Consider the following 67,630-nt stretch of genomic DNA (forward strand, 5'->3'; position numbering starts at 1 on the left):
ACTACGAGTTTTAGGACATAAAATCCAACAAACTCCCACTTGGACTAAAACTCCTAGTGGAGTATCACAATGTTGAATTTAATCGAGAAACATATGAGTACAATAAACATATGAATACAATAAACTAGGGCATATATCCAAAAGTTCTCCCACTTGTCCTAGTTTACAAACTTCGTAGACCTAGACTCTATAGGTGACCTTCAAACACTTTAGCCGTGAGGGCCTTTGAAAACGCTAAAAAATAAAAGAAGAAGATAGAAGTCAAGGGAAAATGGAAAAAAAAAAATAGATTTAGCCTTAAATCGAAAAAAAATAGATTTAGCCTTAAATCGTGGACGGGGTACACGATTTATGTGTTGACTCAAAACTGTAGACCCCGTCCACGATTTCACAACTTTGTCAATAAATATTAAAATAACATTATTTTAAAAAAAATCAATATTTAATGCTAATTAAAATTCCTAGATATCTTCTCTTGCGTATAAACTTGGTGACTTTTCAACTTCTTTTCCTCTCTTATGCATGCAAGTATTCCATGTGTAATTCATGGATTTAATCTTTTCATTTTTGTTTGAATCTTAAAATGATAATATTTTAAAATTAACTAATTTGTTTGATTTAAGAAGTAAAATTTATCAATCAATAATTTTTTCCTTTTTAATTTAATGAGATTTTTTTTCATTTACATTTAAAAACCTTCCAAAAAATCCAATTTATAGACAATATTATGATGGATGCAAAAATCATGAATTACAAAAATTAATTAAAAAAATGTAGGCCTAATTGAATACTTGATCGGACTAGAATTTGAAAATGGCGGGAAAGAACAACTATAGATTATCTAATTTTAAATTTTTAATTAAATATGAAAAATATGACATTATGAAAAATTAAAAATCTAAAATTTGGAAAATGGATATTGAAATTAAAACATTAAATTGGTGGTTTGAGGGTAGATAAGAGATAAAAGGTAGAAAAGTAATTAATCATTTTAAGTTTTCATTGCTTCCATCACTTTTATCGTCAAAGGGCAAAAAACAAGTTTTGTGTCCAAAATTTTAAAAAAGAAAAGAAAAGAAAACGAAAACTTCAAAGGAGGTTAAAAATGTCAATTACCCCTCTTGTTGGCCTTTGACTTCACCTTCCAAACCCTTGCCGTCGTCCGTCGATCGTGGGTGAAGCTTCGGCCTCCGTTCGTCGTCGATCGTGCAGGTCAGCTGTGGATCCGGCTTCCGTTCGTCGATTCGGCCTCCATTCGCCGTTCGCGTGTAGGTCGATCCGGCGTATAGGTTTCTCGTTCGCGGTGGCCGTTCGCGTTTCGACCTCCGTTCGCCGCTCCGTTCTTCGCTCGTGTAGACCTGATCGTGGGTTTTTGGATCCGGTCGTCCACTAGTCTGATCTGCTCTTGGGTCATCCGATCCGGTCGTCAGCGTGGTGATTCAGCTCCGCTCGCCGGTGTTGTGCATTCGTCAGATCTGCCGGTCTCAGCCCAAATCTGTTCCAATATTTGAACTCTGGATCAGATCCGTTCAAGCTTGTGGGTTGAGTGAAGCTCATCACAATTTTGGTGTGGGTTGTTTGCTCTAAAGGTAAAATTTGATATTTATTTTCAATTTAGTAATTTAAAGTTATTTATTTATTTATTTTTATTTCAATGTTTAAGCTTCCTAAGATTTTGAAACGTTGGAATGAAAATAAGTTCAAGAACATGTGCTTTGTTCTTTTTGCTTGATGTGGTTCAATTTTATATAGATTTTTTTTTTTTATAATTATATTTTAGTCTTTAATATTTTGTGTATATTATTTTTTTTAAGTTTTTCTCACAATTTAATTTTAACAAATTTAGGTATTTTTGTTGATTATGGTTCATAAGATTTTGAAGCGTTGAAATGAAATTAGTTAAAAAAATATGAACTTGTTTGATGGCCTTGCTATTATCTTTTTGTTTGGTGGTTAATGTGCTTATAGAACATTTTCTTGGGTTATATTTTAGTCTTGAAAATATTTTATCTGTATTAGTTTGTGTTCGTCTCATAATTTGATATAAACAAGTTTAGGTCTTATTGTTGGTTATGGTTTAACTTCACGAGCTTAAAGTTATGTAATTCTTCCTCGTTATTGTTTCTCTCTTTTGTAGATTAAGTCACATATTGTACAATTTTGGATAAGTCATGGGTGAAAAAGAATAGCATGTCAATTGAGTATGGTTTAGGGGTTGAGATGTTTAATAAAAATGGTCTAACACTCAAATATGCTGAATGTCATGAGTTGTCCTTGTTTGAAGTGCGTGAATGTAAAGACTCTAAATGTGAATACAATAAGAGATCACTTATTTTTTTAATGGTATCGATCAAAGTTATCAGATATGAATTTTTCACGATGAATCATTACCGATTAAGAGAATAATGAAAATGTGTCTACTAATGCAAGAGAAGAAGTTGATGAGGATGATGTTGATGTTGATGACACAATTGGAATGTTTGAAGTTGCACACAACTATTTTAATGACAAATCCTATAATTTTGAAAAACTACTGGATGATGCCAATAAACCATTTTACCAAAATTGTAAAATTTTTACCAAAATGTCTACATTGATAAAGTTATATAATTTGAAAGCTAAATTTGGATGGAGCGATAAGTATGGGTATTAGAAGGGGCAAATTAATAAATAGTTAGTAAGTTGGTTAAGGTTTTTTATTATAAATAGAAGGGGTAGGGTTGAGAGGAGGTGTAAAGAATTTGGTAGTGGTTTCCTAATTGGGAAATACTGGGAAAGAGTAGCCCTCTCGAAAGGCTATGCTATATTGTAATTTTCTTCATTGATATTGCAATATAATTTTATCTTTTAGTGTTCTTGTTGATTCTTGTGTTCTCGAGTGTTATTGTTAGGTCGTATCCTAACAATACCCTCTATTTATTATTAAAATCATATTGTTGCCTTTAATTCAAATGGCTCAAAAGACCACAAGAAATATTTCTCAAGCACTCTAGTTTTACCTAAAGATAATAGTATAAGAGCATTTTAAGAAACCAACCACAAAAAATTTTCGGACAACATAAAATCAAACATAGTAACAGGGAAATTCCAATTGTCTCTAGCCAATTCGTAGTGGATGAACAAAAACAGAGGTCAAATTGTCTACCATAAGTGAATTTGGCCTCCTAACCCAACATGAAAACCAAAATTTGCTCCACAAATTTTTAGGCATCAATCATTACTTTAGTACCATTCGACATTCACACAACAGATGTGGAGAATCCAACCTGTAGTGAGTTTGCTCGACATTCTGTCTTCTCAAAGAAACTTTCATAACCATCTTGACAGGAAGGCTTCATTTATTTTCTAGTGTTATGGGTTAAACCTCTCTACCCAAGGGAAAGAAGGTTAATTTCTAGTTAAGCAAATGACTTCCCACATCCAATTGGGCTCCTCCCAAAATGGAGGGACTAGAAAAACTGTTTTGGTCAGGTCAATTGTTGGTAGGAAAGATTATTATTATTATTATGGATGGATGGGGTTGTACATGCAATCATGCGTTAGACATGGTTTATGTGTTTGCACCCATGCGTCTGAGGTCATGCGTCGGAATGAAGATGCGTTAATCTAGTATGCAATGACCACGCGTTCCTATCACAAGTTTTCTTACGCTCGCGCCAATTATAACGCGAACGCAAGTTTCTCGGGTAATCCGAGGTCGAACACAGGGACTTGTCACTCAATAATGCTTGTGAAGCAATGCGTTTGAGGCGATGAATAAAAAAATTAAAAAGAAGTTTAATGGATTTACACACTACTCCTACTCCTAACTAAACAGATTGAGCAATAGAAGACTTGCGATGAGAATAGGTAGAGACACAACAACCATCAACGTATAGTAATGTTTATTATCTTAAATCGTCTGAGTAATCCCAGCTCATTGCACTAACGCATCGCATACCTCTCGGTGGTCAGTCGCATGACTATATCTCTATAATGCATGGTTGTGTCGAGCATAAGATTGTGCTTATCTCTAGGAACAATGCGAACTTTGCTTTAGTGCGTTCCATCTCTTACCTTCTCAGGCAGTTAGACGCGGCTATTTAACTTATAGACAAACAATGCAACATCCCATAGACAAGCGTTGCTACAACCTTTCACCAAGCAAGGAGGATTAACTCACTATACTCGCACAATGCACACCTCTCGGTGGGTTGCTACATGCGTCCTATCTCTAGGCTACACGATTAAGCATGCGATCGCCTTTGATAAATAAACGCTAGATAAACTATGATAGAGATGAATATGATGAAGAAGACTACAATGAAGGAATCAAGATTTGCATTGATCACAAAATGTCTTAATATCTTAAGCTAAAATGTAATACAATACAGAGATTAAAAGAGAAATGAAGGACTCTGCGTCAAGGCTGCCGGTGGTGCCATGGATGAATGGTGGAGATGTCTCTCTCGAGCTCCATCTCTGGCGAAAACTCTAGTCGTCACTCGGTCTGATTTGTGGAGGTGAAGAATTCTCACTGAAAATCTGGTTCAAGCTCTCATCTGTGATCACAAACCTCTGCCTTGAGGCAGAAGTTCGGATGTGTTGAAATGAAGGTCCAAAGGCTATTTATAGAGTTTAAACGCCGACAGCTATCATGATTGTGTTATGGCTCACTGATGCTTTTGTCGCGGTATGGGCAATGTCACATCGTCTTATCTTGTTGATACTCACAAGGTATGCGTCTGAGCTTGCTTCAGCTGAAGCATCAACGCGTTCTACCCATCTTGCAATCTTCCTTCTATTATGGTTGTGACTCCGTGGCCGCAATTTCCATTTAATCACCGCATTCGCTTGATCACCACAACTTCCATGCAACGGACGCATACGATCACCGCAACTTCCATGCAACGGACGCATACGATCACCGCAACTTCCATGCATGATGCATACGATCACCATAACTTCCATGCAATGGACGCATACGATCACCGCAACTTCCATGTGATGGACGCATGCGTTTGTCTTTGCGATCGCCTGGCTTCAGCGCATGCGTTTGTCTTCGATTGCTTATTTCCAATGCATGTGTTTGATTCCTGCGATAGCTACAAAAGTAGACACTTTGGCATGGAGTAATGCATAATATTGGGGTCAGTGAGGATCTAGGTGCTAATTGACGCAAAACTCATTTTTTCGCAAATTCTAAGTATTATCACTGCATTTTCTACTTATTAGCCCTCATGATTCTAAATAAAAGGCTTATAATAACTGGCATTTCTGCCAGTTATCATCAATCTTTCACAAAGAATTTTCTCATCATCCAAATCTGAAAGTGAAGGTGTAGGCTATTAACCCCATTTCAAATTGAACATTAAACCTCAAGAATCTCACCGATCCGAGGAGGACAAAGCAAAGAATCAAGGAAGGACAAAGGATGTTAGCCTGCAAGCTGAAGTACCCAAGATTATTCAGACAGAGGGAGACTGGATGGGAATTTGTAAGAGACCTTACTGCCCTTTCAAAAAGTTTCTCCCGAATCATCAAAGCTGAAACCCAAACTGGTCTAGGCCAATTTCGCTTTAACTCCAAAAAAAAAAAAAAAAAAAAAAAAAAGCTTAGAAAACATTACCCAAATTGATTTCCATTAAAAATTTTCTCAAAACCTATCACACCCCCTCCCGAGCCTTGTCTCCCAGACTCGGAAGAAGACGTGAAGATAGCTGATACCACCCTTTTGATACCAATTGCCCAACTTTATACCATTCCACAAATAGCTAATAAATAAAACTTAATTCATTTTTATGAGCAATTACAAGGTTTGTACTATTATACAATATTAGTTTTAACAATCCTAATGACTTTCAAAGATACCCTTATAGTCCACAAAATGTGCACATGTCGACATTATCCTGCTAGACGTGCTGTAGGCACGCTAACAATTCCCAGGGTACAATCCCAATTTCCAATGCAAATCACAACAACAATATTTCATGAATTAAATCAAATGAAATTCAGAAAACACACTTTCCGATCATGCCATTTCCAAACTTTACACATATATATAGAATTCAACATAATAAAACAATAAAACCCCACTCACAGTTCTCCTGTTTATCCTTCAAGAATTTGCCTAGCACATCTCCTGGCCTGGGTTTCCTTGAATTTCACTTCTTTTCAAGAAATCCCAAATTAGTCCAAAAATTCCTCCAATAATTCTATTTTAATCCAAAAATAACTTAAAATTAGAATAACCAGCTTACCCCCTTTAAAAAAAACTAAAATAGGTTTAATTTTCCTAAAACAGCTTTTGGAGGTTGTTTTGGCAGGTTATGGGTGTTGGGGCTGCAAGGTGGGCGTGGACGCGCACAGCTGGGCACTGCTGGGCGTCAGACGTCGCACAGGGTGGGCAGGGACGCAGCGTTGGGCTGGGCATGTGCCTGGGCAACCGCGCGCGCAAGGTTGGTGGTGGGACACGTGCAACCGTGCGCTAGGGTGTCCGTACGCCTTGCCTTAGGCCTGTCTCTTATACACATCTAGATGTGTATAAGAGACGTCGCACAGGGTGGGCAGGGACGCAGCGTTGGGCTGGGCATGTGCCTGGGCAACCGCGCGCGCAAGGTTGGTGGTGGGACACGTGCAACCGTGCGCTAGGGTGTCCGTACGCCTTGCCTTAGGCGTTCGCACGCGCCTTGTGTTACAATCACACTTTCCGAAGCTTCACTAAGCGATTGTGCGGCACTTATTCCCGCTCATGAACAAGTCAGCCAATTCGAATACGGACAGTCGATGGGTGTCTCTCGCAACCTCCATCCCCGTTTTAGAGAAAGTGGTTTTAGAAAACGGGTTTGGAAAAAAGGTTTTCGCAAACAGTTTGATTGTAAGAATAGAGAAGAGAAAGATTGTAGTAGGCTAGAAAGTAATAAGCAACAACAACAACTTTATAACATACTACTCCGGGTATGGGGAAGTGGTGGTTAGTCTTATCCCCATATAGTGCATTCTGAACAAAAACACATCCACTACCCTTGCATATGGAAATGGGCGAGCGGTCACTCACTAAGAAAAGTACATATAAACCTAACTACCTAACAAAAGGAAATACATAGGATGAAAGCATAGTAAAAAGAGGTGAAGGCGGTCATGCGACCATTCTCTTCGTTGTGGCCTGCGGACGGGTCACCACCCTACATCTCTCCTCGGCATGGTTGGGATGATAGGGTTTCAGTCTACTTACGTAGATGACAGGATGAATCTCCATCCACGATGGTAACTGCACCCGATAAGAGGCTTTCCCAACCCTTTCGATGACTTCCACCGGTCCTTTAAAGTTGCTCACGAGGCAATGTTCTCTTTGCCCCCGACTTTGAAACTGTCCCAGGCACAAATTTACTTGAACCCAGTCTTCTGGTAGGAACTCTCGGTTTCTAGGCTTCCTTCTTCTTCTTCTCCTCCTCGTTGGAGTCGGGGACTTGTGTAAACTGTCCGGCTCCACAACACGACACTGATCCAAGACGTACAGGATGTCTTGGGGGGCCTTCTCTTCGTGGTTTCGACTGACTCGTGGGTAAAGTCCTCCAACTGGAGGGCCGAGATCATCCTTATCCCCTTCTGCCGTCTGATCTCAGCATGCACAACGGTGGGCGTAGAGCTGGTGATCACTAAACACTTGGTGAGGGGTATCGGTATTACCTTGTGCTCAAGCGAGAACTCCATTCCCAACACCACATCAAAGTCATCCATCTTAACGATCACGAAATCGGCAGGGCCACTCCAGTCCCCCAACTTTACGACTGTCCTCTTTGCCATTCCTGTAATCGGCAAGGCCTCAGAATTCACTACTTTTATTTTACCTGCGCCTCCTTTAAAACGGAGATTAAGCCGTCTGGCTTCTGTTTCGGACATAAAATTATGGGTGGCCCCCGAATCGACCATGTTACTTTTGGCCGATTTATGGTTGACCCAAGCATCAACATACATCAGTCTACCTCCGTGGGATCCCTTTTCTTCTCCTACATCCCTTTTGGAGGGCAGCTAAATATCTCAGGGCCCAACCCGTGGGGTGTTCTATCTTCCTTTGCTTGCATATTTTCGTCTTCTACCTGAATAGCTTTGCGTTTCCAGTCCGAAGTTAATGAGCTTGGAAAGCATTAAAGACGGCTCGTTTGGGACATTCGCTCGCCTTGTGCGGACCCTTGCATATATAACAGGATAAGGGCCTATAAAAATTCTTCTGATTCTACCCCGCCACGTATTTCCAGTCGTCTGCTGAGGAGGTCTATTATCCCCATTGTTGTCTTTATCTCCCCCACTGTTTCTCGATGGGCTCGAACCGTTGCTTTTTCTCCTCCTATTAGGGGATCTCGAGTGTTGCCTCATCTCTTGAGATTCATCAATTAAGTCAAATAACCGTTTGGCCGTTGCATATGCGGCTGGGAGATCCTGTATTCTTTGCTCATACAATTTTGTTTTTGCCCACGGTTTCAGGTCTTCGATAAAACAGAAAACTTTGTCTTTTTCGGACATGTCTCTTATGTCCAACATCAATCCGGCAAATTGTTTCATGTAATCCTTAATAGTATCAGTATGTTTCAATTCCTGTAGCTTGCGTCTTGCCAAAATCTCAACATTTTCAGGGAAGAACTGAAAACGCAACTCTTATTTCAGTCTCTCCCACGTGTCGATGGTACAACGACCCTTTTGGACATCCATGAAACGGGACTTCCACTATAACTTTGCATCCTTTGCTAGGTGCATCGTCGCTAGGGTGATCTTTGACTCTTCAGTCGCTGTGTTTGTAGCCCTGAAGTACTGTTCCATGTCAAAGATAAAATTTTCTAGCGCCTTTGCGTCACAAGCCCCACAGAAGGGCTTAAGCTTGGGTACTTTTACCCTGTTGAATTGGGCTACACCCCCGACTGGGGCTTGATTTCCCACCGCTTTAATGGTGAGGTTAATTTTTGTACTAATGTCCGCAATCTCTGCCTGGATGACATCGATGGTGGCTCGAAAGTTCTTGGACATTTTGATCACCATCTGAATGATCACTCTCTGCAAGTTGTCTAGTTCTTTGACACGCTCTTCTATCGGGGCAACAGATCCCGACGAACCATCCCCATGCTCAAGAGGCCTATCCATCGTAGTTTTTGCTTCTATGGTCTCAACCCTTGTCAACAATTCCCTGACGGGCATCCCGTCTAAGCGGCCAGCCACCGCATCAATTTCATCGGCCTTGTCGGCGACTTCTTGTAACCAAGTCTCTAGGAACCGAACCTGATCAGGAACTTCTATTAAATAGAGTATTTGCTCTTCAATCTCAACCAATCGGTCAACATGGGACATGCCCAACTGCTTCGTAGCAGATATGATCACAGCTTCTCAACTCTACGAGCCAACTTGGCTCTGATACCAACTGTCACAATTGCACTTTCCGAAGCTTCACTAAGCAATTGTGCGGCACTTGTTCCCGCTCACGAACAAGTCAGCCAATTCGAATACGGACAGCCGATGGCACACCGGGTGCCTTTCGCAACCTCCACCCCCGTTTTAGAGAAAATGGTTTTAGAAAACAGGTTTGGAGAAAAGGTTTTCGCAAACAGTTTGATTGTAAGAATAGAGAAGAGAAAGATTGTAGTAGGCTAGAAAGCAATAAGCAACAACAACATATTTATAACATACTACTCCGGGTATGGGGAAGTGATAGTTAGTCTTATCCCTATATAGTGCATTCTGAACAAAAACACACTGCTACCCTTACATATGAAAATGGGCGAGCGGTTACTCACTAAGAAAAGTACATATAAACCTAACTACCTAGCAAAAGGAAATACATAGGATGAAAGCATAGTAAAAAGAGGTGGAGGTGGTCATGCGGCCATGGGCAACACGCCCTGGACAAGCATGACCGTGACACCTTGCATGGAGCGTCTGCGCGTTGGCGATGACGCACAGGCAGGGCTGGGCGATGGGCTGTTGGGTGCGCGCGCAAGCACGGGCGTCAGGCGATGGGCGCTGCGCTGTGCTGTGCGTCCAACTGAGCTCTGCCTTCCAATGTCGATTTCTCTTTTTTCACCACTCCAACTCAAACGGCAGCCTAGAACCCCTCACTTAACTCTCTTTTGAACACTCTCACACTAAATCACTCAAAAGGCACGAGTGAATTGTGAGAAAACTCCCTAACCTGCCCTAATTATAGGCGTCCAAAACTCCCCTCTACATGACACCATCCAGCTCCATTGCATGTCCAAGTGCCCCTTCCTCAAGCTACCAATGCCTCCTTTGCCACCTTTGCCTTGAAGTGGCTTCATCTCCTTTAGCAAAATCAAAGTCCCAACTTTGCATGCCCTCTCATGCCTCTAGGCTCCACCTAGTCTTGGCTCAAACCTAATCTCCTTGTTCAGCACATGTCCGGATGAGTTGCAACCTAGCCTTGCTCTCCAAGACACAACTTGTTCAATGCATACTCAACCAAATGACTGGCGTGCTCCCTTGATCGCATAGTCTTTGTCGCAATGCTTGACTCTTCCTTGGCCCTTACTAGCCTCAAGTCCATCGCATGACCTCCCTTGGCCGCACTCTCTTTCCCCACGCATGGCTTGCCCTTGGCGCATGCCGTCCTTGGCCAACGCATACCTTCATGCACTCAACAACCATACTTAGGCCATCGGATGGTTCTCCAATGCATGCATGTACACTTCCTCGCATAGGCCAACATTGTCACATGCGTCCATGAGCCTTCCCTAACCTCTCAATGACCTAGCCATCTCATGGCTTCAACGCATAGGCATTACCTTGCCCTCCTCATGCGATCAACTTTTAATTACCTTGGCCAATGCCTTGTCCCTTCCCTCGGCCACCCACACCATGTGTCCATCATGGTCTTGCCAAGCACAACACCCCGTGCTTGGTGTCTTGGCCGCAAGCTTCACACCAACGCCTACATCAATGCATAGCCATCTCATTGCCTAGCCTAACAACCTAAGCATCATACGGTCTTATCAACGCACATCTCACAGCTGCACGCCTCACGCTCGCCCAGTGCCATGTGTTCAACCTTGCGCAACCCTACGCGTGCAACCGTGCGTTCACCCCCGCGCTACGCTTGGCCTGTTCTTGCACATCCGCCAGCGCCTTGCCTGGCCGCATGCCCTTCAACTAGCGCTTGCCTAGTTCATCGTATGAGCAGCCCACTCATGCCAACGCTTGGCCAGTGTCTTTATGTCATTGCACGACCACCCAACGCTCACACCTTGCCTTGCCAAGTGCAACATCCCAACGCTTGGTGCCTAGATTTGGCCGCACGACTCTTACCAACGCATGGTGCCTTCATGCGTTCAACCCTTAGTCAAAATTTGTCACCTAAAACTTCACTTAACCACAACTTAAGTTTTAGCCTTTAAGGTCCAATTTTCAACACAAGGCATTTTCCTTCTCTTTTGTTCCTCTACAAGCTTCCTTATTAATCAAATTCTAACCTAATTCACTTAGGTGAAATTCAGGGTTTCACAAAACCTCCATCAAACAGCAGCATAACAAAAATTCAAGGGGTTAAAGCTCAATAACAACATCTAAATTGACTTGGAAAAGTAATTCGACGTAACAATTACTCTTAAAAACTCGCACAACAACGTGGCACCTTGCTGGACAGCATTCAAAATCCTTTGAACTCTCAAATTGAACGTAGAAACAGAGTGGGTATCTAGATTCGATGTCGAACAGGCTCTGGGGAATGCTTCAAATGTTAAATATGCTCACTAAGGGTTGTGGATGATGCAAAACCCTCGTTGAACTCGTCGGAGGAGATGAGTTTTGATTAAAAACGTGTCTAGCGACACGACGTTAGAGTCGGACGATAGTTGAAGTTGGATGGTTGGCAACGACTATGCAGCAAGGAGGATGGAGGGAGAATGGTTGGGCAGTTGGCAATGGCTATCAGTTTGGGTAATGTTTTCTAAGCATTTTTTTGGGGAGTTAAAGTGAAATTGGCCTAGACTAGTTTCGGTTTCAGCTTTGTGATGATTTGAAGGAAACTTTTTGAAAGGGCAGTAAGGTCTCTTACAAATTCCCATCCAGTCTCCCTCGGTTGGAATAATCTTGGGTATTTCAGTTTGCAGGCTAACATCCTTTGTCCTTCCTTGATTCTTTGCTTTGTCCTCCTCGGATCAGTAAGATTCTTGAAGTTTAATATTCAATTTGAAATGGGGTCAGCAGCCTCTCTAATATTTATCACCCATTACGAAGTTCATAGAAGTGTTGATACCTTCACTTTCAAATTTGGACGGTGAGAAAATTCTCTTGAGAGATTGATCTGACCAAAATAGTTTTTCTAGTCCATCCATTTTGGGAGGAGCCCAATTGGATGTGGGAAGTCATTTGCTTAATTCGAAATTAATCTTCTTTCCCTTGGGTAGAGAGGTTTAACCCATAACACTAGAAAATAAATGAAGCTTTCTTGTCAAGATGGTTATGAAAGTTTCTTTGAGAAGACAGAATGTCAAGCAAACTTAGTACGGGTTGGATTCAAATGGCTAGTTCCACATCTGTTGTGTGAATGCCAAATGGTACTACAGTAGTGTTTGATGCCTAAAAATTTGTGGAGCAGATTTTGGTTTTCATGGTGGGATATGGAGCCCACATTCACTTATGGTAGGATGGTGGCTTGATTGAAGACAATTTGTCTAGAGTTTCTTAAAAGTTAAAGTTACCTTTTGTACATACCCAACTTGAGAAGATTCCTAGCTGCACATCTTGAGATTAATGTGAATTACACTATAAATATGGAAGATATTGTTTTTGTTTATCCATTACAAATTGGCTAGAGACAATTGGAATTTCTCAGTTACTATGTCTGATTTTATGTTGTCCGAAAATTTTTTGTGGTTGGTTTCTTAAAATGCTGTTATACCGTCTTTGGGTAAAACTAGAGTGCTTGAGAAATATTTCTTGTGCTCTTTTGGGCCATTTGAATTGGAGGCAACAACGTGATTTTAATAATAAACATGGGGTATTCTTAGAATACCACCTCACAAAAATCAACCAGAACACTAAAAGATAGAATTATATTGCAATATCAATGAAGAAAATTACAATATAACATACCCTTTCGAGAGGACTACTCTCTCTCAGTATTTCCCAATTAGGAAACCACTACCAAATTCTTCACACCTTCTCTCAACCCTACTCCTATTTATAATAAATAGCCTTAACCGACTTACTAACTATTTACTAATTTGCCCCGTCTAATACCTATACTAATATTCCACTAATTATCCCAACATATTCTTTACTAGGTGTCTTACAAATATCTTGTAGTTTTACTAATCTTATCAGTACACGGCGTCTAGTTGGAGTGCTTTCCAGAAGGTGTTTTTGTGAATACTATTTCTGCCATCAACTTAGACGAGTGGTTTTTCCTCTAAAACTGCTTCATAAGATATGTTCCATTTCCCTAATCTCTAAAGTTATATGTTTTTTTTTCCCTTAAAAAGGTCTTTGTTCATTATTATTAAAAAAAAATGGTAGAAAAGCATTGGCTAGAACTTCTGGACCTATTGTCTTTGTAGCTTTCTCTGAGCTCTAGTTATTCTCATAACTAACCCTTATTATTATCAATATTTAAAAAAAAAAAAAAACTGTTGCTAATTGGGGTGGTTTTTGGTTATTCCTAGGCTTTTGTTGGTTTGGTCTTCTCATTTATAACTTATCTGTTCAAATAATTGGCTAGTTTCTTTCTGAGAAAGAAATGGAAAAATGTAAAGTTTACAATCTTTTACAATTCAACTTGCAGATACATTCGAATAAAAAAAAAAAAGATTGATTATGCATCAAAATTGCATCAGTACATCAAAGGCTTTTTGTAAATATATTGAGTTGATAGACGTGACTCTCTTGTTTTTCTATCTTCCCTTTTTTATTTGGATTTACTACTTTCATTTCCTTGAAGAATCTTTTAGTGTTGAAAATTTCAGTACATTGGTACAGATGGTCTTATACATAATCATTCAAACCATAACACTGTATTCTTATTTTCTTTCAGTTATGTGATGAAGGCCGAGCCGCATACTCCTGTTCGTATTTATTTATTGTTGGGAATTTCATTGGTTTTCTACCCTACATTTGGCTCTTGCCTTGATGGCATTTCACACTCTAGTAAGGTCAGTCCTAGCAATTTATGTTCCTTGACATTTTTTTTCCATTTAAATTTATTAGATTTTACATGTGTGAACTATGATACTGCATTTATGCCTATTCATGTGCTATATTAGTTCCGGTAGATTTCACTGTCTTTTGTCGTTAACAAAGAGCTATCACTTATTGGGTTTAGACTAAAACTATGCCATTAGTTTTTATGTTTCCCTGTTACCAAACTCTTGCTGCATCTAGTTGATATATAAAGTTGTAATCTTTCTTTTTAGCATCTTTTAAGTAAAATATATTTTTTCTTCCAAATGAATTTTCCTTGTTTTTTTTCTCCTATTCCCAAATTGCATGAAAAGTAGGAAAGATGTATGTTGAACCAGATCCATAGGTGTTCCCTTTTTTTTTTAAAAAAAAACCAGATCCATAGGTGTTTAAGAAATGGGTTTGGGGTCCTATCATGTGTGCATTAAGAGTTGAAAAAGGTTTTACTCATCTCATCTTGCAAGCTTCTTGAGTACAACCAGCTATTTAGTATAAAGCACGACATTTAACTTGGGTTCACTGTGGGCAACTACCCAAGGTCAGTGAGGTTCTTATATTTTAAAGTCGTTGTAAACGTTTTGCTTAGTTCCTTCTCAGCTGGCCTATATGAGTTTGCAGCTGGATGGATGGGTTCAAGAGTTGGCGTCTTTTATATTATGCATAACTTAGTCATGTTTAGGAATTTGAAGGTTGCACGTGCACTCTTAGCAATTTGAATGAGCAATTACCAGCTTCTCCCTTTTGTATCAATGGGGGGAGCACTTTGGAAGTCCAACAGACACGATCAGTTTCCCCCCAACTTTTATTCTCTCATTTAGGCGTTGTAGATGAAAACTGTAAGAAGGATGCCATTGTTGATTTCAATCTGATTTTTTAGTCCAAAAGGCAAAAAGTCATCCACGCAGCCCCTAATTTTCGTTATTCTTGGAAAAGTAGAACGGTTGAATCATTGGTTAACCATGACTTAGGCCCAGATTTTTTGGAGGAGAATTGTGTTTGGCATATGATTCCTTTAGAAGACCAGTCTTTAAGAAAGGAGTCCCATGCAAACATCCATCAATCTTCCTTCTCCACCCCAAGATCAAAGGTCATTTTTACTAAAGGAAACTTCAAACAGGTAATTGAAAAGTCCTCTCCTTGATTTGATATTTATGATGATGACTTTGATGTCAGTATGAGCAGCGAGGAGTCTGATATTCATGCTCTAGATACAGTGGTAGAGGAAAGATGCCTGAAGATTATTTTGAAGAAGCCTACAACACTTTATTTCAACAATAGGAGGACAAGATTTTGTTAGAAGAAAGATCCATCTCTTTCTCAAAACCCCTCAAAATTCTCTTCATTAGTAAATGCTTATGGTCTTCAGTTTCAGGAGATTCCATCCTTTCTGTCCAGCAGACTTTTTGAGGTTCTTGTTTTGTTGAAAATATGAAAATCATCTAATGGATTACATGGTCTTGGGGTCAAGTCTAATCAGGTGGCTTTAAAGCATTCTCTTAAGACTCATTTTTCGGATTTGGTGCCGACACAGCACCTTGAATCTTCAGCCTGAGGCCCATGACAAAGGAGTCCACACTCCTTTCTTCGACGTTTGTGACATTGGAGGAAAAACAAGAGTCTGGTAAAGGCCCTCTTATAAGGTGATACTGATTTCTCACCTTGCTCTAGGCTCAGGAACTCTCATAAGCATTTGTGTTTTTTTCTTTCTGGTTATCAACTTTAAAATAGTCAAAATTGTATGTTTTCTAAACCTTGCATGCATAATAATGCCCAAGGTCTATTTTAGAAAAGTTGGGTTGTTACAATTGTCAAGATCTCTCTTTTTCTTCCTTCTTTCCTTCCACCGGAGAGGAGGCCATATTGAATACATTCCCCATTAAACTACTATTTCAGAAAATTTTCATTATCCATATTGTCATACTATTAAATATTCTGGCCTTTGATATTTGGAAGGATCTTCTTCACTTTACCACTGTTATAACTATTAGTTGGCCGATAATACTTGGAAAGTAATCAAATTGGGTTGATCTGAGTGCCATTAGTCATTAGTAGTTTGAAGAGAAAGAGAGATCATTTGATTGGACCATTATTGTAGTGTTGTGTGCTCTCCAGCAAACAATGACACCTCAATATCTATATTTTAATTTAAATAATATTTGTTGCTGTGAAAAACATAGTTTTAACAAGTTCATAGACTATGCAGAAAATTATATGTGTAATTACATGCTGTTGCAGAATTGCATTGACAACATAAAAGTGCATCTCTGTCGTTACTATCCACAAAATACTACTTCAGAGACTCAAACTGTATCAATCTTCTTGTCATTGTTGTTGAAAGCATTCATGGGTCAGTTCTTTAACTTTGCTCAATCAGTGGTGGGTGATGGTAAAGCGATCAGATTCTGGCTGGATAAGTGGTGTGATCCTCAACCTCTCGCTCACAAATTTCCAGACATTTTCTCCATCTCTTTAAAAAAGGATGCAGTGATCGTAGATTGCAGGTGTGTCTCTAGTCAAGCGTGGGATTTGGGCCTTAGAAGACGTATTTTTGATAGAGAGGTTGGTGATATGATTGCCATTTTACAAATCCTTTAACTCTTGGGTTCTTCAGGAAGTCATGATTGCATCGGTTGGAAGATTGATGCCTCCGGGAAGTTTACCACCAAAATCACCTTCCTTAACATTGTTAGGAAGCCCCCCTATTTTACCTTTCCTTTGTTGAAGCTGATCTGGAAACTTAAAATCCCTAAAAAGGTTAAATTCTTCCTTTGGTCCCTCGCTTATAGAAGCCTTAATACTCATGACAAAATGCAGAGGAAGCTTAAAAATAACTACTTAATACTCATGACTATGTCCTTGTGTTCTAAAAGACGAGGAGAGCTTGGACCAATCTTTTCCTGCATCGTAAAACGTCTCTAAGGGTTGGTCCCATTTGATAAGTACCTTTGGTTTGGTGAGCTGCTGTCCCAAAAAAATTGATGATTGCTTGCTTGAAGGGTTGGATAGCCACACCTTTGGTGGAAGAGGGAAAGTGCTTTGGAGATGTGCTACGCGGTCTCTTTTGTGGTGCTTATGGAATGAAAGAAATAGTCGTATTTTTGAAGATAAGTATGCTTCTTTTGGTTCTTTTTGGGCTTTTGTTCAACATACGGCCTCTTGATGGTGCAGTAACTATACCAATTTATTTTGTAATGATAGTCTTTTGATGATCTCTAACAATTGGAAAGCTCTTCTGTATTAGCTTCTTGGAGAGGGGTCTTCTCAACCCTTTGCCATTAGGCTGTTCCAATGTTTTTTTGATGGAATATACATGTGTGTTTCTTGTCAAAAAAAAAAAAAAAACATTCATGGGTTAGATAACTTTACTCCCTAAAAGTGTGATTTGTTTGATCTTATCCTCTTCAGTCATTCATCGAGTACACAAGTGTTTGCTATTATTGATGTGTCTTTGTTGGTGCAAAAGAGCATTATAAATGTTCTAAAGATTGTTCCATCTCGTCAACCTTATCTTCATTTTTATATTCTTGCTCTTGTACTTAATTTTTCAGGTTGGAAGATATATTATGGGATCCTATTATGAAAAATACGAAAGTTTTATTGATGCACATTTTGATGGTTTCCTGTCTCAAGATCTTCCTGTCAACATATGTGAAGTTTTACCATGCGATCTAAATACTGCGCTAAGTCTCTCAATTCGGTCGAGGATCAACGGTGAAGGTTCCCACCGTCAACTTTCATCAACCATCAAGTTCAACATTAAAAAATCCATGTCACAGGTTCCCATACAACACTGTAAGTTTATCATCATTGAACGACTACCATCAGGAGTTTTTGCTGACCCGTTTGAATTGGAACATCTTCTTCATCGAGCTGGTAAGACATATTTACATTTCTTTTGTTTCTTTTCATGATTTTCCGTTTTTTAGCCTTAGCAAATGGCATTGTCTTTAAGATAGGTTCAACCCTCTTCTTAAATTGTTTTCTTTTGGCAGTATTTAGTGATGTAGCTGTTTTCGGAGATACAAATTTGGAATTGCCTTCAGTCCTCTCCAACATCTCTGTTGTCGAGGTTCACAAGGACATTGGTCCCAACATCTTGTCACACAACAAGAATTTGCTTGATTTCACCGTTGATCTGCCTTTACATTCACGATATCCGGTAAGCCTGAAATATCTTTTAGAATACTGCTCTAGGTAATTTGGGTGTCAACGCTTTGAATATTTTGCGAGCGAATGTTTATAGAATGAAAAAGACATATAATGCATAACGTTATGGACTTTAACTTACAAAAAACGAGCTCAACTAGTATAAATTTGGGTTAGACTATAATTACAAATGAATTTACAAGTGGAGAACCAAGTAGAAGGAAAGACAGTAGTCGAACTCCAAAACAAGTCACTATTAGTTTCTTGATCACGAAAGATTCTAAAGTTTCTTTCAAACGCCACCCTCCAAACTCTAGAAGGTGAAGATCCCAATGGACTTTTGCATGAGCATTTACCTGAGGACCTTCAACTAAGCTTTCTTGGGCCAATACCATTGCATTTTGAATCAAGCTAAATATACATTTTAAAAATCACATAAATATAGCGGTTTATATCCCCTATGTCAAAATGTTCAAGGAAAGCTTAAGATTCGATAGTAATTAAATTTTCTTGCTGTATTGCAGCGATTGGATGAAAGTGGTTACGTGCAAGTTAGATTGAAGGCTCCAGACTTGTTTTTGCAGTGTAGCATACAGGAAAAACCACATAATAGGAGCTGTTTATTTAAGTTGGAAAGTGATGATGCAGAGGCAGATCTTACATGGTCGATACCAGCAGGTAAACGATCGGATGCTGGAATTGTTAGAGCTGTGACCTTTGTTTCTGCTCTGTTATCAGTACTATGCATTGTATTTTTTACACAAATCAGACAGCTCAAAGTTATGAAGCAATGTTAATTGGTTCAACATTTCTTCTTCTTCTCAAGATTAAGTTTTGGCTCGAGTTGTAAAAGAAACATTTTGGTTGAGATACAAATAGAGTTAGAATTTAGTTCCTATGATTTAAAAATTAACATCCATCCTTGTAGTTTGACAAAAGCTGCTATATTTACGTGGCCTTTATTAAATCATATGAACTATTTGTGAGGTTTTATCAAATTATAAGGATGAAATTCTAGTGGGTTTTAACAAACTATAGAGATAACCATCATGAGTTGGTTATGTTAAGTAGGGAGGAATCCTTGAGAAAGGGCCAAGATGAGTCATGAGTTCAATTTATGGTGATTATCTACTTAACATTTAATATCTTACGGATTTTTTTGACACCAAATGTTGGAGAGTCGGTGGATTATCTTGTGAAATTAGTCAAGATGTGCGTAAGTTGACTTAGACACTCCGGATATAAAAAAACAAAAAACAAATGGTAGGAATAATGAGGTAAGGATGAGTTTTAATCAAGGTGAGTTGTGGAGATTAGCTAAAAGGAAAAACAATTTGCTTCTTTTATAGGTAGGGGAATTCATGAAATTTTGCTCCAATTTTACCCTTTATTTACTCATGCATTTTCTATTCGGCCATCCTTATATACAGTTAGGGGATGTTTGACATGCAAGTTTGGAATTTTAAACCTATAAATGTTAAGCATAGGGATTAGGTTGGGAGGTTATGGAGTGCAGACTTAAGTAATCTAAGAATGAAGTGTAGATTTATAAATATTTAGTTTGTAAAATATTTTCTTGAATTTAATCACCGGTTAGATTTTAGATTAGTTTAAATTTGTCATCTTAATTATTTTAATATAGTTATTTTAAAATAAACTAAAAAATTTAGAAATATATATATATATTTAATTTGAAATAGAGATTTTGACTAAAATTATAAATTTATTTAATCTATTGTTTTAATAATTTGATATTTTAATCTTACTAGATTTTGAAATAAAATTCCATAGACTTTTGTCACTTTAACTAATTTGAAAATAATCAATATTTTTTTACCATAATACGTTGACTTAAAATTGAAATAAATTAATATTTTAATATTAAATTCAATGATCGAAAAACGATACTTTTTTCTTAACAAATTACATTTGAGGAATAAAATATCATAAATTTTGAGTTTTAGTTTTTATTTGGTCGCTAAGTTGTTTTAAACATTTTAAATCTTTATGTCTAGATAATGATTCTAAGTCTTCAAGTTAGTTCAATTGACCAACAAAAAAATTAAAATGTTATTAAATTAATTAGAACTTTCAAACATATATAGTTCACATATAACTAGCAGTCTACTGACGTGTTTAGAATGTCAGAAAAAAAATGTCTTTTAAATATTCATTTTTAATTACACTTTTAAAACTCATTAAAATAATAAAAAAAAAAACATACATGTATTGTAATTATTTCTTAAAAGTGTTTTTATATACAAATTTGTCTAGTTTGTTATATACTAAGAGTATTTTTATTAATGTTTTTCAAAGTTGGTTGTTGGCGGTCGTCGGAGGTGGTAGTCGGAGGGTGGCTAACGGAGTTGATGGCTGGAACTTTGCCAGTGTGAGGGGAATGGGGTTGCCAGAGGTTGGTCAATGGTGGCTAGTGGCGACTCGAGGTTGGTCGACGATGGTCATCAAGGTGGTGGCTAGAGTTGGTCGGTGGTGGTCACTGAGGTGGTGACTGGAGTTGGCCGGTGGCAGTCGTCCGAGGTGGCGGCCAGAATTAGTCGGAGGTGGTGCCGAAGTCGGCCGGCGGCATTAGCCTGAAGTGGTTGTCGGAATTGGCCGTGATGGTCACCGAAAATGGTGTCCGGTGTATTTAGATTAAATTAGAAAAAAAAAAAAGAAACCATAGGTTTGAATAGTAAATGGAAAAAGATGTAACATGCCAAGATTTCTTAAATACATGTTTCAAATAAGAGTTGAATTTAGAATGCCTAACGCATCCAATCTCAACCCTTGAAACAAATAGGGTCACAAAATTATTCATCATCACGGAGCACGAGCAAGATGGTCAACACTCGTGACTGGGAATTTCGCTTCGCTCCGACGAATAATTGGAATAAGACAGGGCATGCTGCCAATACATAAAAAATTATGTGTGTTTTCCCTTTCTTTCGTGCAAAAGTTTTGATAGCCTCATACACCCCTTCCTTTTATAATAATATATATATATAATTAATCATTTGGGTGGCACCACAAGTTGTTTTGATTAAAAAAAAGAACTGAATGGTTAACTTTTTTGTTTTGTTTTTTTTTTTTTCTCTTTTTTAGAGAACAATTGCATAAAAGGAACTGAATAGAGACCATAATACAAACCTCCTCGACAAGAGCGGAGGAGAATCAATCTGGAACACAAAAAGAATCTCACCCAACACCTTCAGAGAAAGAAGAAGAGAGATCTACAAAAACAAACCCTAAAGCAACCCCCATCAACCGCCGCGCGGGAGGAGACGATGAGTAACCCTAATTGCCGAATGATGGCACCAACAGAAAGACTCAACCTTAACAACCGAAGACAATGGAGCTATCTCCTTCACCAAAAAAAAAAAAAAAAGGAAAAAAAAAAGTTCAAACAGGTCAATATCCATATGAGAAATGGCATAAATGAGATCCGCACAATCAGACTCCACAATCAGAGGGAGAGGAGGGGAAACACCACCAAACTTGAAAAGGAGATCAGACAGGCCCCTAATCATCACAAAGGCTTTCAGATTTTTAGTGGCTCAATTCACCCTCACCTGCCCATACGAGAATTGAATTGTTAACTTATGACACCTAATATATTGCCCTTTTGATATTCAGTAGTTCTGGCTCCAAATATGGTTAGCATATAATTGCTAAAGATAAAAAAGTTCATCTAAAGTTTTCGTAAAGAAATTAGAGTTCTTGTGGCTCTAAAAGAACCTAGAACTTTGCTTTCGTATTTAGGGGGTGTTTGGTTTCTTTTACACTTTCACCCTTTACCAAGAAACACAATCTTCACCTTTATCTCTATTTTCACTGTAACATCCTAAATTTTCAGGTAATTTTATTTAATTAACTCAAATTATTTGAGATTGTATAATGAATTTTAGAGATTAAATTGGTTTATTTTGAGGAGATAATACATTTTAAATTTATGGGCAATTAAAGATTTGGGAGTCGGATTTTTATTTATTTATTTAATTAAAATTTAAGGAGAAAGAAAAGGTATTAACATATTGATATATTGGGAATTGGGGTTTAAGGAGGAGGAAAATTGTTTATATTATTTTGGGCTCTCCGTAAAGCGTGCAAGAAAAAAACAAAAAGAAAAGAAAGCAACAGAGGGTTGTCCTTCTTCCTTCGTGAATCACCCAAGCGCCAACCCCCTCTTTGTAAAGCACGCTTGTCGTCGACTGCCCTGTCGCGCTAGCCTCCTTTCATCGCCGGTTTGCATGGTTGCCGTCAATTTTTTTTTTTTTGTACGAATGATCAATTGGGAGGCTCAAATGAAAAATTACCACATGGAAAGTGGTCTTCTTATGTTATAAACATGTGATTTTACCAATGTCCCTGAGATGCACTCCACGCGCCTGCCAATACGAATTTACCCAATCCTCGATAGCTCGTCACTCAATACCCGATGGCTCATCACATGTTCCTCGATGCACAACCACTCAATACCCAGTTTCATGGTCACTCGATACGGCTGCAATCGACACGTGTATACTTGATCATATCCACATTAAACTTGATGCTCGATTACTTTATACTCGATTCTTTTGAATTCTCTGTGTCATTGGAACATGCTCTATAGTTAATGCTCATGTATGAATATATACAAATTGAGAAAGTTTCTGACAATATACATGATTCTTTCAAATCAATTTCTTGAAATGTGAAGTAATTTTTTTTTATTAACTAAGAACAAACAGAATTGAAACACAAAAGAGAAAATCGAGATCACTTTCCCTTAAAAAACCCACTTTACAAAACCTATTTTTCTTGACGGATATCAAATTATAAAAGCATTGAGATCATTTCACTATATTGTCTCACACCACAAGTAAGTAAATGTGCTTTTTCCTGTTCAGTTTTTTACTTTTTCGACAATATGCGAGACATACGAACGTAGCAAAGAGAACGAGTGGGTGTGAGTTTGTGAGTGTACAATGATATATGTAAATCGCTCCCAGTGGAGTGAGGATGAGGGGAGAGAGCTATGAAACAGTAAGCATTGAGTTGAGAATGTCAAGCATCGAGCATCGAGTAGCGAGTGTAACGAGTATAGCGAGTATTTAACAGTTACCTATTTTCCTAACTGCTCACTTTTTGTATTGTTTTTTTTTTTTTTTTTAAGAATGGAGAAGCATATATTCTTATGTTATGGTTGATAGATTAAACATGCAAAATGCGAAAGCTAACAGAATCAATAAGCACTCTAATTACACTTAATTTGAGTTTAAAATCATGCATAAAACAATTTTACAAAAAAGAGGGTTTCATACTTTGTAGAAACTCTTCAAATCCTTGTGAATTCCACGAATTTGACCTCAAAGCAGTAGTGGACTACAAAGAGAGTCTTCTCTAATATTCTCAATCTTAGATTAAGTGGTGGAAACTCTTAATTAAGTTGGAATTTAAAGAGTTTGAGATTGAGAGTAATTTTTTTTTCACAAATTTCACAAATTTCCAATTTTGCATGAACTTCATAAAATCTGAATTATGAAGTATTTAACAAGCTTAAACATGCAAGCACTCACACATTCAGCCAATTGACACCTCAATTAGCACTAAGTGAGTGGGCAAGGTGTCAAAAAGTGGAAAACTCCACTACCAACATCAAATGTTGGATTTTCCCACTTTCAAAATCATTTTTCAAATTAAATTAAATTAAAATTAAATTTTCTAAAAACAAAATTTCTAAATTTGAATTTTTATTTATTTAATTAATTAATTATATAAATGTAATTAATTAATTAATTAATTAATAATTTAATATTAAATATTAAAATAATGAAACACCTACTTCAACCATGAATCCTATTCATGTGTTCAATATTTAAATACTATAAACTCTCTAATTTACGTTTAATTTCAATAAATTAAAACGTTTAATTATATCGAATATAATTATCCAAATCCTAAAATTGATTTTGAACATTTCAATTTTAAAACTTTAATTTCGAATTTTGAACACTTCAAATTTACTCAATTTTCTAATCCAAGGTGTAATGTTTTACGAGCTAGTAGAGGGACCTTATGGACCTACAGATCATGAGCTCCAACGATTTGAGATTAATCGGTTAAACTCTTTAACCCAAGTTAATCAAAATTCGTTAACCATCAAGACATACCACTATAGCTCGATGGTTGCACTCTCCTCACTGTAGATATATTTATGTCCACTTGATTTAACCTTAAACTGTAATGTCCCTGTTGGCCATGAGAGGGCGGAACCCCTTTGTTTAAGACCAGGAATCAATACTTAAGGAAACAACCTATCTGCTAACCCTATAACGAGTAGGAGTGAATTCCATTTTGCAAGACTATGTCCCCAGCTATCTATTCGGTCTTATCCTCAAAATGGGAGGCTGGTTGAGCAGTGTTGTTGAACTACTCTCACCTATGCAGATCAAAGGATAATCTCAAATAAACAGGATTTCATAGTTAGCTCAGGATTAAGATCGAGTTATCCTAGGTCATCGAATTGAAATAGTCAATTTTAACAATAAACGATTGTTATAAAGAAAAAGTGACTATTTTGAGTCCGATCTTATGCAAAAATCTTTTGCATATGATGGCCCTACTGCATGTCTCCACATGAACGATTTTGAGAGCACATCGTTTGTATCAGTATACAAAGTAGGCCTAATCCATAGTATCCCCCAGATGAGGTACCTAATTTCATCCATATACTTATAGACCTTTTTGGCTATATATTATAACTTGATTCGCTTTTATGTCTCTACATAAAGTTATAGTATTCATATTATAACCATGGATTCGTTTATTGGATTTTATAACATAATACAATTTCAATAACACTTTTGTTGAATAAATCTTCAATAATAATTTTATTGATAAATAGAAAATGTTTACATGATTACGAACTACAAGTTTTAGGAAATTCCCAACAATCTCCCACTTGGACTAAACTCCAGTGGGTTACTAATATATACAAATATATAATGTTGAGAAAAGAGAAAATACAATAAACTAGGGCATCAATATACCCTTGACATTCTTCCACTTGCCCTAAATTTATGAAGCTCGTAGTCCCAGTCCAATTAGGTGACCTTCAAACACTTTAGCCGTGAGGGTCTTTGTAAATGGATCAACAAGATTATCCTCAGAGTCTATTTTCGTGACTATCATGTCTTCTTTGTGTAATATCTCATGAATGAGATGGTACTTTCTCTCGATATGTTTCTCGCGTTTATGGCTCATCGGTTCCTTTGAGTTAGCAACTGCTCCATTGTTATCACAATATAGGGTGATCGACAGATGCATATTTGGAACCACTTTTAAATCTATCATGAACTTTCTGAGCCATATTGCTTCTTTAGCTACTTTACATGCAATTACATATTCAGCCTCCATCGTGGAATCAGCAATACAACTCTGTTTGATGCTTCTCCACACTATAGCTTCTCCGTTAAAAGTAAATATTGATCCTGAAGTAGTTTCCTAGAATCTACATCAATATGAAAATCATGATCAGTGTATCCTGTAAGGATCCAATCTTTAGGACCATACACAAGCATATAGTTCCTCATTCTCCAAAAATATTTGAGGATGTTCTTAACAGCAGTCCAATGGTTATGTCCAGGGTTGGATTGAAACCTGTTGACGATTCCAACGACAAAGCATATGTCGGGACGTGTATACAGTATAGCATACATCAAGCTTCTGACTACTGATGCATAGGGAATTCTTTTCATTTTCTCAACTTGTTGAGGTGTCTTAAGAAACTATTCCGTCGAAAAATGAATTTCGTATCTAAAAGGTAGTATACCCTTTTTGGAATTTTGTATGTTATATCTTGAAAACATCTTGTCAATATAAGATGCTTGAGATAACGCTAACATTCTATTCTTGAGATTCTGAACAATTTGGATTCTAAGAACATATTGTGCATCTCCCAAATCTTTCATTTGAAATTGCGATGCTAGTCATCTCTTTACGTCAGCAAGGAATCCTGTCTCATTCCCAATGCGCAGGATATCATCATCATAAAGGACCAAGAAAATTGCAGTCTTGTTGACTATCTTCTTGCAAACACAAGGTTCGTCAACATTCTATTCAAAGCCATAAGATTTGATCGCAGTATCAAACTTTATATTCTAGGATCAAGATGCCTGTTTCAATCCATAAATGGATCTATTAAGCTTGAAAACTTTTTACTCTTGATTCTGTTCTATAAACCCTTTTGGTTAAGACATGTAAATACTTTAGTCAAGATGACCATTAAAAAAATTATCTTGACATCCATTTGCCAGATTTCATAATCATAGAACGCAAAAATGGATAAAAGTATTCTAATCAATTTAATCATGACAACAGGAGAGACGGTTTCTTCATAGTTTATCCTCTCTCTTTGGGTAAAACCTTTTGTCACGAGTCTGGCTTTATAGGTTTGCACCTTACTATTTCGGTCTGATTATTCTTGTAGATCCACTTACAACCAATAGGTTTGACCCCATCTGATTGATCTACAAGTTCTCAGACAAAATTGAAGTACATCGGCTCAATTTCTAGGTCCATGGCTTCAATTCTTCGATCTCTATCTACATCTTCCATTGTCTGTTTAAAGGTTAATGGATCATCTAAGCCATCATCAGATATGATGACACGAGTTTCTGCTAAACCCATAAAGCGATCAGGCTGTTGAACAACCTTCCCACTACGTCGAGGCATTCTCATCTCATGAGAAGGATGTGATGGAGCAAAAACTCTTGTTGAAGGACCAACTTGATCAACAACTCTTGTTGATTTATCTGTAGATTCTCTGGTCATCTCATCTAATACTAGTTTACTGCGATGTTGATGATTTCTTATGTGATTCTCTTCTAAGAATATAGCATATGTCGACATAAATACCTTATCTTCTTGAGGATCATAAAATAACCCACATTTTATTTCTTTAGGGTATCCTACAAATAAACATAATTTTTAACATCGTTCCAACTTCTTTGGAGTTTGTACCAACATGTATGCCGAACATCCTCAAATTCTAAAGTGACGTAAACTACCTTTACGTCCTCTCCACAACTCATACGGTGTTTCTGAAACACTTTTTGAGGGAACCATGTGTTGGGGTTGATGTCCCAAATCTCGTAGGGTCCCATAGTTTGTAATTGTAATATACAAACATTTTATTTATGTAATAAAATATGTGATGTTTTATTTCAAAATTAGTTGCATTAACCATAAACCAATAAATTACATCTAAGTGAAGGAAATCTAAATAGAGATCCTTTGAGCAGCAGAAGTGGATTTCAAATCCATTTAGAATGAACACAACAATTACAGTCTAAACGGAAACAAACAAATTATGCATAATTATAAATTACAACATGCTACAAGAAGATAGATACAAGAGGATAGAGTACGAGAACCTTTGAAGAACTCTTCTTCAAGTATCCCTCAATCATTCAACAACTAGTACACAACACGAACTTGAACGCAAGGAACAGAATATGATCTCAACGAACGTCTGAAAGAACCTTGATACCAATCGAGTCAAATTCAATCCTTGAACTAAATAGGAATACCACCACAAGTGTTACCTTGGTATTCTCGGTGTGAGAATCCAGGAGTTGTGGGCTCTATATGATTTTGGATCAAGGAAAGCAGGAGGTAGACAATCGAGTAAATGAGAGATGAATACTGTCTATCGTATAGACGATGTACTCAATCGTTTCTAAGATGAAGCCTATCATATAGAATTTTTCTACTCGATCGTGTAGCAACACTTAAGCGAGTAACTAGCGTAGAGTAAACTCGTAGCTCGATCATGCATGCTTTCGATGCCATCGCTTAGTAAAATCTTTTTACTTGAAGCCTTTTTGTGAGATTATTCCGAATGAATCATCATAATTTTAGAAAACCATTTTCCTTTTTATCTCACGGTTACCATAAAACTTCCAATAACTTTCCACTCAATTCGGTTATTAGAGAAAAAGAATAATTAATTATCATATAATTAATATATTATAAATAAATATAATAACCAACTTATCATATTATATTTATAACCTATAGTTTTAATATTTCACCATATGAAACATATAAACCATAGTTCTTTTTCTATTTTATGGTATTTNCCAACTTATCATATTATATTTATAACCTATAGTTTTAATATTTCACCATATGAAACATATAAACCATAGTTCTTTTTCTATTTTATGGTATTTAATATAAATCATATTTATATTAATTCCTCCAATTAATGTATCTAATACATCATATCAATTATATCACATACAATTGAATTTCCTCTTGTTAATTTGAACACTTCAAATTAACCCAAAAACTGATTCTCAACTTGAACCCATTGAGCTACCAAGGGGACCTCATGGACCTGTAGTTTGAAGCTCCAATGGTACGTGAATAACTTATTAAACTCTTTAATCACGAGATCTACCATCCGTTAACTATTGTTCACTCCACTAAATACCGACAGCTGCACTCTTCGTACTACAAATATATTTCTGTGTCCATATGACCAATCAACAGTACGATAACTCTTCACAAATCGCTCGTAAGTACAACTGGGCTAATTCACCGTTTTGCCCTGTGTAGTTACATCTAACTCCTTAAGTACCAATGATTCCTCTAATGAACAATAAGTCATAGTCCTACTATGACTAAGTCCTCTTGGGCCAGAAGAGGGTATGGCCACTATGTTTAAGACCTGGAATCAGCCCTTAAGGGAGTAATTTATCTACTTACTCCTGCATTGGGGAAGGAATGAATTCTGTCTTGTATAGCTGAGTTTCCAACTCCCCAATCAGATGAATCCCCAAAATGGTAGGCTTGTTGAGTTGGCAATCTGGCCTTTCTCATCCATACAAATCAAAGGACCGCCTTCATAGGCAGGAGTTCCCAATTCACTCAGGATTAAGGTCATATCACCTATGGTCATTTTAGTGAAATGTAAGTCTCAATTATCAACGATGTTATATAAAGAGACTAATCATCTCGTGGTCCGGTCTTATACAAACTCTTTGTATAGGATACTCCTACTCACATGTCTCTACGTAAATGGTTAGGGTCAGACCATTTGTATCACTTTACAACACTTGTAACATTTACAAAGCAGGTCATATCCATAGTGTCAATAGGATAAGGTATCCTTCATTTATCCATCTACTACAGACCATTTAGGTTATTACTTAAGGCATGATCTACTTGTATGTCTCACATACATGCTTAAGTTACATGAAATAACCACAGATCTTAGTTTATTAGATTTGAGTAAATTCTTATAAAATAACATTTATTTTATTAATAACAATATGTTTACAAACTACGAGACCACCGGGAGAATTAGGACACCAATCCCAACAATCTCCCACTTATCCTAATGCCTCGGGAGACTAATGTACAATACATAAAAAATAATACAATATACAATAAACTAGGGCATACTTTATACACCAATATCATCTCCCACTTTCTCTAGACAAGGTGCCACATGTCCCATAGACCTAAACTTTCCAGATGACCCTCGAACACTTTAGCCGTGAGAGCCTTTGTAAACGGATTAGCAACATTATGCTCCGATGCGATCTTCGTGACTATCACATCACCGCAATGCACTATCTCTTTGATAAAATGATACTTTCATTCAATGTACTTGCCTCTTTGGTGACTATGAGGTTCCTTAGAATTTGCCACAGTCCCACTGTTATCACAATAGAGCGTGATCGGTAAAGATATATTTGGAACAACTTCCAAATCTGTAAGAAACTTCCTAAGCCAAGTAGCCTCTTTAGCAGCTTCACAAGTGGCTACGTATTTGGCTTCCATAGTGGAGTCCACGGTGCATCCCTGCTTGATGCTTCGCCAAACTATAACCCCTCCATTCAAAGTGAACACTGACCCTAATCTCTATCAGTCTGAAAGTCAGAGTCTATGTATTCTATAAGAATCAAATCCTTATCTCCATACACGAGCATATAGTCTCTCGTTCTCCGAAGATACTTGAGAATCGTTTTGACCTCTGTCCAGTGATCAATCCTGAACTGGACTGATATCAACTGACAATCCCTACCACATAGCAAATGTCAGGTCTAGTAATGTACATTACATACATGAGGCTACCAACAGCTGATGCATAGGGAATCTGTTTCATTTCCTTAACCTCTTGAGATGTCTTAGGACATTGCTCCTTAGACAAAATAATTCTATGCCTGAAGGGTAATAAACCCCTCTTGGAATTCTGCATCAAGTACATGATCAATATCTTGTCAATGTACGATGTCTGAGACAAGGCCAACCTTTTGTTCTTACAATCCTTTATGATCTGGATCCCTAGAACAAATTGTGCCTCTCCCAAATCTTTCATTTGGAATTGGGCGGCTAGCCACTTCTTAATGTCAGTCCGAAAACCTACATCATTCCCAATGAGTAGGATATCATCCACATACAGCACTAGGAAAGCTACTGAGTTATTGATGATTTTTTTGTAAACACAAGGCTCATCAACATTCTGATCAAAGCCAAATGATTTGATCGCACTATCAAATCTAATGTTCCAAGATCTAGATGCTTGTTTCAGCCCATAAATGGACCTATTAAGCTTACAAACCCTTTGCTTTTGATCTGGAACAGTGAACTCTTCTGGTTGAGCCATGTAGATGGTCTCCTCAATATTACCATTTAGAAAGACAGTCTTAACGTCCATTTTCCATATCTCATAATCATAAAATATGGCTATGGATAGGAGAAACCTGATAGACTTCAACATGACAACAAGTGAGAAAGTTTCTTCATAGTCCACTCCCTCGACCTGGGTATAACCCTTTGCCACGAGTCTAGCCTTAAAGGTCTGCACCTTTCCATCTACACCTCTTTTCTTCTTGTAGATCCGCTTACAACCTATAGGTTTTACCCCATCAGGCTGATCCATAAGTTCCCAGACGAAATTGAAGTATATAGACTCAATTTCCTAATTCATGGCTTTAATTCACTCATCTTTGTCAGCATCCTCCATTTCTTGCTTATAAGACAATGGATCCTCAACTCCATCATCAAACATGATGTTTTGGGCTTCAGTCAAACCCATGTAGCATTCTGATGGGTTCGCAACCCTTCCACTACGTCGAGACAGTCTCAACTTTTAAGATGGTTGTCTAGCATACCTGATGCATTGGCCAAAAGGGTTGAGAACATAGTCATTACACGTCAGATCATGGACTCGTTGCAAGAATTGTTTGAACGTAAGTTCTTACTTTTTTAGCAAAAAAGGATGGATGACAAAGAAACCAGTAGTGTCAGTTCTAAAGATAACCTCCAGTCTTTCTTGAAAGTCAAGGGACTAAAAGAAAAACCAATTGTTGCTGACTCTGAAGAAGTTCATCGACGAGAATTGTTCTCTGAAATGGAACTTGGAGCTTATATAGGTTTTGATACTGATCCCATTACTCTCTAAAAGAGGAAGGAGTCTAAAGACAGTAAATGTGATTTATTTTTCTTGGAGATGTGTTTGGTAGAGAATGATGATTCTACCTGGATCTTGATTCAGGTGCTACTAACCACGTAAGTTCTTCCTACCAAGGATTTAGTTCATGGAAAAAGTTGGAAGCTAGAGAGTTGACTCTTCGAGTCGATACTGGTAAGATTGTTTCAGTTGTTGCTGTAGGCAGACTGAATTTATTTTTGGACAAGAAATGTTATCTGTTACTGGATAATGTTGATGTAGTTCCTCATATCAAGAGGAATTTAATCTCAGATTCTTGTCTGATTGAACAAGGTTATACTATCTCATTTTCTGAGAATAAAGTGTTTATTTTCAAGAATGGAGATTGATTTTGGTTCAATGAAAAATAACTTGTATGTACTAAGGCCGTTAGTCATAAAAGCCTTGCTAAATACTGAAATGTTCAGAGCAACAACAACTGCAAAAAGATCAAAGGTTTCTCCTAAGGAAAACGGCCATCTTTGGCAACTAAAGTTAGGTCACATCAACCTCAATAGGATTGAGAAGTTCTAAATGGTTTAGAAGAAAAGTCCTTGTCGGTATGTGAATCATGCCTTAAAGGCAAGATGACCAAATGACTTTTTACTGGAAAAGGTTATAGAGCCAAGGAAACCTTGGAGCTTATACATTCAGACCTCTATGATCCGATGAGTGTTAGAGCTCGAGGTGGATATGAATATTTCATCTCTTTCATAGATGATTATTCAAGATATGGGTATCTATACCTAATGCAACATAAATCTGATGCTCTTGAAAAGTTCAAGGAGTATAAGGCTGAAATTGAAAACTTGTTAGGTAAGAAGATAAAAACACTATGATCGAATCGTGGTGGAAAGTATATGGACATAGAGTTCCACAACTCTCGGCCCCAGGTACACCTCAGCAGAATGGTGCATCAGAAAGGAGAAATAAAACCCTATTAGACATGGTTCGATCTATGATGAGTTATGCTCATCTTCCACACTCGTTTTGGGGATTTGTAGTGGAGACTGTAGTCTATATTTTGAACAATGTTCCTTCAAAAAGTGTTTCTAAATCACCTTTTGAGCCATGGAGAGGCTATAAAGGTAATTTACGCCACTTCAGAATTTGGGGATGTCCATCCCACGTGCTTATGGCTAACCCTAAAAAGTTGGAATCGCGTTCAAAAGTTTGCCTTTTTGCAGGCTACCTCAAAGAAACAAAGGGTGCATACTTCTATGATCTAAGTAAGAATAAAGTGTTTGTGTCGACAAATGTTATCTTCTTGGAAGAAGACCACATAGGAGATCATAAACCACGAAGTAAGCTTGTTTTAAATGAAATTTCTAATGAGACTACTGAGAGTTCAACAAGAGTTGTTGAATAGACTGATAGATCAAAAAGAGTTATTGATGTCGGTTCATCTAGTCTTCATCCACACCTCAAATGCATTACGAACATTTCGTGGTGCATCAAGGGTCGGGTCTTGAGGACACTCCTCAACCATGAAAAACTTGAGGTCGTGTACCATGAAATATGTTTTAAGAGACTCTTTCCAATGTATGTAATCGGTCAAATTATAAGAGGCAACTAACGGAAAATCATAGAATGACATGTTGCTGAAAAAACAGACACATTGATCTACATTAGAACTTATCATATTATATTTATAACCTATAGTTTTAATATTGCATCATATACAATATATAAACCATAGTTCTTTTTCTTTATTTTATGGCATATTTATATTAAATTTAATAACTATGAATCTAATTCATAGAAAATATATTTTAATCATATTCAAATATTAGTTCATCCAATCAAATAATAATGTATCAAATACATTATATCAATTATATCATATATAATTGAATTAATTGAATTATATCATATATAATCAAATTCCTTCTTATTAATTTGAACATTTCAAATTAACCCAAAAATTGATTCTCAACTTGAATCCATTGTGCTACCAAGGGGACCTTATGGACCTGTAGCTTGAAGCTCCAACGGTACATGAATAACTAACTAAACTTTTTAATCACATTATCCACCATCCGTTAATTGTTGGACACTCTATTAAAGACTGACAACTGCACTATTCGCAGTACAAATATATTTCTGCATCCATTGGATATAACCAATCAATAATACGATGACCCTTCACAAATCGCTCGTAAGTACAATTGGGCCAAATTACCGTTTGCCTCATGTAGTTACATCTAACTTCTTAAGTACCATTGGTTCCTCTAATGAACAATATATCACAGTCCTACTATCCCTCTTAGGCCAAGAGAGGGTGTGGCACCACATTGTTCAAGACCCGGAATCAACCCTTAAGGGAGTAATTTATCTACTTATTTCTGCTTCAGGGAAGGAGTGAATTCCATCTTGTGTAGCTAAGTTCCCAGCTCCCCAATTAGAGAAATCCTCAAAATGGTAGACTTGTTGAGTTAATGATCTAGCCACTCTCACCCATGCAAATTAAAGGATCGCCTTCATAGTCAGAAGTTCACAACTCACTAAGGATTAAGGTCATGTTACCTATGGTCATCCTAGTGAAATGAAAATCTCAATTATGAACAACGTTATATAACAAGACTAAACATTTCGTGGTCTGGTCTTATACAAACTCCTTTGTATAGAATATCCCTGCTCGCATGTCTAATACACGAATGATCAGGATCAGATCATTTGTAGCACTTTACAACATTTGTAACACCTACAAAGCGGGTCATACTCATAGTGTAACTAGGAAAAGGTATCCAACCTTATCCATATACTACAAACCATTTAGGTTATCATTTAAAACACGATCCACTTGTATGTCTCCACATACATGTTTAAGTTACAACGATGACCATAGATTTTAGTTTATTGGTTTGTGGTTAATGCAACTAAAATATCAAATATTTCATAGACAATGTGAATAAAATATCATATTATAAATCACAATATGTTTGTTCATACAAGTGTTTACAAACTACAGAACCCTAAGAGATTTAGGGCATCAATCCCAACAGATAGGTAGTGTGTGATGAGGTTTACGATGGTCTTAGGCATGCGACCATAGGTGGGGCACGATAGCCTCAAGGTGAGCTATGTGTTGGCCAAGGTTGGGTGTTGCACTGTCTGAAGGAGGCTTGCGGCCAAGTAATTGCAAGCGTTAGCTTAGAAGTTGAGCCTTGCCTTGATTGCATAATTGTTTGCTACACGATCAGCTGCAAAGTGGTTCATTGAAGGGCGGTTCGATTCGAGCAGTTCAAGGCCCAGTTCACCTGTTTCAAACCGGTTGACTCAAATTTATGTAATATTAGCCTTTTATTTTCTCCTTTTAGAGGTTCTATCCTAGTCCATCAACTGTTAGTGTAAATATACATGCGATATATTTTAATATTATATGTCATAGTGTATGTCATATAGTTTTAAAACCCACCGTAGGTTATGCATTTAATTTCATGCATCATTTATATTATAAGTGTTATAACATATGAATATGCATGATTTAATTTTATAGCATGCTCATGCATCATATAATACAAGTGTTATACTATATGTTTGCATGCATAAATAACATAGCCATGCATCATTTATATTATAATTGTTATAATATACAGTTTGAATGTATGCATGTGATGTATGTTATTTGATTTCATTACTTTGATATATATATATAAGTGTTACATATATGTAGTAATGAAATGAACATTGCATGATGCATGACAGTACTTTAGGTAATCTTATAAACGTTATAATTTTATAAAGTATGTCAATCATTGCAATGTAGGTTTTAATTTGTTTCATTTTCTTTATAAGAGTTATAAATAAATGAAATTAGATATTAAAATCAATAACTAAGAGTTGCATGCAAACTTAGGTGAAATCATTTTTTAAAAATAGTTTTAAAATATGATTGAGATAGACCTAAGTTCACAAATTTCTGATGAGATTAGAAATTAGATTAATCTTTTAAATTGGGTTAATAAGATTAAATTTATTTCAATAAAAGATTAAATTTGTAGCAAATATATCTATATGGGACCTTTTGTCTAAGGCGGGTTTTGGCTAAGCTGGGGTACTTAAGATGACGGAAACAAAACACCCCTTGAGAACCTACATAGAAAGGTGAATTAGATAGATTTGCTACAAGCATACAATTTTTTATTAAAATTTGTTAAAGTGTTTAACGAATATTAATCAAAATTGTTTAACTTTCCAAAGTAAGTGTTACTTTTGGGCAAACTTAAACAATCACTTAGTAAAAATTATTAGTCGTATTTTTCCAAAGTAAATTAAATTCTAGGTTGTTAAAATACTTAGTGGGAGGAAAAGATGTATAAGATATGTCATTTTTCCACTCACGTTTCTCCCTTAATATTCATACCTTGAGACTCATTCTTGGCCTTGAGGCACCCTGGGAGCATCCCCCTTCGGATGGTGTTTGCATAGGTCAATATCATGATGAATGGAGAGAGTATTTATAGTAAGTGGGGAAGGGATGTGTGTCAACATGTCCTACGGTCTCTTTCATTGGTTTGCACCGTGAGACCTTCTTGCACGACCTCGAGGCGCCTTGGGAGCATTCCCCTTCAGATGGTTTGTGCAGTTGGTCAATATCAAGGCAAACTTCAGAAATGGATAGGATCACTTTAATTTTTCCCCAATCGATTTTTCTTTTCGGTTGGCTCATTGGGGCGGAACTTTAAGATCTAAAATGGAGGGTCACACTTATGGAAAATTATTAAGCAAGTTAATGATTTCTTGACCAAATAAATGATGATTGATTGTTATAGGAATAAGAGTTATTCTGGTGTAATGATTGGTTGAGAGTGTCTCAATTCAGTGAAGAGACAATTGACTACCCTTCGGTGGCTTTTGTCCTAAATCACGAAAGCATCATTGAAAAATTAGATGTTAAATGGGGTTCATTTAGATTTTGCTAAAACTGATTGGATTTTTTAAGAGTTATACTAAAATCTAATGTAGATCAATGTGTTCATTTTTCAACAAATATGTCAAATAACGTTTTTCCGTTAGTTGCCTTTTCTAGTTTGACCGATTTCAATTACACGACGTGGAAAGAATATACTAAAAAACTTTTCGTGGTAAACGGACTCGAAATTGTCAAGACTGAGGATTTTCCTCAAGTCCCAACCTCTGATGCACCACGAAATGTTCGTAATGCATATGAGGTGTGGATGAAGGCTAATTTGAGGGCCAAAAGGTATGAGAACATGGTCATTGCACATGAGATCATGGAATCAATACGAAATTTTTTTGAATGAAAGTTCTCAAGATTCAAGCGAAACAGGGTTAATGACAATGAAATCAGTAGTATAGTTCCCAAGAAAATCTTCAGTCCATATTGAATGTCAAGGGACTAACAGAGAAAGCAATCGTTGTCAACTCTGATGAAGTTTATCGACGAGGATTGTCCTCTGAGATGAAACTTAGAGTTTATGACTTGGGTTCTGGAGCTGACACCACTACTCTACAAAAAAGGAAGAATTCCGAAGAAAATAAGTCTGATTTATTTGTCTTGGAGACATGCTTAATAGAGAATGATGATTCTACCTGGATAGTTGATTCAAGAGCTATTAACCACGTATGTTCTTCCCATCAAGAATTTAGTTCCTGAAAACAATTGGAAGCTAGAGTGATGACTCTTAGAGTCGGTACTGGTGAGGCCGTTTCAGCTGTTGTTGTAGGCAAGCTTAAGTTATTTTTGGACAAGAAATTATATATGTTATTAGATGATGTATATATAGTTCCTCATATCAAGAGGAACCTAATTTCTGTTTCTTGTCTGATTGAACAAAAATATTCCATATCCTTCTCTGAGAATAAAGTGTTTATTTTTAAGAATGGAATGGAGTTAGGTTTTGGTGCAATGGAAAATAACTTATATGTACTAAAGTCATTAGTCATAAAAGTTGTGCTCAATACTGAAATGTTCTAAACAACAACAATTGTAAAAAGACTGAGAATATCTCCAAAAGAAAATGTCCATCTTTGGCATCTAAGGTTAGGTCACATCAATCTCAATAAGATTGAGAAATTGGTGAAAAGTGGACTTCTAAATGGTTTAGAAGAAAATTCTTTACCAGTATGTGAGCCATGCCTTGAAGACACAATGACCAAACGATCTTTTACTGGAAAATGTTATAGATCCAAAGAAACCTTGGAGCTTATACATTCAGACCTCTATAGTCCGATGAATGTAAGAACACGAGATGGGTATGAATATTTCATCTCTTTCATAGATGATTATTCTAGATTTGGGTATCTATACCTAATCCAACATAAGTCTGAAGCTCTTGAAAAGTTCAAGGAGTACAAGACTGATGTTGAAAACTTGTTAGGTAAAAAGATAAAAACACTACGAACTAATCATAGTAGAAAGTATATGGACTTAAGATTCCAAAACTATATGATGGAATATGGAATCACATCCCAACTCTCAACCCCAGGTACACTTCAGCAAAATAGTGTATCAGAAAGGAGAAATAGAACCCTGTTGGACATGGTTCGGTTCATGATGAGTTATGCTCATCTTTCTAACTCATGGGGATATGCAGTAGAGACTGCAGTTTATATTTTAAACAACATTCCCTCAAAGAGTGTTTCTGAAACACCTTTTAAGTTGTGGAGAGGTCGTAAAGGTAGTTTACGCTACTTCAGGATTTGGGGATGTCCAGCCCATGTGCTAATGAAAAATCCCAAAAAGTTGGAACCTCGTTCAAAAGTGTGCCTATTTATAGGTTACCCCAAGGAAATAAGAGGTAGATACTTCTATGATCCAAGTGAGAATAAAGTGTTTGTATCAATAAACACTACCTTCTGGGAGAAGACCACAGAGCGATCACAAACCATGAAGTAAACTTATTTTAAGTGAGATTTCTATTGAGATTGCTAAGACTTCAACAAGAGTTGTTGAACAGGCTGATAGATCAACGAGGGTTGTTGATGTCAGTTCATCTAGTCATCCATCTCAAGAGTTGAGATTGCCTCAACGTAGTGGGAGGGTTGTGAACCCATCTGTACTCTACATGGGTTTAACAGAAGCCCAAAACATCATAATTGATGATGGAGTTGAGGATCCATTGTCTTATAAACAAGCAATGAAAAATGTTGACAAGGATGAATGGATTAAAGCCATGAATTAAGAAATGGAGTCCATGTACTTCAATTCTATCTGGGAGCTTGTAGATCAACCTGATGGAGTAAAACCTATAGGTTGTAAATAGATCTACAAGAGGAAAAGAGATGTAGATGCAAAAGTACAGACCTTTAAAGCTAGACTTGTGGCAAAGGGTTATGCCTAGGTTGAGGGAGTGGACTATGAAGAAACTTTCTCACCTGTTGTTATTAAAATCTATCAGGATTCTCTTGTCCATAGCCACATACTATGACTATGAAATATGAAAAATGGACGTCAAGACTATCTTTTTGAATAGTAATCTTGAAGAGACCATTTACATGAATCAACCAAAAGGATTCATTGAAAAAGATCAAGAGCAAAAAGTTTGCAAGCTTAATCAGTCCATTTATGGACTGAAACAAGCATCACGATCTTGGAATATAAGATTTGATATTGCGATCAAATCTTATGGCTTTGATCAGAATATTGATGAGCCTTGTGTTTACAAGGAAATCATCAACAGCTTAGTAGCTTTCTCGTGTTGTATGTGAATGATATCCGACTCATTGGGAATGATGTAGGTTTTTTGACTGATGCAAAGAAATGGCTAGCTGCCCAATTCTAAATGAAAGATTTTGGAGTGGTGCAAGTTGTTCTAAGGATCCAAATTATAAGGGGTTGTAAGAATAAAAGTTTGGCCTTGGCTCATGCATCGTATATTAACAAGATGCTTGTTAGATATTCGATGCATAATTTCAATAAGGGTTTATTACCTTTCAGGCATGAAATTGTATTGTCTAAGGAATAGTGTCCTAAGACTCCTTAAGAGGTTAAGGAAAGGAGATAGATTCCTATGCATAGGTATTGGTAGCCTTATATATGCAATGTTATGTACTAGACCTGATATTTGCTATGCAATAGGGATTATCAGTCGATATCAGTCCAATCAAGTATCTTTGGAGAACGAGGAACTATATGCTCGTGTATGGAGATAAGGATTTGGTCCTTACAGGATACACAACTCTGACTTTCAGACTAATCAGGATTCTCGAAAATCTACATCAGGGTTAGTGTTTATTCTGAATGGAGGAGCTATAGTATGACGAAGCATCAAACAAGGATGTATTGCAGACTCCACTATGGAAGCCAAATACATAGCTGCTTGTGAAGCTGCTAAAGAGGTTGTTTGACTTAAGAAGCTCTTTACTGATTTGGAAGTTGTTCCAAATATGTCTTTGTCCATAACACTTTATTGTGATAACAATGGTGCTGTGGCAAATTCTAAGGAACCTATGTGTGACGACCCGACCCCCTAGGACTTAAGTTAGGTCGTTATTAAATACATGCATGAATGAAACTCAAAATGACACTCGATTGTGGCGAAATAAATGCTAATTAAATAAGGTAAGTTCAAAAGACTTTCATTAAATTCAAATACTAAATCAATAGCAGGGTACCCATAAATCATAAAGAAAAATAAATAAGTCTGAAAAAAGATTCTTAAAAGTAAGTTTTAAACATCAAAACTAAAAATTAAGAGAAACATGAGAAGAACTCTAAATCTCATGATGCAAAAGCATAAAAACTAGTCCCAGTGGCTTGATCACGAATTCCACTTATCTATCGCTGGTGCGTCTCTACCCTTACCTGAAACAACAACATGAGAAATAATGAGTATAAAATACTCAGTAAGTAACCCCACTACTGGGGTCAGGTTGGGTATCTATATCCTCTAGATACCCACCTCTGGTGAATCATACAAACCGCTCTAGTCCTCATGGGGCACATATACACATGAAACAAGAAGGAGACCGAGTCTTATCCTACTATAGTTAAGTATGCTCACTACCTCTGGTGAATCCCAAAGGAGACAAAAACTGGTGAATCCCGAAGGAAACGCAAACTGGTGAATCTTGAAGGAAATACAAACTGGTGAATCCCAAAGGAAACACAAAATCTAATGGGCATCTAGCTAATCAATAAGGACATTTGCACAGTCTCAACATCATAATCATCACTGTACGAATCTATGACATACATATAAACCTCAACATTATGACTCTACAACATACACATATACCTCAACATCATGGTTCTACAACATACATGTATATACCTCAACATCATCAGATCAAATACAACCATGGAAGCACATACCATCTCATACTAGCATTCAAGTGTCTATGTGCATAAATAAATAATTCGGATCTCGTAACAGAACATACTTTGATCATGTTATACTATCAATCTATCATGCTATCATGTTGTCATTCTGCCATACATTCATTTATCATGCTAGCATACATATAATGTCTGGCCTATGGGCAGTTCCAGTAGTAAGATTACTTACCTCGAAACCAAATCTAACAAAAAGTAATCCACACCCTCCTTTAACTTAGTAAAATTCTTGAATCACACCCTGAATCAAAATTAGAATTAAGTTCAACGTTTAGGATTAAGTTCCAAATACAAAAGTACCTCATATGCCACAAAACAACTTACCCAAACTATGTGATGATCCAAAAATATGTTCCAAACTTAGCACGGAGATACCAATCTATTCATAACCCAAAATTCGGAATTTAAAACCAATTTCCAGCATATTAACCCATTCCGAAGAGCTTCAAGTTCACATTACTTATCAAACACGCTCCAAAATTCCCTGGAGCCGAACTATAATCTTATTGGATAGCGGGTCCTGACACCTTAAAACTTCAATCCAAGCTTCACAACATAAACATTATACAAAATTAAATCCAAACCCAAAAAGTGACCAAACCCATCCAAGAAAATACTAACTTTAGATCTTACTCCAGATTCCAAGTTCTGGCAAAAACCTATGGAATGACGGTGAAGGTCGAACCGACAGCTGGTCGAAAACGACAACGAGCAGCGACAAAGACTGGCTTGGGCTCGGGAGGTGGCAGATCGGATCAGCGATGGAGCGGGACGGATCTGATGCTCGACTGACGAACGAAATGATGCTCTCGGTTGGGCGACGCAGTCGTGAACGGAGGATGGCAACTCTGACTAGGGAGGCGGTGCTAGGCCGACGATCGACGAACGGTGGTCGGCTAGGCAGCAACGGCGATGGCCACGCGATGAAGAGGTGGGGGTCGGGTAGGGCATGTGTGGTGAGGTTAAAGAAGGAGAGAAATTTCGAGGGAGGGGGACGCCGGATTGCATGAGGAAGAAATGGGGGTTGATTTTTATAAAATAATAATAGTAAAACAAAAAAAAGAAATAAGTATAATTACATTTAATTCCTTTCCTTATTCCACACTATACTATTAAATTTCTTTCCGTTTCAAAAGAAAATTAATTCCTGCCATTAATTTTCAATTTGAATAATTTCACGCCAACAATTAAATTTCCGCACTTACCCTTGAAGTCCAAAATTCCAAAAATGCCCTCCAACTAATAACAATTACTGAAATTCCAATTTATAAAGTTACTGAAATTACATTATTACTAAAAAAATGTGCGAGGTGTTACACTATGAGTTATTGAAGAGGCAAAAACATAGAATAGAAATATCACTTGATTCGAAAAATTGTGCATCGAGGTGACGTGACTGTCATGAAGATTATTTCAAAGCACAATGTTGCTGATCCGTTTACAAAGGCTCTCACGGCTAAAGTGTTCGAAGGTCATCTAGAAAGTCTGAGTCTACGGGATATGCGGCATATTGTCTAGGGCAAATGAGAGATGTTACTGGGGTATAATGTATGCCCTAGTTTATTGTGATTTTGTACTTTATTTGTATTGTACATTAGTCTCCCTAAGCTTTAGGACAAGTGGGAGATTGTTGGGATTGGTGTCCTAAATCTCCTTGTAATCTCGTAGTTTGTAAACTTTATATACAAGTGGATCTTGTTTAAATAATAACCTAACAGTTTGTAGTAGATGGATAAGGTTGAGTACCTTATCTTGGTGACACTACGGATATGGCCTGCTTTGTAGGTGTTACAAGTGTTGTAAAGTGCTACAAATGATCTGATCTTGATCATCCATGTGGAAACATGTGAGGAGGGGTATCTTATACAAAGAGTTTATATAAGACCGAACCATGAAATGATTAGTCTCTTTATATAACACTATTGATAATAGATACTTATGTTTCACTGGGATGACCATAGGTAACATGACCTGAATCCTGAGTGAGTTGTGAACTTCTGCTCATAAAGGCAGCCCTTTAATTTGTATGGGTGAGAGTGGCTAGATTGCCAACTCAGCAAGCCTACCATTTTGGGGATTCGTTTGACTAGGGAGCTGGGAACACAACTACACAAGATGGAATTCACTCATTCCCCGATGCAGGGACAAGTAGATAAATTACTCCCTTAAGGGCTGATTCTGGGTCATGAACATATTGGTCACACCCTCTCCTAGCCCGAGAGTGACTTAGTCATAGTTGAACTATGACTTATTGTTCATTAGAGAAATCAGTGGTACTTAAGAAGTTAGATGTAACTACAGGGAAAAAACGGTGAACAATTTATGAAGGGTCATCGCATTCTTGATTGGTTATATCCAATGGACACAAAAATTTGTTTGTAGTGTGAAAAGTGCAGCTGTCAGTCTTTAGTGGAGTGACTGGCAGTTAACGGATGTTAGGTAATTTAATTGAAGAGTTTAATTAATTATCCGAGTACCATTGGAACTTCAATCTACAGGTCCATAAGGTCCCCTCTATAGCTCAACTGAATTTAATTGATGATACATTTTAGCTTAATGAGAGAACATAAATATTTGAATCAGATTCAAATATAGTTTCTATGAATTGGATTCATAGTTGTTAAATTTAATATAAATATGATTTATATTAAATGTCATATAAGAGAGAAAAGAAACTATAGTTTATATTATATGTGATACAATATTAAAACTATATGTTATATGTTATATTTGATATAACATATAATTTAACATATATAATATGATAAGTTAGTTATCATATTTATATATATTAATTATTATTTTAATAATAAGGGAGGGAGTTACAATTCCCTTCCCCTTCTTTTCTTTCCACCCACGTAAATGGGTGGTTGTTAATTTTGGCATGTTGAAAAAGAAAATGTTTCCTCTTCTTGCCAAGATAGTCGAATTTGATAGTGAGAAAAGACAAAAGAGTTCTGTGTATGTGAATTGGATTTTGTTGGCGAACAATTTCAATTCCTTCTTTCTCTCCACAAAATTCCCTCAAATCCAAAATAGTCAGAGCCCACCACTTATGGGTTCTCACTCTGAGAATACCGAGGAAACTGTTGTGGTCGTGTTCGAACTTGTTTGAGGTTTTTCTTGGAGAAAGTCTTCAAGTAGTTCGTGAGTTGTTCGAGGGAGTTCTTGAAGAAAGATCTTCAAAGGTGAGGTTTCTAAAACCCTTTTATTAGCATACTGTAATTTATAAATAAATGCATATCTTGTTTCTTGTTTACTGTAAAATTTATATTCAATGAAAAATGGATTTGGGTCGATCTTGCTTTCGCTCAAGGTTCTCTTTTCAAAGAGTTCCTTCAAAATCGACACAAAGCCGAGAATAGATTTCACAGTGTGAACTCTTAGGAATACGAGAGCTAAAAATAATATATCGTATATATTATTAATCTCCTACTGAAGTGTTTTAATTATTTGGGTATCTCTTGTACTTAGGTATATCTTAACTAATAAACACCCTAAGTCTATGTAGTTTATCCAAGTATAACCTTTATATTTGGATTTTACCTACGATGTCTATGTGATAAACCAGTTTTAAAACCTCATACCGCTCACGCATGCTCATAAAACCGATTCACAATGCTCAGTCGGCTAAAATCCCCAAGTAGGAGATGTTATGTAAACTGTCAACTTAAGTACCCCCAGCTTTAGACAAGATTATAACCGATTGAGTTTGTAACCGTGTTTTATAAGATAACGACCTATTTTAACTATTAAAATAATGCTATTAAACTTAAGTGAGCATGCATCTTATCTTTATTATAGATTTTAAATGTCTAATCCATTTTATAATTCTTATAAAAATATAAACATGCTATAACATTCAATGAGTAATTAATACATTAATATAACAATTATATTAATCTTAATGAAACCCTACTCATGCATACTATATACATTATAACTAATTTATAACATATATCAGTACATGAAACATGTTTTCCTATGGTGGGATTTTAAATCTACATGGCATACAATATGGACATACATGTTTAATTTAAATATAACATACATCACATGCATAAAATATTGAAACAACTTGATATGGGTCAACTTTGGCATCCTAAACAAGCAAAAACTAAACTTATTAGAAAAATAAATTAAAAACAGTTTGTGGAAGCCTCTAGATTGCTCGAACTACCTCGAACTGGATCTGAACTACCCGAACCGGCCCTCAAAATCTCCATTTGAAACTGGCCCAGTCTAAAGTAGGCTGAATCGAACCCCATGCCCCCGAACTGATTGAACTGGACCACTCCCACGAACCATTTCACGGATGCGCACGTTTCTGGGCTGGGATGAGCAACGTCGTAATGCTCCATAGTGTTGCAACACCTTGGGTTCAATCAAGAATAGCGTTGCAATGTTATTTGGGCAGCGTCACAATGCTGCCTTGCAGTAGCTTCTTCTGTAGATTTTCCAGTTGAGCTTGCTTGTTTTAAACTTCAACTACAACCTAGTTTCAACTCTATTGACTCTAATAAAATCACAGACCCCTAATCACACATCAAAGCTCATCAATCAAGAGTCGGTTACAATTTTAACAACTGAAACAAAGAGAAATCTAATGCCAAAATTGAATTAAAAATCATATCATTCACCAAACATGCAATGCTAGAAATTCATCCACCAAACTCAAATTAACGTTAATTGAGTGCTTAAATCATTCTCTGATACCAATTGATAGATAAAATACGAAAGCTAAGAGAGTCAATAAGTACTCTAATTATACTTAATTTGAGTTTAAAAGCATGCATAAAACAGTTTTACAAAAAAAAAGGGGTTTCATAGATATATATCTTTGTAGAAATTCTTCAAATCCTTGTTGAATTCCATGAATTTGACCTTCAAATTAGTAGACTACCAAAAGAGTTTTCTCTACTATTCTCAGCCTTGAATTGAGTGGTAGAAACTCTCAATTGAGTTGGAAATCAAAGGATTTGAGAGTGAATGAGAATAAAAAGAAAATTTCAGAATTTTTACAAATTTCCAAGCTTAAACATGCAAGCACTCACACATTTAGTCAATTGACACCTCAATTAGCACTAAGTGAGTGGTCAAGGCGCCAAAAAGTGGAAAACTCCACTACCAACATCAAATGTTGGTATTTCCCACTTTCAAAATTAAATTAAATTAAATTAAAATTAATTTTTCTAAAAAAATGGATTTTCTAAATTTTAATTTGGATTTAATTTAAATAATTAATTAAATAAATTAAATAATAATTTAATATCAAATATTAAAATAATGAAACACTTAAATCAATATTTAAATATTATAAACTCTCCAATTTACGTTTAATTTCAATAAATTAAAACGTTTAATTATATCGAATATAATTATCCAAACTCTCCAACTCAGGCCGAATCGGTGGTTGCGAGGAGGATCGGGAGAAGGTGATTATTTCTTGATTTGGATTTAAGAAAAGAATATTTTTCTTTTTCTTTTTCTTTTTTCTCTTAGAGACTTGAGCATTTAGATTTCATGCTACCCTAATAATTTTCATTGGCTGAACTGGTAATTCTTTTTATCTTGAGATGTCTTTTGTTGGGAGCATGCATTCTTTTATAGTGATTATTTCCCAGTTACATGTTGTCCTTTCATTTTATAATGTTATATATATGTTCATGCAATAATGAAGTTGTTTCCATGGATTTCCCCAATAAGAGATTTAATTATTGATCTCATAAGTTGTACGAGGAAGGTTGAGCACAAGATCTTCTTAATCCACACAGTTAGGCAGATCATATTCATGAATTAACTTTGTTGATAGAGGAAATGAGTAATGAAACCTTTCCTGTAGATTATGTTTTTTTTTTTTGGAACGGAATAATTGGGTGTTTAGAGTGTTGGAGATGAATATTGTGATGTATGGTCCCTGTTAGTTGTTAGGTGTCATACTTTCTTTTGGGCTTTGATTTCAAAGAATTTTTGTAATTATTGTATATGTGTCATTTTGTATAGTTAAAGTCCTTTCTTTAACGGAGTCCCTTCTTTTATGGGCAGAATTTTTTTATGCCTTGTATTCTTCCATTTTTTTCTCAATGAAAGTTGTTTTCATCAAAATGATGATGATAATAATAATAAATAACACTTAAAATAGAAGGAACCAAAGACACACTCTAGAAACCTTAATTGTTCCCAAACGGTCTTCAATATTTGTTTTTGATCTAAAAAGTCATTTACGAGGTTATATACTTTTTTTTTCTTGATGATCATTTCTGTATAAAATAGGTGGTCGCAATGAGGATTGGGGGAAGGTGATTATTTCTTGATTTGGATTTAAGAAAAGAATATTTTTCGTTTTCTTTTTTTTTTTTTTTTTTGTTTTAAAGACTTGGGCTTTTAGATTTCATGTTGCCTTAATAATTTTCATTGGCTTGACTGGTAATTCTTTTTTATCATGAGGAGTCTTTTGCTAGGGCATGCATTCATTTATAGTGCTTATTTCCCAGTTACATGTTGTCCTTTCATTTTGTAATGTTCTATATATATTCACGCGACAATGGAGTGGCTTCGATGGATTTTTCCCAGAAAGAGATTTAATTATTGATGTCATAAGTTGTACAAAGAAGGTTGAGGACAAGATCTTCTTAGTCCACACGGTTAGGCGGATCACATTCGTGAATTGACTATTATTGATAGAAGAAATGAATAACGAAATATTTCCGATAGATGATGTTTTTTGGGGAATAGAATAATTGGGTGTTTAGAGGGTTGGAAAGGAATCTTGTGATGTTTGGTCCCTTGTTAGATGTTAGATATCATACTTTCTTTTGGGCTTTGATTTTGGAAGAATTTTTGTAATTATTCTATAGCTGCATTTTGTATAATTAGAGTCCTTTCTTTAACGAGCTCTCTTCTTTTGTGGGCAAGATTTTTTTATGCCTTATATTCTTCCATTTTTTTTCTCAATGAAATTTGTTTGCATCCAAATAATGATGATAGTAATAATAACAATATATAACAACTGAAACCTTTATGGTATAAGGAACCAAAGACACTCTGTAAACCTCAATTATCCCCAAAGATCTTCAATATTTGTTCTTATTCTAAAAGTCATTTATGTGGTTATTTACTTTCTTTTTAGGCTTTTAGGTGATTGTTTCTTTAGAAAATCGGTGGTCGCGTGGAGGATCGGGAGAAGGTGATTATTTCTTGATTTGGATTTAAGAAAAGAATTTTTATTTTTATTTTTATTATTATTATTATTATTTTGCTTTTAGAGACTTGGCTTTTAGATTTCAGGCTGTCCTAATAATTTTCAATGGCTGGACTGGTTATTCTTTTTATCTTGAGATGTCTGTTGCTATGTTGTCATTTCATTTTGTAATATACATATATGTTCACACAATAATGAAGCGGTTTCCATAGATTTTCCCCTACAAGAGATTTAATTATTGATATCATAAGTTGTACAAAGAAGACTTAGGACAAGATTTTCTTAGTCCACACGGTTAGGTAGATCACATTCGTGAATTGACTATTGTGGGCTTTGATTTCAAAGAATTTTTGTAATTAGTCTATAGGTGCTATTTTGTATAGTTACAGTCCTTTCTTTAACGGGGTCCCTTCTTTTATGGGTGGGATTTTTTTTATGCCTTGTATTTTTCTCAAATCTTCTTTTCTTCAAAAGGAGCCTCGAAGGACGTAGAGATGGTGGTGTTGAAAGGTCTCCAATCTAATCTTTCAAAAGTGAAGGGATGGGGAATTTTAGCACCATAAAGGTTTGTATAAAAGTCTAAGATCGTCCACGATGTCATCCTCATTAAAGTTCAGCAATCCTTCAGCTTTAATACCAACCCACCACACCTCTAAATTCTTCAAAAACAGGTGGTGATCAAGCCAAACATTTTCAAATCTAAGCGGCATGAGACCCCAAGACTACACTCCTGACATAAGAAAAATGGGAAAATGATCAAATGTTACTCTCGGGGGCCTATCTGCCCTAACCTCTCTGAAAAAATCCACCCAGGACTTAGAGAGAAGAAAACAATCAATCTTAGAGGCAGCTGGTCTAATTCTTGACCTAGACCAGGAGAAATAACCGTCCCAAAGAGGGACGTCAACCAAGTCCAAGTCCTCGATCAAGTTATTAAACACGTTCATGCTTCTAGTGGGACGACCCCTAAAGCTCTTCTCATTAGCCCATCTAATAGCATTAAAATTCCCTCCAACATACCAGAGGCGTTACACAACCCACATAAGTCCGAGAGTTCTTGCTAGAAAATGTCTCTATTTTTGTACGAGAAGGGGTCGTAGAAACTTATGATCTAGCCATTAAATCAACATTAGTGTTACAAAGAATCGAGATAGAAAATTGACATTGAATCTTATCAGCCATAGTGACAATATCCTCCTTCCATAAGATCAAAATACCTCCTGAAGAGCCCATAAGGTCAAGAGCCACCCAATCGATCTGGCGACTACTCCAAATGGACTTATTCTTATCAACATCACTAATTTTAGTCTCCTAAAGAATAATGACATCTGGGTTGAATTTCACCAACAAGATCCTTCACCAAAGCTTTTTTGGGGCGAGCATTAAGGCCCATTTGCGTTCCAGGAGAAAACTAACATAGAGAACCTTCAGAGCCCTGAGAGCTACCATTTCTGACTGAGATAGCTTCCTTTTCCCAACTATTTAATAACACTTTAACTTATCTAGAGAACTTCTTATTTGAGGCCCCACCCTTCCTCTAAGTTTTACCTTTAAGAGAGATAGCACGGATGCACATATTATGTTCTAAGAGCGCTTTAACAACTTCTTTTGTCAACGAAAATGACTTTTTTCTTTTGGATGTCTGAAGGGGTTTCTATCAAATTCTCTTTTAGAGTGGCAAAAGGATTCTCAAAGATTACGCTCTCTAAACTCAAGAGAGAGATTTTAGAGGAGTGCTCTAGGTCAACTTTGGTTCTATTCTCTTTTGTCATCTTAGGATTCGAGGTATCGCCTTCATTTATGCAATAGATTTTTCCTTTTTAAAAAAGGGTATGGACTTGATTTTTCTCAGAAAATTTAATCCCTTTGAGCTTTCGGGATTGGTCTGCTAAAATTCTCATGCTCCATGGGAAGAGGCTTCTCTCTAATAATGATACCTTTTTGGACTGACCCATTACGAAGCCCAATATTAGAATCAGTGAATCAGTCATGGGCCCGAGCCACAGTCTTCCATTTTTTTTCAGCGTGATTGGCCGAAAGATGACCTAATCTTTATTCATTGAGAGAAGTCTAGCCATGTCTGAGTTGGGGCATTTATTTTTTTTTCTTTTCTTTTTCTTTTTCTTTCTTTCTTTTTTTTTTTTTTTTGCAAAGATATTGTAATTAAAGTTTGGGGTGGGGGAACGAACCTCATATCTCGAGGTCGATAGTATGAGCACTGTGCCAGTTGAGCTACACTCTTGTTGACGAGTTGAAACATTTCAAAAGGGCTTTATTTAGGTGGAAGGGGTTAATGATGAAAGTTCATTGAGTATATAATGGAATCATTTCCAGAATGGTGTTCTAGTCATTGTGGAAGTCTCGTTTTATGACTATTAGAGTATCGTCCCAGCATATCTCCCTCACCTTCTTTCTGGGCTTACTTCTGTTGCTGTTTTCAGGACTAGGATATTTGAAAGAGGGCAATCTAAGCTCGAGATCAAACTAGTTAGGAGTAAGCATTAGGGGTGTACATTGGCCGAGTTGGGCCGGGTTGGAAGAATTTTGTGGACCAACTTGAAAATTCGGGTTGGCTTTAAATGAACCCTATTGATTCATTTTTTAAAGGTCAACCCAACCCAACCCAACTCAAAATTTCCAGGTTGGGTTGGTTTAGGTCACCAGTTTTGATTTTTTTCTTTACTTCCTTTTCTATTGAACAATTTGATTTTTGCGGGTCAATAAATCTTCATATTTATAAACTAATTCTAAATATATTACATCAATTATTAAAAATTTAATAATCAAACAACATGTAGTATATGTAAAAGTTTTAGCATTTACCTTAAAATACAACGATCATAAATTTAATATAAACTTCAAAAGAAACTAACTCAAATCATTCAAATGTTCAAGTTCAAAGTCCATACTCAAAATATTCAAAGTCTACATTCAAAATCATTCAAAATGGAAACAAAAAGTCTAAGTTTAATAATAACTATTAGCCTATTACATAAAATTCCAAGTTTAATAATAATCATTCAAAAGCACCATGAGGCATAACGAATGACTTGAGTGAATTTTCTTCTTCATATTTGGTCTTTTCACTTCTCATTGTTTGGAAAAATTACAAATACATTAAACCAAGAGGATCATTTATAAGTAATAATAATAATTGATCTTATGGTAGTAAACTTACAATTAAAATCATCATTATGCTCCAAATTCAATTCCTTATTTTAAAACAATAGAGGATGATGGACTCTCTACAAAACAAACCATGAAAAATTAAATATATTAATTATCTGAGCATAATACATGTTAGGTATGTACAATAAACAGGTTAGATATGTACAATAAAAAAATTCATTTAATTACTTGATTCAATATTTCCAAGTCTCTAACTCTTCAAGTTGTAGATGGAGATATAGTAACACTGAGCGGCCACGAATCCAATTTTGTGTACATATCAAAACCTCCATTACTTTTGGAGTCAAAGAACTTCGAAAGGAATCAAGAATCCTCCCTTACTAAATGCAGATTCAAAAGCCACTATAGATATCAAAACTGCCAAAACATCTCAAACAATTTTTGATAAAATGGGATATTTATAGCCATTCATTTTCCACTAGTACAAAATCTCAAAATCATCTTTATCTTCTATATCATTGTCAGACAAATAAGAAGTCAAATCATTCTCCACTTCTAATGAACTTTCTTCTTCTCTCAATCTCTTAAAAGTTATCCACGGATCATCTATTTCATCGTCCACACCATGATCATCTTCATTGATAGTGACAGTCTTTGATTGTTGAGAATCGTTGGTACTATGACTAGCTCGAGGTGAAATGTTATGTGATTTGTAAAAGTCATATAGACGATACAAATATAACTTCACACTTTCAACCATATCCTTAACAACATCACTCTCATAAACATTGGAAAGACAATAATTCAAGTACTTTAACTTGTACCGAGGATCAATCACCATTGCCACAAACATCAATTTATTCGTTTTTTCAAGCGAACCCCAATACTTAACAAGCTTTGTCTTCATATTCATAGCCATCATACTTAGAATAGAGTTGGTATTGTTGCTCCATTTATTTAAAGCAAACTGAATTTTATTAATTTTCTTATAACTAAACATTAGAAGTCACATATGAAGATTCACTTATCTTTGTGGTGGTTTCATAAAACCTTTTTAAAAACTTAATAAACACACCTACAGTCAACCAGATATACTTGGGAGGCCCAATCATTTATTTTCACAGTCATCTTCCTCAAATTAACCAACAAAATCTGAGTCATCTTTCTCTTCCTCTAAAGCTCTAAAAGCTTTCTCAAATTTAATTGCGTGTTCAAGCATTAAATAAGTAGAATTCCACCTAGTTGCCACATCTAAACAAACAAGAGCCTTATACTGAATTTTTTCTTCTTTCACACAAGCTTTAAATTTTTCTATTCTCCTAGGTGATGATCGAACATATCTCACAGCATTACGAACAATAGCAATAGAATCATGCATATCTTCCAGTCCATCATTGACAATAAGATTAATAATGTGGGCACAATTCCTCATATGTAATAGTTCTCAATCTAAAACAACAGATTTCCAATTTTCGAGTCTTCTCTCAACATAAGAAATAGCCACATCGTTAGAACTTGCATTATCAACCGTGATGGGAAAAAAATTTCAATCTTCCATTCCAACAAACAAGTCTTAATCACATTCCCAATAGTCTCCCCCTTATGATTAGCAACTTGATAAAAACTCAAAATCTTCTTATGCAAAACCCACTCAGAATCAATAAAATGTACAGTGATGACCATGTAGTTCACATTTTGTAGCGAATTCCATATGTCGGTGGTAAAATAAACTCTTTGAGAGCTTTTAACTAGAAATGATTTCAACTTTTTTTCTCTCCTTAAGATAAAGTTGATATACATTTCTAGCGATTGTTACTCTTGATGGAACATCAAACTTAGGACACCGAACACTACAAAAGTGTCTAAAATCCTTCGTCTCAACTGAACGAAAACTCATTCATAACTATCATCTTAGTGCATGCTAGTCTACAAGCCTTTTGGCTAAACAATTTCGTCACAAAATTACTAGCATTGACTCCTTTTCCATCATTTGAAGGTACAAAAGTTTGGATGATTTGTCCTTTTTCTTTTTCTTTATATGGGTACTTTTTACATTGATTTCTCAAGTGTTTCCATAAAGTATTAGTTCCAAAAGTATTACTATCACATGTGTAATCTTTACCACAATAGTTACACTTGCATCTAGCTCCATCATTAGCACTCGCTTCCATTTTTTTTAAATGATCCCACACAAATGAAGTTGGTTTATTAAGTCTCTTTCGATTGGACTTGGGAGGTAGGGATGGTATATTTTTAGGAGTTTGGCTAACATTATGAGGAGCGGGGGGGGAGGCGACATTTCATTATTACTGGTTCCACTTGCATACCACCACTGTTGTCCATCTATAAAATAAATGAAACTAGTAAACAACTAATTACACCTACCTATACAATTAAAAAAAAAAACAAATACTAACTTCTAAATTAACTCAGAACAACTTATGTATAAAGATAATCACACATAAATAATATATGTACACAATAAAAATTAAATTATTTTACTCACAGTGAAGTTAGAAAATGGTGATTCGGTTGTGTCTGATTCCGTGTGCATTGTGATGGCTTTGAAGAGTCTAGCTATTCTTGAGACACTGCGAAATTGAACAAAAATTGATTTAATTCATTGCATAACGGTAAGGCAAAAATTAAGTAATGAATAACTTAAGGATTAACTACTCATAATTCATCCTAATATTGACTTAACAGTAATGAATAATTTAGAATTCATCCTAGTATTGACTTAACAGTACAAATTAACAGTGATTAACCGTGATTTAGGGATTAAGTAATGAATAATTTAGGGATTAACCACTCACAATTCATCATAATTCATCTTAATATTGACTTAACAGTGATTTGATTAACACACACAAACTATTCATCCTAATATTGACTTAACTGTGTAATTTTTTTTATTCAAAATCATCAATAAAAAAGAAAAGCAAAAACTCCATACCAAAAGAAATGGATCGAAGGCAGAGGAGTGAAAGATGGCAGATCTGAGGCAGAGGCATGAAGGACGGAAGATTGACGTGATGCGATTGCGATTTGCAAGTCTGTGATCAACGACCGAAGGAGTGAGGCCGAAAGCGTGAGGCTAGAGTTAGAGGCGTGAGGCCGAATGATAACTTGTAGAAATACAAGTCATTTTTGCTCTTAAGTTGGAACAACTAAGGATTTTAATAATAAATTCTCCTCATTTTTAGAAGAAACGCATGGATTTATTCAAACATTAGCAAACTCATGCAAAAGAAGTTTTATTACTAAATATCGCGGCACTAATGCATTGTATTGCAACAACACGAGGATTAACGCTAACGCATTAGAGAAGTGCCGCAGGGAAAGCTCTAACGCATGGGTCATGCGTCGGAGGGAATTCAACACAGAGAAGATTCATTGATCCAGGCTGATTGTGTCACATCACCACTTGCAAGTATGGGCACGAGCAGCAGGCGGCGTCTGAAAAGTTTCCGAGAGTCAGGCAGCTGATCAGGGCATGAACTTTAATGCTGACCAGGGCGTGGACTTTAATGCTACCCATTCACCAAGTGAACATGACCAACGCCTATAAATAGATGAAGTCCCTCTAGAGTTCAAACATATATTCGGAGTTTTTAGAAATTATCAAGATCCTTACTCTCTGTAATTAGCGCCGTCGTAATTTAAGCTGTGTTGTGGTGCCAAGATGATCAGAAAGGTTGAGAACCACCACCACCGCTGGTCAAGGCGGAGGAAGCCAAGCTTGAGAAAGACACTTTGTCCAACTCCTATACAAGTGATTGTACACAACAGAATTGAGCCAAAGAGATACAAGAGATTGTACTCTGCGACTTGACTCAGTTTCTTTCATCTCATCTATCACTTTCATTGCATTTAATTGAATATTGCTTTTGTAAAGACAATTTTCTTCTTTATAAAATTCATATATTTGATTCATCATAATTTTGCCATTGTTTATTTCTTGTTTATGTTGAATGCATTTATACTTTATGCAAAACTTCATTTCAAATGCTTAAGCCGACTTGATCACTTGGTAAAAGCATCTTTAACTTAGATTATTCGAGAGAATAACTAAGCTGTATCAAGTAGGATGCCTAGTACAACTAGAGATAGAATTACTGGTGTTTATTGCATTCTGTGTTAGACGCATGCATCCTAGAGATAGGTTTTGTATGTTATTTGCATTGAGAAATGTTGAATAAAGTCTAATGCATAAACAAAAGATAAGCAAATCATCCCATCTCATCCACATCACATTCTGGTTTGTGTACACTCATCTTAGACCGACGCATACCACTTACATTAAACTCCATTCTCGCATGATCCATCACTCACTACTCAACTCTTTTGTATCTTCTTGCACAGGCACAACACTTTAGTGTAAATAACACATTTCTTTTCATATATTTAGGAAAACCCCTACAATAGATACAACGCAAGGTCTGCGTTTGTTTAACTGAATCCCTGAGTTCGACCCTGGACTTTCCAGGAACCTAAATTAGATTTATACTTGGGTCTGGTTTAGGAAAACTTGAACGTCATTAGAAGGAGTGTTGTGCATTCTGTTGCATCTCTCTAATGCACTAAAGCGTTACAAATACTTAAACGCATCAAAGCATCAACGCATCACTTATACTTAGAACTTATTCTTCCAATTTATTTTATACAATACACTCCTAGAGCGAATCACGATAGCAACGAACACTGGAGTCAGAGGCGATTTATGAGTTTGTGATCGACGGTCAGAGGTGTGAAGCCAGAAGCGTGAGGCCGGAGACGTGAGGCCGAAAGCGGAGGCATGAGGTCGGACAGGTGAGATGAGAGGGACTGACGATCGTGGAGTGGATTGGGGAAATGGGGCACTGGGGAGGGGATTGGAATTTGGGGAAGTCAAGAGGTGTTTAGGAGGTGAGGGGTGGGACGACACAGACACGAGACGAGGGTTTCAGGTTTGTTTGTTTTCTTTAAATATATCGGGTCGAGTCGGGTCAACCCGACCCTAAAAGAGAGTAACCCGAGACTCGACCCGAAATTTAATTTTTTAATACTTTTTAACCCAACCCAACCCTAGGGTTGTGTAGTCCGGATTAGTCGGGTTTTTTGAATACCCCTATTAAGCATTGGGAGTTGTCAACTCCGCATACGAGTGCTTAGTTCTCTTTTCATCAATGATGTTACCCGGTACTCTTTTCCATTCAAGAAATCAAGTAGCATATTTCTTAAACTCCCATCCTTTGTAATCTTCCCTAGATGGGATAACAAGATTACCTTTTTTCCCGAGTTTAATACTCTTGTGATTTCCAGAAAGGTCCCTCTCTCGTTCGTTGTTTTTTAGATCCAAATAAAGCCTCCAATACAGAAGATTTTTTGAAGAATTTTAGGGGTTTGGGAGCTTGGAGGACCTCTCCCAGAGCATCTTTCAAGCACATTATTACAGCTTCCTCTCCAGTGATAAAAGAAGAGTCAAGATGAGATTCTATCAAACAGACGACTCTCTCTTTGCTTTATTTATAAAATTCGCAGGTGAACGTCTTGTTTTCTATTCTTCTTAAGAATTTTCAGTTCAAACCTTCACTTGGATACTTCAACACATCAATAATTTAATGATGAGCCTTCATTTTCAGTTAAACACTTACATCAGGCATTAGTCTAAAGCAATAGCAAGAGTTTATTGGGTGAGAAGACCTGTTTCAGTGCAACTGCTAAACCAACAATTGTGTGATTGTGTCGACCACCTTGAAGTCCAGGGAACACAGCTTGATTAATCTTGTCTTCACAGCAAATAACTTAAACCTTGAGAAAATCAATTGCTTACAAAATCAAGTGGAAACCTTTAGAATCAAGAACTTCTATTTTGCCTCACTGGTATCGGCTGTCAAGGGCCGACAAGATATTTAATTATTGATATCATAAGCTGTACAAAAAAAAGGCTAAGGACAAGATCTTAATCCACACGGTTAGGTGGATCACATTCATGAATTAACTATTGTTGATAGAGGAAATGAATAACAAGCCTTACCAATAGATTATGTTTTTTTGGAGGAACGGAATAATTGGGTGTTTAGAGGGTTGGAAAGGAATCTCGTGATGTTTGGTCCCTTGTTAGTTGTTAGATATTACACTTTTTTTTCAGGTTTTGATTTCGAAGAATTTTTGTAATTATTCTATAGGTGCCATTTTGTATAGTTAGTGTCCTTTTTTTAAGGAGTTTCTTCTTTTATGGGCTGGATTTTTTTTATGTTTTGTATTCTTCCAATTTTTTCTGAATGAAAGTTGTTTTCATCAAAATAATAATAATAATAGTAATAATGATAAACAATTGAAACCTTTCTTGTAGAAGGAACCAAAGACACACTTGGAAACCTTAATTGTCCCCCAAGGTCTTCAATGTCCGTTTTTGTTCTAAAAAGTCATTTACGTGGTTATTTACTTTGTTTCTATTTATTCATTTACGTGGTTATTTACCATGGATCGAGTTGATGATTATCTTCTTTCTGTTTACAGGTTAAAAAGCTTCAACAAAAGTGGTTCTCTGAGGAGCTCAAAGTCACATTTGTTTTTACCAGTGATACTACCCTTGTTACATATGTGAAGTAGTATTTGTAAATATGGGCTGCACCATTAAGATTGAATTCTCTAATTATATATTTGTGAAATTTTACTTTACTGGATCTTTCATTTCCTGAATATTATGTTATATACTATAATAACATATTTGTGAAATTTTACTTAACTGGATCTATATACTGTAATTATATATTTGTGAAATTTTACTTAAAATGACCTTTATCATCACATGCCATAAAAGAATAGAAATGCTTTCAAATATAGTTTAATGTTTTAACTTTTGACTTTTGTTGTAGGGTCATGAATGTAAGCCAACCAGTTTAAGCAAAAACACAAATTGGAGGAAACCCTACAAATCCATAGTAATTATAATCAAACTTACCCAAACTTACATCACATCACGCATTGACTTCACATCTAGATTCTGCTCTTCAAATTCCTTGCGGAAGTTATCCCTTGAGATTGCAAAATACAATCAAGTACTTCTGGACGCTAAAATCTTAAACGATTCTCAGGCCCATTAAATGTAGTATTAAAACATGCAATGTAAGTCCAAAAGCTTCCCTTGTTATCCTAACTGTTATACAGCACATGCTGAAAAGCAATATGGCAATGCGACACACAATTGAATAAATATAACTACATTATTACATGAATCATAGAGTAAAACATGGATGATTTAATGAAAATTAAAAGCCTTATGAATCTATGGTATCCACAAGACAACTCTTATCAGCTCTGAAGAGTTAAATTTTAGGTCATTACATCACCAGAGACTTACAGCAGTGATGGGCACTTAAAGGAACCATAAAGAAACTGGATTGATTGATTAACAATGTTATATGGATGATGCTAAATACAAATGGAATATGAGGCCAGTAGGTACTCCAACCCAAAATAACCAGACCAGTATCATAACTACAATGTGGTCTATTAACCAATCCCGAAACAGAAGCATTAAATCTCACCAACACCCAAACCTCCTCTCTAGATTTCTCAAAAACCCTAAAGATTCTACAATTAGGCTAGCCCCAAATACCCCACAAAATAGAACAGAAGCTGGCTTGCCTCAACAACTGTTCCCTTGTCCCTAAAAGGAGAGTGCAAAACCACCTCGGACAACAAAGAACAACCATACCTATTTCCGATGATTGATTTAACCAAATATATTAAAGAAACTAAATTGATTGATTAAGAATGTTATATGGATGATGCTAAACACAAATAGAATATGATGAAATAATAGTAGTAGTCATAGAACTCGGCTGGTAGTAGTGAACTTCCATTTAGAGTTAGAGCAGAATGCATTTAATGGAAATTGTTGTAAATAGAATTGATATAACTGTCCTTCATCACATAATGTTTGTTGTGTCAAGTTGAGGTGTGCAAGTGAAATAATAAGATTAGAAGAAAGGAGTTAAGGGGGGATGGGGGAACTTCGGGTGAAGATGATTATTTCTTGATTTGGATTTAAGAAGAGAATATTTTTCATTTTTTTTTCTTTCTTTTAGAGACTTGGACTTTTAGATTTTGTGCTGCTCTAATAAGGTGATTAGTTCACCTACTTGCTTTTAGAGACTTAGGCTCTAATATCAATTATAACGATCCGACTTTCTAGGACTGGTATTGGACCGTTACTACATGCATGTATAAATCTCAAAATGACTCTCTTTCACAAAATTTGATTTAACCAACAAAATTTCATAAAAACAAGTTATTTTTATTAAAATTTAAATATTTGAAAATCTTTGATCAGTTCCCCTGAAGTGTAAATTCAAATATGAAACATAGTTTAAAACTTCAAACATTTGATTGTTAACAACTGTATCATGAAAACATGAAAAACATGTGCGGAAGCATCTAGCTAGTTTCATATGCTCGGTCACGAATTCTTCTTGTCATTCTTCGGTCCATCGTTAACTATTGCAAAATTTTTTTTACCCTAAGGACTTTTTAGTCTTTTTACTTGGTGTCTACAGTCTAGGGTTTCTGACCTATGGCTATTTATATCTGTACTTGTACTATGTAGTGTATATCAAAAAATTAATAAAAAAAAACTCTTATCGTGGTTTTTTCCTCCCCAACCTAGGGTTTTCCACGTAACCTTGGTGTTTTCTCTTCTACCCTTTAGTTTTTCAATATGGTATCAAAGTACGATGATGAGACTATAGCTGAGATAGAAGAAATTCAGTCATCAACTCTAGTAGGGATGGGACTCCGGTGGAAAATTTCCAAAGTGTTGAAAGCAGAATTATCGTTGACCAATATTTGTGATTTTTACTTAGGCCATTATAGATTCAGCCGTAACTTATTAGAGAAGGAGCAGTCGCGCCCTAGCCATTCATACAACATTAGACAACCGTCGATAGGGCAGATCCAGCTGGCCCTTTTCCCTCCGTCATACAATCGTACCGTGGACTCCCGCCGATCGGACAGCCTTTCCCTTCCTCGGCTGAGCGCTTCAACCACTATTGTAAGTCTCGGCAATCAACCTTTACAACAGACCTGACAACTTTCAATCGCAGCCCATTCGACCTGCCCAGACGCTCTTCTGCTCGGTTCTTCAAACCAATTACCAGTCAAGCTGGTCTAGTCGAACCAACCGATCCAGTCGAACCCGGTCCAGCCAAACCAACCGGGCCAGCCGGTTCATCAAGCTCATTTCTTTGTTCAGCTAGCCACTTCCTCCATGCCAGCAGAGCCTACTTTTTTAGGGTTTATAGGCAGAAAAAACCCATGGCCACTACTTTTCCAGTCGAGACAATGGGTTATGGCGGGACCATTGGGTTTCAATAGCAACTAGTTAATATGTAGCAGCAGATTTCTGCGCTCGAGGTAGCCTTTAGATCCACGACAAATCCTTCGACCAATTTTCATCCAGATGCATATTCTGGTCTTCCATTATGTTAAAAAACACCGGTAACTGTTTACCCTATTTTACTATTGCAAACATTATGTTTGGTTCTGTGGGCAATTCTGCATGAATAACTATCAGAGAAAAACTTAACGACCAAAACTATTTTTCCTGGTCTCAATCTGTGAAAATGGTCCTTGAGGGATGACACAAGTTCGAGTATCTAATCGGGGAGATACTAAGACCGAACCCTAGGGATTCTCAGGAACGTATATGGAAGGGGGAGGATTCCCTCCTTCGCTCGATTTTGATAAACAGTATGGAACCTTAGATCAGAAAGCCCCTACTTTATTCAACGTCAGCTTGAGATATTTGGAAAGCTGTCCAGAAACTATATTCGAAGAGATAGAAAGCTTCATGACTTTATACGTTGAGGAAACAAGTACATGAGTGTAAGCAGAGGACTCTTGATGTAACGTCCTATTTCAATAAATTGTCACAATTGTGGCAAGAAATGGATCTCTGTCGTGAAATGGTTTGGAATTGCCTAGTCGACGGGGTTCAGTATTTGAAGATTGAGGAGGCTGACTGTGTATATGATTTTTTGGCTGGCTTGAACTCGAAATTTGATACCGTTCGAAGCCATATTTTAGGACAAATCGATGTCATCCCTGGAAGTATGCTCAGAAGTCAGATTAGAAGAGGATAGAACCAGTGCTATGAATGGTACAATAACCACTACCTTAGACTTTACTATGTTTGGAGTCAAGTCGTCTGAGAGTGACAAACAGAATGGAAAGTCCCCGCCAATTTGTGAACACTGTAAGAAACCATGGCACACAAAAGATCAATGCTGGAAACTACACGGTCGTCCACCAAATGGCAAGCGGCGTCCTCCAAATGATAAATCTAAATCCAGTCGAGCCTTCGTTGGTGAAGCAGTTGATGGTGCTCCTAGATGACCAGCCCTATTGATCCAGGTACAATTGGAGTCGGTAATATTGTCCAATCAGATACTCCTCAGTTCTTTAGTTTCTTTGTTGAGAGGGTGAATCCTGGATTCTTGACTCAGGAGCAACTGACCACCTAACTGGATCATCTGATCAATTCCTCTCCTACTATCCAAGTGCTGGAAATGAGACAATACGAATTGCAGATGGGTCTTTTGCCCCCATTGCTGGGAAGGGTCACTTATCTCCGATTCAGGGATTAATTTTATAGATAGTTTTACGTGTGCCAAATATATCTTACAATTTTCTATCGGTCAGTAAAATAACCAGAGATTTAAACTACAAAGTTGTTTTCTTACCAGATGATGTTTTGTTTTAGGACCTGAGCTCGAGGAAGACGATTGGCACTGCTCGACACAATAGGGGGTTCTATTTCCTTTCCGATGATGCTTCTTCTAGGAGTTTGTCTAGGACTAGTTTATTATCTTCTCTTACTGTTTCTGAAACTGATTTTTTTACTATGGCACTTTCGTCTTAGACATCTAAGCTTTCATTATATGAATACCTATTTTCCTACTTATTTCATAATGTGAATGTGTCGTCTTTATCTTATGATGTTTGTATTCGTGCAAAGCAGCCCAGGGCCTCTTTTACTTCACAACCCTATAAACCTTCCCGACCTTTCCATTTGATACATAGTGACATTTGGGGTCCATCTAATGTCACAACTATGTCAAGTAAACGGTGGTTTGTCACCTTTATTGATGATCACACCCGTTTTAGATGGGTGTTTCTTCTTAGGGACAAATCTAAAGTGACGGCGATATTCCAACAGTTTTACAATACCGTTGAAACTCAGTTCAATACCAAAATCCCCATTCTTCAAAGTGACAATGGATGTGAGTTTATTAACCAGTCCCTTTGTAAGTTTTAAACCTCTAAGGCATCGTCCACTAGAATTCCTGTGCTTATACCCCTCAGTAGAATGGGGTGGCTGAGCGGAAAAACTGTCATCTTATTGAAGTAGCTCGATCTCTCATGATACCTGCATCCTTACTCTTGTATCTGTGGGGAGATGTTGTACTTACTGCAGCTCATCTCATCAATCGGATGCCCTCCTGTGTGCTTAAATTCCAAACCCTTAGAGTGTTTTAAGAGTATTTCTCGTCCACTCACCTTTTCCTAGATGTTCCCCTTAGGGTGTTTGGTTATACTGTTTTTGTTCATAATCATGGTCCTCACTAGAGTAGGTTTGCTCATCAGGCCCAAAAGTGAGTGTTTGTTGGGTATCCACTCCATCAATGGGGCTACAAGTATTTTTAGCCTTCTTCTTGAAAGTATTTTCTCACCATGGATGCCACTTTTCAAGGGGACAAACCCTTCTTTCCCATTAGTCCTCTTTAGTGGGGAGACCACTAGTGAAGAGGCTAACACATCCACCTACCCTGTTCCTTTAGATCTGTTTCCTGAGCCTATCCTTGAAACAAATGACCCTATCCTTCCTACAAAACAAGTTCCCTGGATAACCTACTATAAGAAGAATCTTCGAAAAGAAATAGTTCCCAAAATAGTTCCCTATGTTGCTCCACCGGAAGGTGTCCAAGAGTCAGAACCAGAACCAGCTCAAGATACCTCTATTCTTGATGATAATGAATGTGTTGAAGGTGATGTAGTGAACTCTAACGATGTTGAAGGTGATGGAGTGAACTCTGATGAAGTTAGGATCAATGGTGGTGGTGAATTACTAGGTGATACATAGGGAACTAAAAATGTGCAATAGTTGGGTACAGATAAACAGGTAGACAAAACCGGTAAGGTTGATACTACCTTGGATTTACCGATTGCCCTACGGAAGGGTACGAGATCTTACACCAAGCACTACATGAAAGCTTCTTGTCCTACAGTAACTTATCTTCGGGATTTAAGGCTTTCACTACCACTCTGGATAACGTGATGATTCCAAGCAATGTGTACAAGGCTCTGAAAGTTTCTGAACGACGAGTCACAATTATGGAGGAAATGCGGGCACTTGAGACAAACAAAATATGGGATCTGGTCGTTCTTTCGAAAGGTCACAAAACAGTCGGGTGCAAGTGGGTGTTCACTGTCAAATACAAATCTGATGGGACTCTCGACAGATATAAGGCCAGGTTGGTTGCTAAAGGGTTCACTTAGATGTGTGGGATGGATTACTCAGAAACCTTCTCACCTGTGGCAAAACTTAACACGATTCGTGTTCTTCTCTCAATTTCCATTAATCAAGACTGACCCTTACATCTTATGTGTAAGCTCTATAGACTTATCATATATATCGCATGTGTTCTAAAAACTAGAAACCGTAGCATTTGCGTTGAGAGATGATTTGCTATTGTATGTGTGTAGCATGATCGCATAACATGAACGCAATCTTAGGTAGTGTTAGCTGAACCTCTTCTCAACCCGTTCCCCGCATATTCATCGCATCTTTCGTAGTGTTAATACTTTTCTTAACTCCGCTGCATACACTTTTTTACCGCAAACAAAAACTCAACAATTCTGTGATTTATTGGCTACCGAAAAGTTATCTTAAAAATTATTACTGCATATTGTTTTTCTTAGTCCCTGAGTTCGACCCTGGACTTACCAGGAAACTCAGTAGGATTTATACTTGGGTTCTGCTCAGAAAACTTGTTGCACAACGTATTTCCCATCACCGCAATTTCCTTTCATTATATCACCGCATAAAATAATGCATCAAGTGTTTGGCACCATTGCCGGGGACTTCGGCAAATCAGTGTGCTAACGATAATTTTTCTGATTTCTTTGCAGCTTTCAATCTCTAGCGAATTACGTCCTAGGGATTGAAAGAACATTCTGACGAAGACTAAGAGATAGTCGCCAACCAAAAGAGAAAGATAATATGGCAGAACAACCTGGAAACGGAGCACCAAATGAAAACAATGTCATGGCGAATCCAATCCTACTGGTAAACGACCGAAATAGGCCCATTCGGGACTATGCGTCGCCCAACCTCTATGATTTCTCCCCAGGAATCATGAGGCCTGCTTTTGATGGATCTCGATTCGAAATGAAAGATGATCCAAACTGCTGGACAGTTTGAAGGAAGACGTGGCGAAGGCCCGCACGCCCACCTCCGGAGCTTCATAGAGATCTGCAACACTTTTGTGTTCCCGAATATCTCCACCGAGGAAGTTCGACTAACTCTATTTCCACTTTCGTTGTGTGATCAGGCATGAAAATGGGCGTACTCTCTCGAACTTGGGAAGATTACTTCTTGGGAACAAGTAGTAGAGAAGTTTATGAAGAAATATTTCTCACCTACTGAGAATGCCAGGAGAAGGAAAATAATAACCAATTTTGAACAAGACATGGACGAATCGCTCAGTGATGCCTGGGCGAGGTTTAAGAGGCTGGTAAGAGACTGCCCACACAACGGATTACCAGACTGCTTACAAATGGAGATTTTTTATCACGGATTAAACCCTGCTTCGCAGACCACTGCCAATGTGGCAACCGCTGGAGGTCTGCTAGATAAAACGTATGATGAGGCCAAGGACATCCTTGATCGCATCTTGATAACTTGTAGAAATACAAGTTATTTTTGCTCTTAAGTTGGAACAACTAAGGTTTTTAATGATAAATTCTCCTTATTTTTAGAAGAAATGCATGGATTTATTCAAACATTAGCATACACATACAAAAGAAGTTTTATTACTAAATATCGCGGCACTAAAGCATTGTATTGCAGGATTTCAACGCGAGAATTAACGCTGACACATTAGACAAGTGCCGCGGGAAAAGCCCTAACGCATGAGCCATGCGTCGGAGGGAGTTCAACGTGGAGAAGATACATTGATCCAGGCTGATTGTGTCACATCACCATTTGCAAGTATGGGCACCTGCAGCAGGCAGCGTCTGAAAAGCTTCTAAGCAGCAGGTGGCATCTGAAAAGCTTCCGAGAGTCAAGCGGCTAACCAAGCCATGGACTTTGATGTTAACCAGGACATGGACTTTAGTGCTACCCATTCATCAAGTGGACGTGACCAACACTTATAAATAAATGAAGTCCCTCAAAAGTTAAGAAGTTCGGAAATTATCAAGATCCTTACTCTCTGTATATTGTAATCATAGTTTTAGTTCTTAAAAGCTGTGTTGTGGTGCCAAACAATCAGAAGGGTTGAGAACCACCACCACCGCCAGTCAAAGAGCGGAGGAAGCCACTCTTGAGAAAGACACTTCATCCAATTCCTATACAAGTGATTGTACATAACGAGATTGAGCCAAAGAAATACAAGAGATTGTATTCTTTGGCTTGACTCAGTTTCCTTCATCTCATTTATCGCTTTCACTTCATTTGATTAAATATTGCTTTTGTAAAGACTCTCTGTTTCTTTATAAAATTTATATATTTGATCCATCATACTTGCCATTGTTTATTTCTTGTTTATGTTGAACGCATTAATACTTTATGCCAAACTTCATTCCAACGCTCAAGCCAACTTGAAAAATTGGTAAAAAGCGTCTTTAACTTAGATTGTTCGAAAGAATAACTAAGCTACATCAAGTAGGATGCCTAGTACAACTAGAGATAGACTTACTGGTGTCTATTGCATTCTGTGTTAGACGCATGCATCCTAGAGATAGGTTTTGTATGTTATTTGCATTGAGAAATGTTGAATGAAGTCTAATGCATGAACAATTAAGCAAATCACTTCATCTGATCCATATCACATCCTAGTTTGTGTACATTCATCTTAGATCGACGCATCCATTTACATTAAACTCCATTCTCACATGATTTATCACTAACTACTCAACTTTTTTGCATCTCTTGCATAGGCACAGCAAATTAGTGTAAATAACACATTTCTCACATTTATTTAGGAAAACCCCTATAGTTGATACAACGCGAGGTCTGCGTTTGGTTAACTGAATCCTTGAGTTCAACCCTGGACTTACCAGGAACCTAAATTAGATTTATACTTGGGTTTGGTTTAGGAAAACTTGAACGTCATTAGAAGAAGTTGTGTGCTATGCATATATCTAACGCCCAACGCATTACAATTATTTAAACGCATCACTTATATTTAGAACTTAATTCTCCAATTTATTTTACATAATACACTCCTAGAGAAAATCACGATAGCAACGAACACATCTCTAAAAATCACGAGAACTGGAGAGAGAGCAATCAAAGATTGAGAATAAAGGATAGTGACGCAAACAATGGTGCTATCGCATCACTTAAGAGTCAGATGACTGCAATGATGAACTGGATACAGGGAATCGCAATCAACAGCCCCACAACGCATAGTGGACAAGTGAACACAATCAACCAGACTACTGCAAGGTGTGCTACTTGCGGTGAAGGACACACAATGGAAGAATGCCCGCAAAGTCCACAGTTAATCTACTTTGTGAAGAATAACCTGTTTTCTAACACGTACAACCCTGGGTGGAGAAATCACCCTAACTTTGCATGGAAAAATCAACAGCAAAATTTCCAATCAATGGCGCAAAAAGAAGGGCCATCCACATTTTTCCCGCTAAGCAACGGTCAGACGAGTAATCAAGCCAACCGTTCGCAAGCGCCGCAATCTTCCTCTTTAGAAAGTTTGTTAAAGCAATATCTTGAGAAGAACGAAACTGTGCTTCAAAACCAAGTGACGTCTATTCACAACTTGAAAATACAGATAGGCCAGATTGCGAGTGAACTCAAGAACAAACCGCAAGAGGCCCTGCCGAGTTCAACGGAACTCCCACCAACCCAGGGGGTATGGGTAAAGAGCAATGTCAAGTCGTGACATTGTGGAATGGAAAGACTGTGGCAGGGGAGAAGAAG

The 67,630-nt window shown here is 36.8% G+C and overlaps 1 protein-coding gene and 1 long non-coding RNA gene across 7 annotated transcripts; both read left to right on the forward strand.

Annotated features, from left to right (window-relative positions):
• Positions 1–280: 280 nt before the first annotated feature.
• Positions 281–19,296, forward strand: LOC120072828 (phosphatidylinositol-glycan biosynthesis class X protein). Of its 6 annotated transcripts, none has more exons than XM_039025341.1 (6): positions 281–1,589; positions 13,306–13,408; positions 14,012–14,129; positions 17,706–18,030; positions 18,150–18,316; positions 18,828–19,296. In XM_039025341.1, the coding sequence occupies exons 3-6, from the start codon at positions 14,019–14,021 to the stop codon at positions 19,098–19,100; spliced, it is 876 nt and encodes a 291-aa protein (XP_038881269.1). In that variant the 5' UTR covers positions 281–1,589; positions 13,306–13,408; positions 14,012–14,018; the 3' UTR covers positions 19,101–19,296. The 6 variants fall into 6 exon arrangements, with proteins under 6 accessions (XP_038881269.1, XP_038881270.1, XP_038881268.1 ...); XM_039025342.1 differs by having other exon boundaries at positions 13,320–13,408; XM_039025346.1 differs by lacking the exon at positions 13,306–13,408 and adding an exon at positions 16,393–16,658 and having other exon boundaries at positions 1,567–1,589; positions 16,769–18,030; positions 18,828–19,216.
• A 1,340-nt stretch (positions 19,297–20,636) lies between these two features.
• Positions 20,637–21,935, forward strand: LOC120074419. The gene is made up of 2 exons (XR_005480991.1): positions 20,637–21,230; positions 21,406–21,935. It is a non-coding gene; the product is annotated as an uncharacterized LOC120074419 (long non-coding RNA).
• The last annotated feature ends 45,695 nt before the right edge of the window (positions 21,936–67,630 follow it).

Source organism: Benincasa hispida, chromosome 3, assembly GCF_009727055.1.
Source record: "Benincasa hispida cultivar B227 chromosome 3, ASM972705v1, whole genome shotgun sequence".
Lineage (NCBI taxonomy): Eukaryota > Viridiplantae > Streptophyta > Magnoliopsida > Cucurbitales > Cucurbitaceae > Benincasa > Benincasa hispida.

Coding starts and splice junctions, on each gene's coding strand:
- LOC120072828 (XM_039025341.1), top strand. CDS start 14,019: ATGAAGGCCGAGCCGCATACTCCTGTTCGTATTTATTTATTGTTGGGA. Junction 14,130..17,705: donor GCATTTCACACTCTAGTAAG/GTCAGTCCTAGC, acceptor TTAATTTTTCAG/GTTGGAAGATATATTATGGG. Junction 18,031..18,149: donor ACATCTTCTTCATCGAGCTG/GTAAGACATATT, acceptor TTCTTTTGGCAG/TATTTAGTGATGTAGCTGTT.